General features: G+C 31.8%; 4 protein-coding genes across 8 annotated transcripts; 1 reads left to right on the top strand and 3 right to left on the bottom strand.

The window, feature by feature from the left end:
- Nucleotides 1–4,517: 4,517 nt before the first annotated feature.
- LOC139491643 (CUE domain-containing protein 2-B-like) lies at nt 4,518–12,885 on the bottom strand. Of its 2 annotated transcripts, none has more exons than XM_071279430.1 (8): nt 12,767–12,885; nt 11,485–11,628; nt 10,537–10,595; nt 9,649–9,767; nt 8,529–8,708; nt 7,500–7,567; nt 5,902–5,962; nt 4,518–4,803 (listed from the first exon to the last, which is right to left on the bottom strand). In XM_071279430.1, exons 1-8 carry the CDS (start codon nt 12,844–12,846, stop codon nt 4,657–4,659), a joined length of 858 nt encoding a protein of 285 aa, XP_071135531.1. In that variant the 5' UTR covers nt 12,847–12,885; the 3' UTR covers nt 4,518–4,656. The 2 variants fall into 2 exon arrangements, with proteins under 2 accessions (XP_071135531.1, XP_071135532.1); XM_071279431.1 differs by having other exon boundaries at nt 9,721–9,767.
- Nucleotides 12,886–18,844: 5,959 nt separating this feature from the next.
- LOC139491609 (uncharacterized) lies at nt 18,845–42,445 on the top strand. 2 transcript variants are annotated; one of them, XR_011656582.1, is made up of 7 exons: nt 18,845–18,938; nt 21,160–22,953; nt 23,748–23,893; nt 30,035–30,261; nt 31,755–31,805; nt 34,059–34,154; nt 38,816–38,852. XR_011656582.1 is itself a non-coding variant. In XM_071279378.1 (6 exons), the coding sequence occupies exons 2-6, from the start codon at nt 21,180–21,182 to the stop codon at nt 39,123–39,125; spliced, it is 2,553 nt and encodes an 850-aa protein (XP_071135479.1). In that variant the 5' UTR covers nt 18,845–18,938; nt 21,160–21,179; the 3' UTR covers nt 39,126–42,445. The 2 variants fall into 2 exon arrangements, 1 of the variants encoding a protein (XP_071135479.1); XM_071279378.1 differs by lacking the exon at nt 31,755–31,805 and having other exon boundaries at nt 38,816–42,445.
- Nucleotides 42,446–54,422: 11,977 nt separating this feature from the next.
- LOC139492513 (complement C1q tumor necrosis factor-related protein 3-like) lies at nt 54,423–58,070 on the bottom strand. The gene is made up of 3 exons (XM_071280685.1): nt 57,927–58,070; nt 55,899–56,065; nt 54,423–54,817 (listed from the first exon to the last, which is right to left on the bottom strand). Exons 1-3 carry the CDS (start codon nt 57,929–57,931, stop codon nt 54,423–54,425), a joined length of 567 nt encoding a protein of 188 aa, XP_071136786.1. The 5' UTR covers nt 57,932–58,070.
- Nucleotides 58,071–63,700: 5,630 nt separating this feature from the next.
- Nucleotides 63,701–70,064, bottom strand: LOC139491608 (uncharacterized). Of its 3 annotated transcripts, XM_071279374.1 has the most exons (5): nt 70,022–70,063; nt 67,961–68,031; nt 67,533–67,648; nt 64,867–65,146; nt 63,701–64,261 (listed from the first exon to the last, which is right to left on the bottom strand). In XM_071279374.1, the coding sequence occupies exons 4-5, from the start codon at nt 65,091–65,093 to the stop codon at nt 63,886–63,888; spliced, it is 603 nt and encodes a 200-aa protein (XP_071135475.1). In that variant the 5' UTR covers nt 65,094–65,146; nt 67,533–67,648; nt 67,961–68,031; nt 70,022–70,063; the 3' UTR covers nt 63,701–63,885. The 3 variants fall into 3 exon arrangements, with proteins under 3 accessions (XP_071135475.1, XP_071135476.1, XP_071135477.1); XM_071279375.1 differs by lacking the exon at nt 67,533–67,648 and having other exon boundaries at nt 69,988–70,064; XM_071279376.1 differs by lacking the exon at nt 67,533–67,648 and having other exon boundaries at nt 70,022–70,060.
- Nucleotides 70,065–72,089: the final 2,025 nt, after the last annotated feature.

Below are 72,089 nucleotides of genomic sequence, written 5' to 3'. Positions count from 1 at the left end.
TTTAGTCCCCCCGCTGGCGGCCATCTTGGATGATGGATCGGCTACAAAGTCACAACATTTGGTCAGCACCTCATAAGAAACATTCATGCTATGTTTGGTGTCATTCCATTCAGTGGTTCTCTAGAAGAAGTTTCAAAATGTAAAAAGTTAAAGACGACGACGACGGACCACGGACTACAAGTGATGAGAAAAGCTCACTTGGCCCTCCAGGCCAGGTGAGCCAAAAATAAGAAGACATGGTATAAATGCCAATGAAACAATTTTCCACTTTCAACTTCGTACTTTATTTGACATTTTAAACTTTTTTGGATTTTAGCGTCACTGATGAATCTTTTTTAGACGAAACGCGCGTCTGGCGTATATACTAAATTTAGTCCTGGTATCTATGATGAGTTTATTTGCCAATGAAACAAATTTTCACAAGGGATCAAATGACATAGACAATAATAACTATGTGTCACCATATAGCCTTCAACAATGAACAAAACCCATACTGCAGTCAGTAGCATACATATGTCATCAGAGAATTTAATGATTTGATTGACTGGTGCTTGCCAAATATTTCATGCATAGTCAGGATGAGTGCAATGTAACAATAAATCAATAGGTACTAGATTCTGCAAAGTGAAAAACTATGTTTTTTTTAGTAATATGCATTTTTTGCTTTGTTATGGGCCATGTATGCATTTCTCAAAGGGTTTTTATAGCACAGCATTCTTCTTCAAACAATGATAGTGTACAATAACCGCTATTAAACAGCAAAGGCGCAATTTCCACAATGCCCTACATGTACGACTACCATACACTCCACATTTGCTGACTCAATTGGAAGTAGTACCTAGAAATGTTCAGGCCTTGAAGTCATAAAACTTTCGAGTCAGTTTGTTGTACTTATACTTCAAAATTAACCAATCAAAATGCTGGATTTCATATTTGAAGCATGACTTTTGTGATCCGAGCACAGAGCAAAGTTTTATGACTTCAACCCCAGGAATGTCTAATGAGGTGTTATCCATTTTGGAAAAGAGACTGACAATTCATTATTTACTTTTACTTTCATGTTAACTTCATCCTATCAGTTAAATTGTCCTGAAGATGCTATTGTAAGTGGCAAAACATGTAGACCAGAATAAAGCATGTCCTTGCAGAAATACATGATGTTGTCTTTTGAGAGTTTTATTTTCCCAAGGTTTAACAACAACTGCAGCATACTTTAGTATTCATCCTGATTGCTCTTTTAGTTCATTCAGTTTGAAGATATTGGCTCACTGTTGTGTATTTGTCAGAATTGTTACAAATATTTCATTTAAAACAAAATTATCTAGTATGTTTTTACTTTAATTATTTAAAACATAAGAAATGTACAAATTTAAAAAACAATGTCTTAAATAAACAGACAAAATAAAGTATAAAAAATCATATTATCACAATCTATTTGGAAAAACTTAAGTATTTAAATTTCTTTGAAACAGAAAATGAGATTTCAAAATGACTAAAGAAATTAAGAATTTTTAGAGCTCTGAAATAAATTTTGGATGTTAACTACCAGGAATGGGTCAAAGTTAATTTGTATTTGTATATACATCTGATACATAATTATTGGACAGAGTATGTTGGTCATCAGGGTATTAAGGAAGCCCCTTCCTACCTGCTGCACCCAAACTATGTAAATGGGACTGCCCTAAAACGTCAATTGAAAAGATAAATATTTTCTGTTGCTGAATAAATGATACCAACAATATTTAAAAATTTAATACTTTAAAATATTCCCTCAAAATAATATTTGAAATTCTTTGTAAGTGTTTGATTCGAAGGTTCTTTCCTTTTCTCATAAAAATTAGAACGTAAAATGAAATAAAAATGTCTGAGGTAGCTTCTTTTATGCAACATTTGAAAAAGGTAGCAAAAAATTTAAAAATTGATTCAATGGAATTAAATTTGATCATTAAACTCCTAGCCTTAGAAGATGGTATGAGAAATTAAAATAATCCCGTGAAACACAAATGCAAACATAAGCACAAAAAAGAAAGAAAAAAGAGGTTTCCAAAAATTTACATGTAACTATTTGTTCATTTGACAATAAACAGCTAATACACTGTATCTAAAGAAAAATAAAGGTAACTATCCAACATAACAGCATTATTTAACAATCAAAGTTATCTTCTGCTTAAATAATTTATAATGGCTGCCATCTTGAAATTTCATGGGAGTAGTTTTTATGAAAACTGACCACTTATCCCTTGAATGAAGCTGCTCCTGTAAGATTTTATGACTGAAAACTTTGACTTCAAACATACCTTAGTACCTACTTTATCAAACAATGTAAATAGGTGTTGACAAACAATAACCAGTGACTCACAAATTGCTAATTACTCAAACACTCTATTTTTGCAAGTACTATAAATTGAACACATCTTCCTCACTATTTTACTATATATAGTAACATGAAACTATAAATGACTTTTGACTTTTTTTCAATGCTAAGTTATTTAAAATGAATATGCATGTACATGTATCTGAATGAGTGAATAATCATAACACTTTCACAAAATAAGGAACACACGCTGGCCTTACATCTTATAAATACCATTAAAGATAGTAATAATTATGTTTTACAAGCTAAAGATAGTATCTTTTACAAACAAGTGAAAAATGACATTTATTCATTTTTAACAATTTTTGATTATTCTTCAAAGTTTTTAGCTGCCTTATTCTTTTCAGCAGTACATTTTTTCCGGTTTAAACAAATCAAATATGTCGTCAATGAAAATATGAATTAAAAGGATGAAAGATAATTTTTCAGTGAAAAAGTTGTGTAAATTTACGATGATTAAGAAATGGGAAATAACTCTGTTTTTACAGTGGCTGATAGAACTTCAATGATGAAATATATTTACAAGTTGTCATGGCATATTAATTTGTTTTTGACCTATTAATTTTGTTTTTGTCAGTCTTAAAAATGTATTGTAATAATTCAAGCCTACCCAATCAATAAAAAATAAATTTATGAATAACAATGACGTGTCCTCAGTACACAAATGCCCCACTCGCACTTTCATTTTCTATGTTCAGTGGACCATGACATTGGGATAAAAACTCTAATTTGGCATTAAAATTAGAAAGATCATATCATAGGGAACATGTTTTCTAAGTTTGAAGTTGATTGGACTTCAACTTCATCAAAAACTACCTTGACCAAAAACTTTAACCTGAAGCGGGACAGACGGATGAACGGATGAACGGACGGACGGACTAACAGACCAGAAAACATAATGCTCCTCTACTATCGTAGGTGGGGCATAAAAATAATGGATTTGGTACGCTTTGAAACATTTTTTTAATGAATAAGAAAATTACCTGCTTTAGACTTGAGTATTAACCACCTCTAAAAAAATATTGAAAGTTGGACTCAAATCGCACAGTAGTATGTTGATGAAATGTTATACATGAAATATGGAAATGTGAAATTGCATCTAACTATTGTGATTTTGTTACTAATATTTTTAGTGTATTCAGTGGAAGGAATTGAAACAGTAATTTGAATAACAAAATGGAATTTAGATAAAAAATATTTATTTTCTAAACTGTAATGACTTGTTTTTTGTAAAAACATGAATTCAAATATGCAGAAGACTACAATTTTTCTTATTCCCATAAAAGAGATAAAAACAACATACACCATGACTTTCATTTACAAAACAAGAATGTTTCCCGGTACACGGATGCCCCATCCGCACTATCATTTTCTATGTTCAGTGGACCGCAAAAATAGGAGAAAATCTCTACTTAGGCATTAAAATTAGAAAGATCATATCATAGGGAACATGTGTACTAAGTTTCAAGATTATTGGACTTCAACTTCATCAAAAACTACCTTGACCAAAAACTTTAACCAGAAGTGGGACAGACGGACGAACAGATGGATGCACAGACCAGAAAACATAAATGGGGGATTAAAATTGGAAGGAAAATATGTTACACCCTTACATACTGCAGATGCGTACACAAAAATTAAAAACAAATCAACCATCATGACAACTTCTGGATGGAACGTAAATAACTAAATACTTAAATAGTTTACAATGAGGCAAATATATTAAAATATTGACAATTTCCATCAATAATAATTGTTCTTAGCAAAAAATGCCAAAACCACCAATTCCAACTCTTTTAAATATATAATCCTGAGATTCACATGATTTAAATATTGTCTGTGTGGCAAACATTTTGAATATTGTAAGATTTCAGATGTCAACAGTTTTTGAAAAATTTTGTTATAAGGGAGATAATCAAGACATTTTTCCAACTTTCCAAGGCTTTTGGCCTGTCAAATGCACAGAAGCAGTTTAGTCTTTATATCAATTTTCTATTATAATGATTATGCAAGTTTGCAAAATAAAATCTGAATAGTTATAAAATTTATAAATTAAAAAGACATCTCACATTCAAAACCAACAAACATTTTTGAAATTTATTGACAGTTACTAGATTGTCTATACCTCACTGAAGTTGGCACTTAGAATAAGAATATAAAATAGTGAAAAATGTTTCTGACATAGACAAAAATTATTAATATGTTACTTTTGTTCAAAACTTGCAAGCAAGTCTGGCAGTGGATTTGAATTACAGATTAATGTCTTCGAACTGGTTTTCTTTTTAATGAAATCTGTATTTTCTGGCAGGTTTGAGGTTGATATAAGTTTTCTTCATTTCTTCTGAATTTTCCTTCTTTATCTCTGTAAACTTTTCCCCTTTTGTGCTGACAACTTTATTGTCCAAATATCGTACAAGTTTCTTTGATTCCTGTAAATCAAAAATATAAATAAATATAGATAAATAGTTTACTGGTATAAGATAACTGGTATTAAGAGAGCTCAGCTCTTTGTACGATATGAAATGAATTGCTCTACAATTAAAAACGTTGCAAGCAATGTCATGCATAGTTAACTTAACCTCACTTTAACAAATATTTCCATGACATCGAGAACAACAAAAATCCAAAGCACTTAGTAATATCAAACCAGAAGTGGCTGATCGACAGCTTTGTAAATCACTTAATTGTACAGCTTAACATTACTAAGTTTCAAATTAGATATTCAACCTATCTAAATGCAGAATGTGAATTATTCCATTTGGAAAACAAGATGCATGCTCAGTGGGAAATTTGTTTGCACCTGCCCTAAATCAGGAATCTGATGTTCAGTGGTTGTCGTTTGTTGATGTGGTTCATAAATGTTTCTTGTTTTTTATGTAGATTAGACCGTTGGTTTTCCCATATGAAAAGGTTTACACTACAGTAGTTATTTTTTGGGGCACTTTATAGCTTGCTGTGCAGTGTGAGCAAAGACTCAGTGTTTAAGACCTTACTTTGACCTATAATGGTTTACTTTTATAAATTGTGACTTGGATGGAGAGTTGTCTCATTGGCACTGATATCACATCTTCTTATATCTATATATTAATATAAAAAACATTTAGTATTTTCAAACAAGAATTTACTATCCAACTGATCCGAGAAGCAATTCAAAACCAAATATAGAATCTTTCATTACTACAGAAACTGAGTAACATGTAATGAAAGTTATAGACCAAACATAAAATCTTTCCAAGACTCTGGTGCAGACAAGACATAAATTGCAGATGACAATGCTTATTCCATAACTTTTGTATACAGTAATATTGTAAATATATCTGTTCACAGTTACATGGATTGAACATCTCCAAATAAATCATATCTTTTTCTTATTTTTTATCTGCACATCTTGTATTTATTTGTGTGTTGTTTGTTTGCTGTCATATTGGGTTATTACTCATTTTGTTTTCCATTTATGTTTCATGAATTCCTGTCACAATGATAAATAAACAAGATAAGCTTAAAAATTAACTTATAAATAATCTCACCTGTTTTTGAAAAGTTGGAGTATGTGTTTTCTTGTCAGTATCTGTGTCAACATATGAAAACCTGCAAATACAACAGAGAACAATGGATTCCAAGATTTTGTTAATTATATTATAAGTAAATGAAAAAAAAATAATTATGTGTTTGTTCTTACATTCAAGGCTTAAGATTCTAATTGGTTCTGTACAACTGACATTCTGTTGATAGAGAAAAGAGTGAGTAGTGTACTGAAATTTGGAAGTCTCTAAACTGTTGATCCCAATGGGTTTTAGCGCTCTGAGTTGGAGGATCCAATAATCCTCTCTCTTACTCCTATAGGTCTGACGTGGGGTCATTAGGATCGTTCCAGTGGACTTGGATGATTTCGAAAGACATGTGGTGAATATTGTGCCCAGTCTGGTTGAAATGTTTACCAGTGGGTTCAGATGACTTATTTTTGACATATCGGAGATGTTTGCCGAGTCAAGCTTTAAAAGGAAGTTTGCTTTTACCAACATATTGTTGTTTACAAGACTTGCATGTAATCATGTAAATGATATTTGGTGTGTTGCAGTCCCCAATATAGTTTTTTCTATATTTGCATTTTGTGAATGACTGGTAAAAAACCTTTGGAAATTGATCCAAGGACAATAGCTACATTCGTCGTTGCTGCATTTGAACAGCTTGTTTAATGTACTAATACCTGATGTCAGCGGTGTGATGGGCAAATATTGGAATGCCGCTCTAACTAGAATATCTTTGAGGTTTTTATTTCTTTTGTAGGTAAAGACAGGTTGTTAACTAAAAATCTGTTTGGTTGTTTCTATTATCTGCAACAGCAGCCAAGAAGTGTCAATAATCTGTCTTAGATTTGGACTGGCTTTTGTATAGCTCAACACTAGTGGAATTGTTGTCATATTTTTGGTGTCTCTGAAGAAGATCCTTTACAGGACCGAAACTGTTCAGGCTTATTATTATCAGGGGTATTGTTGAGTTAGTAACGGCATATATTTTCCAATATTTTTGACATTTTGTTGATACTGCAGCTAAAATTGTGTGTGTATCAATATAAAAAAAGAGATTCACACAAAACTGTACGTATGTAAATACATACATATCTATAGTTGAATTTATTAATGGTATACATTTTTTAATCTATTGTTTGCTTATTTGTAGGAAATAAATTTTAAATCTATTTTCTGCATTTTGTCATCGAAAAATTCAGAAACATTGTCTTGTTAAAGGTTCTGTAGAACAACTTATTTAATCAGAGGGCCCGATTTACATAAAAACAAGATCCCAGTTTGACATATTTGGCTTATTTTTCTAATTACCAAGCAGCCAAAATAATTAAATTGTTGAAATAAACAGATTACTGTTCTTTATCCCTTTGGTTGCTTTTATTAAATCAGAGTCCAAAAATTGATATGGTATGAGTGATTTGAATTCAACAACTTCTAGGAAAGTAAAAAAAAAACAACTCAAGATGTCCAAATGACATGAGCATTAGATTTGAGTACAAAATGTATCTCCAAAATTCCAATCATACTTTTAAACTTGTGAAACCATCAGATGACATTAATAATAAACAAGCTGTAATTTTATTTCATATGCAAATTACCTGTTAATGATATGACTCTTGACTTTATTGTCATCAAGCACCATGTTTTTCTTTTTCTTACTGTAATTCTATATATAAAAGGTCATCATTATTACAAATATAGAATTAAGGAGATGTTGTATGATTGTCAAGATAATTGATGTATAAGTAAGCAACTATAGGTAACTGTAGGCTTGTCAAAAATGAAGAATAAATGTGCTAGTAAGCATTAAGAGTTAAGATTGCTTTCATTTTGCAGTGGGAAGTAAAATTAAAAGTTGCATTGTAAAAACATTGGTTGCAGTTGATATATATATACAAATGTATATACAAAGGAAGACAACTCCAATTTTACAGATTACTTTAACAATGACAACATTGATTTTTAAGAACAGGTATTGTATCACTGCACCTTACACAAGTTATGTTATTTTCTTGTCATGTATAACATCATTTTGTAACTTGAATATCCTAGCATATATTTAATTGATAAAATTCTAGAAATGTGTATGGATAAGGATGTTTTAAATTATATGATCAATGCACTATATTTTGTGTATCTCAACAGGCGTGATAAACCTTGGAAGAATTATTAATCAAGTTAGTTCCATATGGTTTTGATCTTTACACAAAATCCATACCATAGAGTCAGCTATAAAAAGGCATGATAAGAAACGTGAAATAATTCAAACTAGACTAATGGCATGTAATTTATAACAATTCAATTTACTAAAAAAATATGACAGACATGAACCAAGGACAACAATAGTATACTTGTCTCCTGATTTGGGACAGACATATAAAGGATATATGGTGTGGTTAGACTTGTTATTGAGCGCTAATCCTCTCCCAACCCAGGACAGCACAACATATTGATATTTTTAGCAACCATTCCAAAAAATTCACAGTACATAATTTACACAATATACTATCATAGGTCCCCAAATGTCTACCCTATAATCAATCATAGTGCATTGTCATCACTGAATTATTTGAATTCTGCCCAACCCTTCCCATAATTCCCTCCAAACATCATGTCACATGACTTACAGATGATACTATAGTATCTCCAATCTCCTGTCTGTGTATTATTAATTGTGCTGCACTGTCAGGGTCACCATTACTAAGTGCCAGACAATGGGAGATTTCCAAAGAACAGGCTGTGGGGAACATTTCCAACAACATAGTGACTAGCTCTGGATCATCTTCTGTGTCTCCTGGAATTGATTCCTACAGATAAACAAAATATTACTTATCTATATAAACAATCTCGTTTGAAAAATAATCTGATAATATGTGATCAATCTCAAATTCAATTAATATCTTATCAAACTTTTTTTGCTCTCATGAAAAAAAAATCACAAATAGTTATTCAAATACAGCATTAATATGGAGTTCACAACATGTATTAATGCAGTGATTCAATGTTTTTGTGTGTCTTATTCTATTTACTTAAAATCTTAAGGTTTGGTTTTTATGATATATATATATATATATATATATATATATATATATATATATCTGTTGTTTTTGTCATTCTAAATTTTGGCTAAAAGAATTTTAGGTCAATGCTAGTCCTGAAAGTGTCCAGAACTTTATCAAATTTTTAAAACTTTTTTGATGCAATTACTTTCAATTTGTATTTTGGTAAAAATTTATATCTGTACCTTGATATACTTTTTGACATTTAAAATCAGAAAGATGAACATAAACTATAAGATTTGTAGAAATAAATAAAGACCACTCGTTTCTTTCAATAGATTTTGGTACAACATAAATCAAGTTGTAGTTATTTTCATCAGCCATAATTTCATGAATATAGAGGGGTGAAATGGTTGTTTTTCTTATTTAACTTACCAAACTAAAAAATGTGTTGAAACACAGTATTGATTTATATACATCTTTTTGAAAGTCTAGATGTCATTTAGACACATAGAACTTTGGTTTGTGAAAGAATTTGTGTATGTTGACCTCTTCCATGGAAATGATTCATCCATTAAAAGCTTTCAAAACTTGCCAAAATAAATATCAGAAATTCTCAAGATCAGTAGTTCTTCAGTATTCACATTCATATTATAGAAACATTCTCAGTTTAATTACTAAAACCACAGACTAACTTTGTGAAATTATTATAAGTACTGAAAAGTAGTATAATTTTTCTATTTTTTACCACATTGCCATTGACTTCTGTACTAAATGTATCTATCTGAGGTAATGCTGTAGCTCCTATAATATCACTTACAGGATCACTTGGTTCTAATGTGTTGTCTTTTGGAATGTTAGTACTATCTGCAAGACAAAAGATAATTGGTTGAATATAGTGTGATTTTTACCAAAGTTCAGAGGCTCGTTTTACAAAAATAAATATTAATAAATATGGTAAAAACAAAAATGTTCATACCTTACCAGTAATTTCTTTCTTTTAGGACTTTTGTAGATATCAAATGCAATACAATTTGTCTTCATATGGCATATACAAAAAGGATAGGACAAAACTCTATTTTATACCACAGTGGACTCTTTTTTTCAACAGTTGAAACCTATATGACTTATCTGTTTGTCCTTTTTGAACAATAAAATATGTTAAAGCTAACCACAGTGGACTCCACTTAATGGCATTTCTATTATTTTGCTAATTTATCATATAATAAGATATCAAAAGACCAAAAAACATTTCCTTTTACTTCATTTATTGTCATGAGAAAAGATTGTGTTTTTTTGTTGTTGTTGTCTAAACGCCACTTTTAAGCACTGCTTTTGGGCTATTTTCATGACGGCCAGTTTTATTAGTGGAGGAAGCCGGAGTGCCCTGGAGAAAACCAGACCTAAGATAGGAAAACTGACAAACTAGTCAATTAACTTTATTAGATTTGAAGTTGAGTGCACTGGCGGGATTAAAACTCACAATCTCAGTATTGACTTTGGTAGTGATTACAGTAGTACTTACTTAGACCATTGAGGTCCCTCATGGGAAAAGTGTTCTTCTTTAATATAACTTGATAAAATTCATGAAACTTTTGTAAATGAGATATATTATATTAAATTATATGAAGATTACCTCCCTTTTCCTTTACTAGTTCTGTAGACAAGGAAAACATCCACTCACAAACTTCTACACTGTAAAATAAAGTACCAGTAAATCAAAATTTAAAATTCCAACAGAAACAATTCTAATTTCATTAAAATATTATTTAAAAAAAAAATTTGATATGTGGTAAGACTGCCAGTGAGACTACTACCCATCACCAGAGACATAAAAATGAGGAAGTCTAGGTCACCTAAAGGAAATTTTATGTTTCACATTCTTGAACTGTAACACCAAAAAGATGCATCCAAAGAGCAAGTTTTTACTTAAAATTTCTTTTCTTTTCCTATAGGCAGTCCATGATTGATTGACTGTAGTTTGCTTAAAGTCCTATGTATTTATTTGAAACATTTATAATTCAAGAAAAAACAAGCTTAACTGTGGGAACCTTCTCTAATATAATACCCCTGCTAAAATGTATTACACAGAACAGATGATAGAGTTTGATTTAATACTAACTCATAAGGTGCTAGTTATTATCTCCCTTTTTTTTTAAATGCAGTTACCATGTCAGGAATTGTTTTTCATTTGTTTTGTTGATCCATAGCATTCAGTTTTTGTCAGTTTTTATGGAATCCCTTTTTTTGAATAATTATACTTTTTTATAATCTCATTATGATCTGAGACAGAGTTATAGTCCTTTGCTTTTTGTTGTCTACAAATAGAGTCCCATGTGTGGACAATGTATTTTTTCATACACCTTCCAAATTCATTCTGTATATTTCAAGCATAAAATAGTAAGAAGAGATAAGCTAATAGACTTTCTATAATTTTGTTTTAATTTGTAACAAAAGTAATATACTACACCGTAAAAATCTTTTTTGAATAGATCATATGTGATTTTTTGAATTTGCATTTTATGTCTAAAACAACTGTGATCTTTGGCCTCAATGTGCTTTTCATTATTTCCCTTGATAATACCTGTCAATATTACAGAATCCAGGAATGTATGCATCTATCATCTCTGTAAACTGGTCCACATCTATATTCTCCTCAGCATTCTGGTCATCTCCTAAGTCCTCCAAGATACTGACAACATAACTCAACACTATCTCATCAACAGCCCTAAATGAAAAAAAAAAAAGGTACCAGTAAACATCAATTTTGCCTAGTGGGAGGGTCTTTAAAATTACTAAAAATTTACAAACAAAGTGACAAACAGTATAAATAACATAATTCAATTTGAAATAACAATGAACAACTAATCAACTGCATTTCAATAAATCAATGATGTCAAAGGAGTAGGTTCAGTAAGACCCCTTTTTGGCCCCAAAATATAGCAGTTTTACAAAATTGTGAAAATGAAATCTTTTAGCTATTTACTGGAAAGTAGAATGCTTCTGCTACATAAATATGGGCTGTTTTTGACAATACAATGCACATATATCGGGTACTAGCATCATTAAGTCATGATAAATTACTGAAATTCTCACAATTTTAGCATTTTAGTTAAATTTTAGACGGTTTTCGTCTTAAATGAAAGTGGCCGCATTCGTGTTCATTCATAATATTGTAATGCAAGTTGTATTTCATGATAATACAAAACATATATGAAGGTTGAGGATGAACACGGATGCGGCCACTTTCATTTTTGACAAAAACCATGTGGAAAGTGACGTTTTTTGGCATATTTGATAGATTTTTCATATTTAAGCTTGAAAAGTGTTTAAAAAGTGTTCAAAGTCTTTCATTTGATGAACAAGAAATTTGAGACCAAAATCGACTCTTACCTTTAACATACCTAAAATTTATACTGCAAAAGGTTAACTTTTTATTTTTCACGGAAGGATATTTGGAGGCTGTGTCAGGCTATAATATTTATCATTCATAAAACAATTTGAACTCCCGATTTCTATTATGTAATCGAAATCTTGAATGTTGTTCTATCTAATCAAGGTGGTTGAAAAATCAGATCGTTGCATCTAATTATGATCAGTTATCAGTCCAGTGAGTTTGAAACACCTGTACAGTTTTGTCACTTGTCACTTCACATTATAAGATAATAAAAAATTCACACGTAGCAGGATGCATTGTGGCTATGATAAACACATGGCGGCCGAATTTCATGCGTAACGGTACCGCAATGCATGAATAGCCGAGGGAAAACACTGCATGATAATAAGACTTTGAATTTTGCTAGGTCTGAAGCACATGGCAATGCTTATTCAGTCAAGACATTCAAAATCCAAGTACCCATACTTACTCAATACTATCGTGTAAATCATGCTTCTTCAGAAACTTTGACATGCAATCTTTTACCAGTGATTCTCTGTCTGTAGCCATCCAGTCATCAGTGTAACTTGTTAGATAAATGGAAAATTCAACCTGGAAGAAAATAACCTATAATTAACTTATGTGAGCATGATGGAGGTCTGGATAAATAATGAAATGATACTGGACAGTCTTCTTTAGTACATATAAAACACAGCTGTATTTTTCATATTTGGTTCAATTTCTGTAGTTTTGTCATCTTTATTAAAGACAATCGTATAATGGTAATACTAATATATGTCATTTTTAAAGGTTATTCCATATATTACAGTTCATTCAAAATTTGAACCAGTTGTACCTTTTTTGTTAAAATGTTCAGCTGGTCAGAAATTTAAACAAACTGCTGTCATTCCAGTTATGTTATCAAATTTTGCAAAGTAATCAAATGAAGTTTATTCATCTTTTAGACCCTGTAACTGTATCGTATGCCCATTACATGATTGAACAATTGAACTGGATAGAAAATGAAAATAAGGTGTAGATTGTTGCCTTGGATATTGATCCTGATAATGATCATTATGATATAACCATGATCAAATGATGATGCAAGCATTGCTGAAACAATGACTGAACTGTTAGTCAGGGGTACTATACTTGTACAAGTAATCTTTATTTGATTTTCTCAAAAATTAACTTGTATTTATAAAAAATTTTGTTACAATTTGACAAAATTTCTCCAGATTTAAGATGTAAATTAAACATGCCATTTACAATTTTTCTCAGGTTAGCTCATAATTTTTAGCTCACCTGGCCCAAAGGGCCAAGTGAGCTTTTCTCATCACTTGGCGTCCGGCGTCCGTCGTCGTCCGTCGTCGTCCTGCGTCCGGCATTAACTTTTACAAAAATCTTCTCCTCTGAAACTACTAGGCCAAATTTAACCAAACTTGGCCACAATCATCATTGGGGTATCTAGTTTAAAAATTGTGTCCGGTGACCCCGCCAACTAACCAAGATGGCCGCCATGGCTATAAATAGAACATAGGGGTAAAATGCAGTTTTTGGCTTATAACTCAAAAACCAAAGCATTTAGGGCAAATCTGACATGGGGTAATATTGTTAATCAAGTTGAGATCTATCTGCCCTGAAATTTTCAGATGAATCTGACATTCCGTTGTTAGGTTGCTGCCCCTGAATTGGTAAATTTAAGGAAATTTTGTTGTTTTTGGTTATTATCTTGAATATTATTTCAGATAGAGATAAACTGTAAAAAGCAATAATGTTCAGCAAAGTAAGATCTACAAATAAGTCAACATGACCAAAATGATCAGTTGACCACTTTAGGAGTTATTGCCCTTTATAGTCAATTTTTAACCATTTTTCGTAAATCTTAGTAATCTTTTAGAAAAATCTTCTCCTCTGAAACTGCTGGGCCAAATTATTTGAAACTTGGCCACAATCATCATCGGGGTATCTAGTTTAAAAATTGTGTCCGGTGACCCCGCCAACTAACCAAAATGACCGCCATGGCTATAAATAGAACATAGGGGTAAAATGCAGTTTTTGGCTTATAACTCAAAAACCAAAGCATTTAGAGCAAATCTGACATGGGTAAAATTGTTAATCAGGTGAAGATCTATCTGCCCTGAAATTTTCAGATGAATTGGACAACCTGTTTTTGGGTTGCGGCCCCTGAATTTGTAATTTTAAGGAAATTTTGCTGTTTTTGGTTATTATATTGAATATTATTATAGATATAGGTAAACTGTAAACAGCAATAATGTTCAGCAAGGTCAGATTTACAAATAAGTCAACATGACCAAAATGGTCAGTTGACCTCTTTAGGAGTTATTGCCCTTTAAAGTCAATTTTTAACCATTTTTCGTAAATTTTATATTTCTTTTACTTAAATCTTCTTCTCTGAAACTGCTGTGCCAAATTGATCCAAACTTGGCCACAATCATCTTTGGGGTTTCTTGTTTAAAAAATGTGTCCGGTGACCTGGCCATCAAACCAAGATGGTCGCCACGTCTAAAAATAGAACATAGGGGTAAAATGCAGTTTTTGGCTTATAACTCAAAAACCAAATAATTTAGAGAAAATCTGACATGAAGTAAAATTGTTAATCAGGTCAAGATCTATCTGCCCTAAAATTTCTAGATGAATTGGACAACCTGTTTTTGGGTTGCGGCCCCTGAATTGGTAATTTTAAGGAAATTTTGCAGTTTTTGGTTATTATCTTGAATATTATTATAGATATAGGTAAACTGTAAACAGCAATAATGTTCAGCAAAGTAAGATCTACAAATAAGTCAACATGAACGAAATGGTCAATTGACCCCTGTAGGAGTTATTGACCTTTGTAGTCAATTTTCAATCTGCTTCCTTTGTTTAATATTCACATAGACCAAGGTGAGCGACACAGGCTCTTTAGAGCCTCTAGTTTTATTAGTGTTCAATGTTTCATCTCAGAAAACTGATGGGCAATGATCTTGAACATTTGCGCAAAACCTTAAGAAATTGATCTTGTCGTCGCTGGGCTTCTAAAATGTTGTAAATTACAAATTTTTCAAGAAAAAAATTTCTCACAAACAGGCTTTGAAAATTTTGGCAAAATGCATGCTTCCAAAATGTCGTATGTGAACCAGAACATTTTTGTAAATAGCAGTGAAAAAAAAACGTTGACATTTCTGGATTATCCATGAACTTAAATTATTTTCACAGAAATAATGAAATGTACAATTATTTTGTTCCCAAAGCCATTCTACAACGATTTTCAAGTTTTCATACCACATTTTGGAAGCAAACTTTACAAACAACTGACATTGGCAATTTTGTAATATGTCTTATTTCACACATTTTGATTGGTCTAACTGTATGTTATTTTGTGATACTATAGATTTCTTCCCGCCCAGATCATTGGTGTCGAAAGGTATTTTTAGCCAAAAAAGTCATATACGACATTTTAGAAGCCCAGCGACGTTGTACATCTAAATTAGCAGTGTTCTGAAGATATTTACAGACAAATGATATTTTCATTTTTCATGAAATAACACTTTAATAAATGATAAGTAAAGACATCTTCAAAAGACAGACAATGCAAAATTCTGTTAGAGAGCAAAGAAGTCCTAAGAATTCAAGAAAAGAATTTAGGAAGACTCTTTAACTTGCATAAATAAAAAAAATCTGGATATCTAACATTTTGTCTAATACTTGTCTTAGGGTGTTATTACAGCTTCTCTACATCTCTTTAACCCTTTCCTCCATGGAATTTTTTTTCTCACATACTTGATTCGCATAGGATTTTTTCAATAAAAAATAATCATCAGGTTTAAAGTGTTAAGGGAGCTACCATTTAATTTTTATGGGGGGGGGGGCTAGGATGAAATTTGAAAAAAATAGGCAGGACAGGAGTTTTGAGTAAAAAAAAAGGCAGGATGAGACACTTACAAAAAAAAAAAGTCAGGACGACAATTTAGGTAAAAAGTCAGGATAAACTAAAAAAAAAAAGGCAGGACAGAGATTACAGTTAAAAAAAAGCAGGACAAAATTTTTTCATCCTAGCCCCCCCCCCATAAAAATCAAATGGTAGCTCCCTAATGCATTGTGAAAACGAATATTTCATCAATGAAATTCAAGTCAGATATTCTTATGAATGTCCTTTTCATATTGGATACAAATTTTTTTAAGTCTAATGCAGACATTTTGTAGTAAAAGCGTTTCAACTGAGGTACTACACAGGCGTCAAAAGGCGTCATTATGGAGGAAAGGGGGTGGCGTCAAAAAGCGTCATTATGGAGGAAAGGGTTATAAAGCCTTTGCTCAGACATATATCATAATGTATTTCAATTCATTGTAAAAAATGATGATCAGAGCTTGTAATGAGGCACTGCACAAGATTCCAAGTAATTTCCAAGTGTCTCATTTACTCTCATATAATAAGTTACATGCCTGTAATAACTATGAACTACGCCTTGTTTTTACAGCTTAGTTTTCCCTTAAAGGCCTTGTCTCATTGATTTAACATGGTTGATCAAAATTGTATTATTGGAATTAGAAAATTATTTATCAAGATAATATATTAAGCTACTGCGCGAAGTTTCAAGACTTCCCAAGTGCCCACTAAAGATAAAATACTTTTGATATACTTAACTAATAACAAACATACATTGTATATGTATGTTACTACAGATTAAGGGAAAAAAGAGTAGATACATGTAACTCATGAAAGTGTCTGTAATAACGCATGCATGTTATTTTCTCTGATAACTTGTTTAAGTTACACCATTGACTGATTAGAATACTGCTGTACTATACGGGACTCCTATACAAGCAAAAACATACTCACTAGAAAAAGTACAGAGACGAGCGGCAAGGTATGCATGTAACAGACATCACAATACCAGCAGTGTGTCTGAGATGCTAGACACAATGAATTGGCAAACATTACAAGAACGCCAGCAAAGAACAAGGCTCACAATGTTCCACAAAATTACAAACGAAAATATTGCCATTCCATCGCTAATATATTACAAAAGAGCCAGTCCATCATATCCATCACAAGATATACATGTACGCCAATACAGACATGACGGATAAATTCAATGTTACAAAGATAGCTACAAATTTTCTTTCTATTGTCAGACAATTAAAATAAGACTGGAAAAAATTATCCTAAAAAAAACACCACCACAGAAACCATCAAGGGTGCACGATGTGCTCCTTGATACTTATCCACACCTGAAGTAATTAGACAATCATGTTTATATCTTAAATTCATGAAATTTAAAATAGAAATAAAAAATGAAATATTAGAAAAACGAAATAAAAACGAAAAATCTAAAAACAAACAAAAATTGTAAAAATTAATAATAAAACAAACATATTAAAAATTTGACCATCTATGTTATTTATGTTTTAACCTCTTGCTGCCAAAGGGACACATATCATATGTCCACACCGACTGTGCCAAAAGGACACATATGTCCATAGCTGTGGAACCGTAGCTCTTAGGTCTTTATTTTATTTTTGACTATTTGCGGTCCGCAAAATCAAAAAAAAAAAAAGGACCATAAGAGTTCCGCAGCTAATATGTCCACACCAAATGTGCTGCAAGGACACATATGTCCATGTTTTAATTTATGCAAGCTTCTCATCATTGCTGTACCTCTTTTAAAATAAAAGACCAAAAATTAATGGTCATTACTGCATGACATCATATATCGACTGACGTCATACACCTTATCGCTATTTGTCCGCCATTGCTGGAAATCACACAGGTTCCCGTAAAATTTTGACGTCATAAAACAAAATGTCTGACGCCACAATGGAAAAGTGATTGTTGTTGACGTCAAAAGTTCAAGCGGACGGGTCAGCCGGGAATAGCGATAAGGTGTATTGTTTGGCATGTCATGTCACAAATGTCGAGCAGTCATATTTTCTTGCATATGAAATGCAACTCTGAGAAACATCTGAAAGCAAGAGGGTTAAGTTAGTGGCGAACACACACTTCCTGGATAAGTTTTACTCAGCAGTTTTGAGTTCATTTCCAGTATTTTACAGATCTACTAATATAGACTCTTCAATTTCATGATCAAACTCCGGAGAACAAATGCCTGTGTTTTTTCTGCGTGTTTTAGTGGGAAGTTCACAATCTATATTGCATATATTTACAACACACAAAAGACTATTTGAACTTATTTGAAAGTACCGCAAACTTGTATTAATTGCTGTAGAGCTTATTATTTCTGGCCATCAAATTCAAACTTCATTGTCTGTTCCGAAGAATACAAGCCGTTCCGGTATACCATTTGATTCTAGCTAAATTTATATTCTGGGTTACTGGGATGCTTGAATACAGAACAAAAATAAATTACATATTAATATTCACACTATTTTTAATGAATATTGAAGATAGAAATATCATTAAAACAATAATCACAAGTATATATGCACACTTTAATTATAACTGTTATCATTCTACTCTTTTTGGATAAACAAAAATTGCTGCTGTTGTTGTTGTAAATCTCCTGGATGATCATGATCACGATCGACACTTCCTATTTGACAAACCGCGGCGAGAAGGAAAATCGTTCAGCAATTATAGTCCAGGTTTATATATACTGAGTGAGGATTTAAAATTTCAGTAATCAGAAGGAATAAAGATGGTAAATATCAAAATAAACTCATCATTTGACAGGAGTTAGCTGACATTAAACTGGTATACAGATATTTTCAAGGGTAGTGTCACAGGCACTTGTTTCTATCCATATAGGAAGGTCGACTATCCATATAAATAGCTTATATTTTATTTTAGATATCCAACCTGTTTGTAAATATGTTAATTTTTGTTTTGTTTCTGCACAAAATTATTTTTGAATTATTGCACCAAGGATTTGTATAGTAAGAAGGATTGGAATCTCGCGGTTTATCGTAATCTCTTTCGCGGCGAGACTTCGGTACTCGCCACTATTACTACTACTACTACTCGTCACTTACGATATCGGAACGTGATTTTTTTGTACACATGCATCGAGTTGTGTTCTTATTTTTGTCACGTATAGACAATGTTGTAATGGTTAAGAACGGAAGCAGGACAAGTCGCCCCACTGGCAAGTCGCCCCACACCTAATCGCCCCACTTTTTCACCAACTCGCCCCACTTTAAAAAAAAACCGCCCCAACCTGGATCACCAACTCGCCCCACTTTAAAGATATTATCAGTGCCGGTGTTGTGCCGTTAAAAAAGAACTTTTGACTCACCACCATACTCAACTGTGATATACATTTCTGGTGCCTCTTTGCTAATAAAATGACGTCATCATGACGTAACGATATCGTATTAGTTCACGATACATTTTCGATCTTTTTCCCTTACGAAAAATTAATTAGTTTACCTACGGAGACTTTGTTTCCACTACGTGAGAGATTTCGGAAGTTAGATTCATGACTTCTGGTGTCTATTCAAATATCGAAAGTGAAAGTAGAATACATGCACCACAACACTCTTTCGTGACAACACCCTTGCGACAAGCCATGGTGACACGATAATAAGCCTATAGATGGAAATAACATCACTGATAGTTACCATATCGTGCATATTTTAAATTACAATGCTAACACATCAATGATTATCATTGATATAACAGACAATGAATGTTTAGCAGAGATGCAAATCATGTGTGTGCTGATTTAGAAGTAGATAGATACTACAAGTAGATATCAGATTATATCATGAAAAAAAACTTCAAAATCACGACTCTTTGGCCTGTGATTGTTGTTTGGACTGGCAACATTTGAAATATGTGCCAAAACAATCCTATTGGACATGTTGGATATGTAAAATTTGTTCCAAATCTTAATTTACTTACATGTGTTTTCTTAATACCATATATATAGCCTCATTACAAAAATAAAAGCCATCGCCCATCAAAAATTCAAGGAATATAGTTGTAACTCCAAGAAATATGTTTGATAAGATATTCATATAGTTGAATTTGGATATAATAATAGCAACTTGTCAGTGATAAAAGAAGCTTTATTTGTTGATTGGAACATAGTCTATATTTAAATCTTGCTTGAAAGTTTAATGTTTCACAGGTTTAACTTTATGATAAACATTGATTGGTATATTGTATACTTAAACATGTTAAAGAAGAAGATATATTCCTTAATAAAAATGTTTTTTAAAAGTTTTTAATAACAAAAAATTTCAATCAATCAATAACCATGATAGCTGTGTCCCAGTACCAAAGAAACTGGGCTGATGAGTCACTCTCTGGAACTTTAAGATTACTAACAAAGAAGTTGACCTGGTAGTAGTTATATATAAGATTAATGTAATCCAATGAACATTCCTGTACTGCAACAGATGCTTATTTTAACAACTCATAAAGATATATATCAGCCTGGTGGTAGTTATTACATTGACAGCACTAATTGTTCTGCTCCATATATGCTTTTGACTATTAACTACAGGCTGTTATCTTCTTGGATTTATTTTTATGCCCCATTTATGGGCATTATGTTTTCTGGTCTGTGCGTCTGTTAGTCTGTCCTTCTGTTCGTCTGTTCTTCCGTGCATCCGTTCGTCCCGCTTCAGGTTAAAGTTTTTGGTCAGTTAGTTTTTGATGAAGTTGAAGTCCAATCAACTTAAAACTTAGTAATCATGTTCCCTATGATATGATCTTTCTAATTTCAATGCCAAATTAGAGATTTTATCCCATTTTTAGGGTCCAGTGAACATAGAAAACGATAGTGCAGATGGGGCATCCGTGTACTTGGGACACATTCTTGTAAATTTGAAATTTGCATAATTTCTTGTGCTTGAATATTTTTTTTAATCATGATGTACATGTATACATAGGAGAGTCAAATTTTCTAATTGCAGGTTTATGCTTAACAAGAAAAATGGATACTGTCAACTCCAACCACCATGAACAGAGTGGTATTAAGCAGACAAAGGAAACTGATAAAGATGATGAAGTGTCAGCTGAAAGTATTGAACAGAAAGAAGTTAGTCCTGGGAGGGAGAAGAATTATGACCATATGCATTATTGCACTAAGAATGATGGAGGAAGTGAAGCACAGCAGGACAGTCCACCCGTGAATATTCATTTTGATGATCTCCAAGCCATGGGCCAGTCTGACACAGGCTTAAGCATGTTAAGAGTACCAAATGAAGATATTCCTAACCAAAGCCAAAAGGTTTTGCAACCTGAAGGCACAAGTGATGTTAAAGTATTGTCAAAGGTACCATCTGATGACATTAATCTTGATTTGGATTTACCCAAACACTTAAACTTTCCACTTTCGCTTCAACACATATACACAAGCAACTCAGATGAAAGCAAAGAACATGTTGAAAGGAATTTAAAACCACTACCAGATGATACTAGTTCTAGCCAGGAGCATGATGAAGTTGCATGGACTACAGAATTAGAGGTATCCGCAGGAGGTGAAAGTAGTAATCAGATACAATTGTTTGATATGAGGCAATTGAATATGCTTCAGATAAGGTTAGTTGTTGAAGAATACTTTATCAATGAACGTCATGAAACAGAATATTGCAGCTACAAAAGCCATGAGTTACTTATGCGTGTAAACTATAACGATAGGAAGCAGAATCCCTTGTCTGATAGCATAGATAGCCTGCTTAAGGAATTCCCTGGCCACATAGATTTAATGAATTCTGATAAATCAACAAGCGACTTAAAGAACATACTAAACACATTTGATGGATACAGCTATGGTAGTTCTCAGAATTTTAGCATAGAAAAGTTAGATGCAAAGAAAGGTTATTTAATAAAATCATACCAGTTTTTGTTCGAACAATTTCATGTACGGCAAAGGAGAAATTTTGATGCTACATGTTATCCAGTTATTAGGGTGGATCCTGAATATCCAACCCCTACTCAAGTAAATAATAATGTAGATCCACAAGGACTGATTACCTATTATGATGAAGAAGATGACCAGGGAAACAATGTCAATGGATTGATGTTACATAACCAAGTAGGAGCTGTACACAATACAGGCAACACTGACGGCACAAACAGACCTGTTTCCCAATGGCAGACAGTTGCAGAGGGTAACCATGGTAACAGATGGAATCTATCTACCACTGTCCAAACTACAGTGATTAGGGAGCAGGATGTTTTCCTTTTGCAGGAGGTTGCCCGAAGAAATCTGCCTACATCTGTCAATACTATAGTGATTAGGGAACAGGAAGTTGCTTTGGGTCACGGAAGAAACCTGCCTACATCTGTCCATACTACAGCAATTAGGGAACAGGATGTTTTCCTGTTGCAGGAAGTTGCCCGAGGTAACAGATCAAGAAATCTACCTACATTTTTCCAAACTATAGAAATTAGGGAACAGGATATTTTCCTGTGGCAGGAAGTTGCCAGATCAAATACATGTAATATGAGAAACGTTCTTGGTTTGCCCGTGGAAAGATTTAGTAACAACTCTTTGGCTACTATGTTGCAAATGAACAGTGTTTGTAACAGGTACATGTATTTCAGACTAGAAAGATGTAGCTTAAATAACACAGTGTTTAACAACAGACCTGGTGTTTCTACTGTATCAAATGCAATGGCGTCAGATCCCATCAGAATGGATGGCCAGCCAATGACGGCTCATAATCTTGCAAATATCATACAACAACATTGTCAGCATGTTGGTAAGAACATATTTAAGTATATTTTTTTTGTCTCATTAAGGTGGTACCTAACATTTTGACACACAAACTAATTTGGCTCTTTTAATTTACTTTAAAATTATAAAAGAAAAATATATATTTACTTTGATCGTTTGACATGTTTGACCAAAGTATAAAGACATGTTTGACAAAAATTAAAAAATTGAAAAAACTACACCTCACACTTAATCAGAAAATGTATTGAGCATTTATAAATCAGTTTAACAAAAATCAATTTTGATCATTGACATAACTGAGAAGTTTAATCTTGTTAATATTTCCTTTAAAACAAGAAAAAGTGATTATTCAATTGATTTTTAGTTATTTTTACAGAGTTATCTCCCTGTAGTGTTATGTACCACCTTAAATCTGAATTTGTGTTTATTAATTATTAAACATGTATAATTTAAATATGCATGTGAATAAATATACATGAATAATATATATAATAAAGTATTTCTATTTGTCAATGACACATAATAATTTCTACAGCAGCTCAATAACAAAAATCTCCAATAGACTCCAGTTATTCTGTCATGTGTCAGAAGCCTAATATGTGTCAAATATTTGAAAAAATAACAATCCAAACACAGACCTGTATCAAGCACGAATATTGTGTAATTTTTTTCCCCAACTGTTCATTGTTGGACCTCTGCTGTCGTATCCAACTGCACGCAGCAAAGCAATTTATTTTTGAAAGAAAGGAAATTTAATGTATTTTCATTGCATTTATGTTGGTTAATTGAGATATGTTTTTTTCATTATTTGTATTGTAGGCTCATCACTACCAAGTACACCTAGAGCTGGACCGCACAGACCAGATGTTTGTTCCTCGGATACAGTTATGACTATTCTCTCAATGGCTGCGATTGAAAATCCAGATAGCCTTCACCATTTGACAAGGGACTTAACAGGAGTACAGGTTTGTTGTTTTAATAGAATTAGATAAACAGTTCTCAGGCCTGTCTACATCCATTTTAATCTTGATTTATTGTGTTCTCAATAGAATTTCTCCGTTATTGAAATGTGAGTCTTTTTAGGGTAGATTGATGGCATACCCCCATCTTGGATTGTACAATCACAGTACAAAATTAGGGCAAAAACAGTCATAGTTATTATCCAAAATATGAAAATTTGGAGACAGATTTGCAATCTGATAGTAAGACTGTCTATTTATATAAAGAAAACTTGGTGATTTATTGTTATATCCAAAATATTTAAACAAATACCTTTTTTTGGGGGTTTTAAGAATCATGTTTTCAAATGAGTGATTTAAGGGAAGATAACTGTTTTAGTAAAAAAATTATACTGGACTAATAGGGAAATTTTGTATTTTTACTTGTAGCAAGAAAAGAAGTTTAGTGACACCATTTTTCTTTTTTTTTTCTATATTAAGTACAATAAAACTCACAATTTATTTCAGAATTCTATCTCATAGAATTTTTTTTATGCACACAAATGTGTTTTTTCATGAACAATCTAACCAAATTAAGGCAATTTTCAACAACTCATAGCTTGAAAAATAGCGCGGTGACCCATATATATACTTTTTATAATATTTTTGAAAAAAATACTAAAATTTTCATTTTGGAAAATTATAAGAAAATTCTGTTTCAAAAAGTCTATTCTTATATATGATCTACCTTATATGAATATATTGAGATTTCATTAAATCATACATGTATCAAGACAACAACTCAAAAATTTACATTGATTTATCTGTTTCAATATGAAATTCAATATTGGGCAGTGTTCTCATTATATATAATTAAGTCAAGTCCATTCATGAGTCCTGAATTCATAAATATATGTCTGAACTCATTATTTTCTAGACTGGTGAGTCCAAAGATGCACTAAATATTTATCAGCTGAGTCCGTTCAATATCACAAGTTGAATGTCAAATGAATGTTTTAATTTTTTTGTCATGAAGGCTAATACCCTGTTCAAACCATATAATCCAGGTTGGACCCTTACTAATTTATTTGGGTTAGACTAAGATATAAATGTGAACTTTTTTAAATCGTGGGCGAACACAAATAAAAATCACCTCACTTTTTTGGTGGAGTTTATTCTAGGTGTACCTGGAAAAACTTACCTTGCTTGCAACGCAGAGTAGACTTAATATAATCAGAGATGGGTCCGATTACTCTCAATGTAATTGATTAAATTACAATTACTTTGTCATTTGTACGATTAAATTAAATTAATGATTACATCATTTCTGAAAGTGTCTGATTAAATTAATGATTACATTAGCAAAGTAATCGGTGTCATCCTGGTTTGCCCACTTTTAATTACATGTATATGTAAACATAGAGGGAATTGTTGTTTTAACAATTATAGTTTATTTCTGAATTATAGTCATATTTTTTACCTTTTATTTTACCTGTAAAATTAAAAAAGAATATTATATTCTGCTATTAAATCAAGGAAAATGTACAAAAATGTTCTATATTTTATATATATTTGGCAGGATAATGTGTTTTATTAAAAAAAAAATAGGAAAAAATGTGTACTAAACATGCTAAAATGAATAAAAATTTCAATTTATCAACAAATATTTTTAATTATTGGTACATTCTAAAAAAAAAGGTGAAAAGTAAAATAATGAAACTAAAGATTTAATAGAATAAATCTCATTTGAATATCTTTTAATTTATTCAACTTAATTTTTTTTATGTTCAATACAATACGCTGTTTCAAAATTTAGTAAAATATAAAATTATCCAATTAAATTTAACAACTAGAATATAAATGCAACTGTTCAGTAGCCATTGATCAACAACATCAGTTATAACTTCAACCATGACGACTATCTATTGACTACGAGACAGCAACCAACAACACAACACAGACAGTATGTCCAGGGGTAACCGTGAAAGGCTGCTTCATTCACTTCACCCAGTGTATATGGCGAAAGGCACAGAAATATGGACTACAGTCCTATTATAAAGAAAATGAAGACATTACTTAAATGATTCGACGAGCCGCAGTACTACTGGTACCTCTTGTTCCACCCACCTTGTTGACGATGTTTGGCTCAACACTTTAGAAGATATTAAAGAAACTGAAAACATACCCGCTACAACTTCATTTACAGATTACGTGACAGGGTTTTGGGTTGAAAACTACCACTTTCTATGGAACCACTATTACACAGAAGGACCCTGCACCATGCACAAATCACCTAGAAAGATGGCACAACAAACATAAGAAGCGACTCAAACACGCTCACCCAAACATCTACGAGATCATTGAGCCACTGAAGAAGACAAAGGCACTAAAATAATGCAACATTATCCAGTATGCAGCAGGAGGAACCTGCCCACCTTAAAGACGACCATACAGAGTAATAGACACCAGACTCATATACACATACCAACAAGGACCCATCAACGTGGTAGATTACTCTGACGCAACATCCCATCTTCTCCATTTGAACTGAACAATGAAGTGAATTATTGTTAATTGTGACTTTGTAAATATATTAAATGTTTTGTTACTTTTGATGTATATATAAAAGTTGTATTTCTCATCATTTTACATATAGTGCCCTCATTACTTTTTTGTGCTTAATTGATTTCCTTATGCAATGCATTTATAAAATTAATTAATTTATTAAATAAAGTTTGTGATAAAAGAGGACTCAGTGTATAAATATATTTATATCATGAAAATCATTCAGAAACTAATGAACATAAAGACACTTTGATAACTGAATATCATTTGTAGTTATTTGCTGTATATGTATGTTGAATTGATTGATTGAATTGATATTAAATTACTGAGAAAAAAATATTTGATTTTTTTAATTATTTTTCTATTCAAAAAAACAACCTGAATATCTAGAAAAACACTTACAAACTATATACCTAAGTTGGAACAGACTATACAATTGTATGCTCATTAAACCTTTTGTCTTTTTTGTTTTCTTAACTAATAGATAATTGGAAGAATTAAAAGTGGGCAAACCAGGAGTAAACCAAAGTAATCATGATTACATCTAATTACAATGAATTAAAAAAAAACACATTTTGAATGATATGAATGAATTAACATTAATTTTGATACAACTAAAGCACTTTCATGACTTTTTAGAAAGGATTTTGTTTTATATATTAGAAAATGGTAACTTTAAACTTCATCTATTTAATAAACCACAAAGGTTCATAACATACATACATGAACATTGTGTCACTGGTTATGACCCATTACACTTTATCAGCATTGATCTCTGAATTATTTTGACTTCAATTGAATATGGCATTATAAAGAGTTTGCTGTTTGTCTTCTGACCTCTTTGAGACTTTATATGTATTTCAAGGTGCAGTTTATGGAAGTTAAAATATGGATGAAATAAAGTTACCACTTAATAACTATGTACAAATTTTAATAGAATTGTTTAATCAAATTGTAAACAAAATACAAGTCCTATAAATCATTGCATTTTACATGTCCAATTTAAGAAAATACAAAAATTTGCTTTAATATCTTGAACAAGATATTTGTCCAACTTTTAATTTAGTTTGTGCTAATTAAATAAATTTTCACATGTCTGATTAATCTTTTATCATATACATTGTCCTACAGCTATACTCAATTGGAAATTGCAATAAAAACAAACCTTAATTGGTTTCCTACCTGTCAATTCAAAGTTGACAAAAATCACAATATTAACAAAAGATCATAATTCAGGATTAAAGAAAAGTATAATATTACTTGAATATAACAGTTATTATCAAATATATAATATATGTACATCTTTAAATTGTGAATATATGTACAATATCTTTTATTAAGGCTAGTACAATATATTTTACTAATTGTATTATATATCTCTTCTTAGGCTATAAATGATGACTTTTCAATACTTTTACAGTTTATTTTTTACTGAAGTATACAAATCAATTAACATGCTTTATAAAGTAAATCAAACTATCTTAACATGTAAATATTTATTAAATAAGAATAACAAAATTGTTCATTTATTGGCCATAAACACAGTTTAAGATTTTTTTCCCGTTGTAATCAGAATGTAATCAAAAAGTAATCAGGATTACAGGGTATTTTGAAATGTAATTGATTAAATTAAATTAAATGTAATCAGATTTTTGGCTGATTAATGATTACAATGATTACTTGAAAAATTGTAATCAATTACAGCTGATTAACGATTACAATTACAATTACCCCAAGTCTGAATATAATACAGGGATATTACTATTGAGTATTGTGATACTTGAGGTATGCTTATATATGCATTTGAAATTCCAATAGTCAGACCACTGACACACGGATCATGGGAGAAAAATAGAACAAATTTTTGTTCTTCCCTCACCAGGATTTGAACTTATGCTATTGGGATATTGAGACATCTCCGCCTGCACTGACACTAGAGCTCTAGAACACTAAACCATCTAGACTGAACTAATATTTCAGCTCTCGCTGTCCTAGTGTTACCTTTCTTGTCAGTAGAATCTAGTATGTGAGATGATGATAATTGAATTGATTGCAGATTACCTAAATATTTATCATTAAGGATTGTATATAGGATGCAGTAACAGAAATAACTATATATATATATATACATGATATATGTATTTTAAAATGTTTCCAGCTATGTTGGAAGTAGTTCATAACGAAATATGATGAAAATACAAAATGTTCATCTCTGAGAAAACCTTTAAGATTCAGATTGTCATATTGTTTTTTTGTTGTTATGCAAAATGGTAGCAAGATTTGTACTCAGTGGTACTTGTTTTTATTTTTACATAATTCACAAACACATCAAGTATTGAATGTTGTTAAGGTTTATGTACCCTTCTGTAGCCATTTTTGTACTAACTTTTCAAACTTCAATTGTATCAAAACTCCAGATATAATGAATAATAGAGATAGGCCATTTTGTACATATTCCAAGGGGAAACTTGATGCAAAGCATTATTTTTTACTGTTCCATTGCATTTATTAGAAAAAGAGGACTTTGTGGCAAATGAATCAAGATTTTTATAGAAAATCCACAGCCTTTATCCTTGTACTCTCATATTTTGCAATTTGATGACTGATAGATATAGGATTATTGCATGCAGTGCTAGCATTGATTTCCTTAAAACAAGTTTATAAATGTAGTTATTGGTTAAGACAAGTATAAATATGGCCAAAATCAAGTACACCTTTTAGGGTGCGCTCGACTTTAGTGACTCAGCACGAGGTGTTTTGGAATTTACAGGTTACTTAGAACTTTTTGTAAAAAATAAACACTAGCACATCATAGAAAATCAAGTGTCAGAGTAATTTATGTTTCAAATTTTATAACAAAAATCTCTGTATTAAAGGCTGTGGATTTTCTATAAAAATCTTGATTTATTTGCCACAAAGTCCTCTTTTTCTATCAAATGCAATGAAACAGTAAAACATAATGCTTTGCATCAAGTTTCCCCTTGGAACATGTACTAAATGGCCTATCTCTATTATTTATTATATCTTTAGTTTCGATACAATTGAGGTTTGAAAATTCGTACAAAAATGGCTACAGAAGGGTACATAAACCTTAATACAGATTTTCACGAAACAGCCAGGAGTGCAGAATAAAAATTTAAACAACTACAACTGAAAGACCTGATGTGGATTAAAAGTTTTGTTGCACACTAGTCATTTATCTTAAAAAATTTGATTATAAAGTTAAAATGGTTAAACATATTATTGATACAAGATACCAGGTACATGTATATTAATAAATAAACTAAGATTTACAAATATGCAAATAACTGTTATAAACAATAAAGGCAGAAATAAATAGAAAAATTGTATCCTTTTACAAGGTGAGGGATTCAGACTCTTAGGAGCCTCTTGTTTAATTTTTATCTAAATGAAATTTTTTATGAGTTATGGCTTTATAATGTTTTATTCAAGTGCATGAAGTGGGGGCATCATCTGTGTCCCATGGACACAGATTTCTTAGTGTCAGTATTTTTAAACTCTAACGAATGAATTATTTCTTTAACAGATTTCAGATATATAATTTTGCACTGCTATTGTTAAAAAAGGGTTTTTATTTTCTAGGTGTTGGATATTGCATGGAATTTTCTTCAATGCAATTTTGATGTTGTTACTATTGATATCCAACATATGGTTCAAAACAGATACAGAGCAAATGGAGATACCCGAAGAGAAGCTGATGTTGTATCGGCCATAATTGGAGATACCAAGATAAACGAAGTGGCAAAATGTACCAGCCAAGAATGCCAAACTATCCGTCGCAGAATGATTGAGTGTCCATTAACAATATTGTAAGATATACATACATATTTTTAGCTGACCTAGGCCAAGGGGACAAATGAGCTATTCTCTTGGCCAGGGGTCAAATTTAAGCTTTTTTGTGTACTGGCCAGCCAGACCAGTGGACTGAAAAATCTACTGGTCCGGCTGCAAATACACTGGTCCTGCAAAAATGACATGCATTTGACAAATTCTAATGTAACTGATAGATTTTTACTTTTATTTTCATGTTTTCTTTTACATAATTGATAGACACGAAAAAGAGTGAGCCTCAATCCTAATTTTGATAAAGGCTTTGATGATCTTAATGATTTTCTTTATCAAAATCAGGATCAAGGACAGAAAAAATGTCAACATTATCTTCCACATCATCACAATCCGCACGACGACCATAGGGTGCCTGATTTGGACGTCTACTAGAGCTCTGCTCAGAAATGTTCCACATTGCAATAGCCAGGACAAATGTTTCACATGTCATACAATTCACTACATTGTGTTAGACTACTAGTATATAATTTAACAATTCACGATCTTTTCCCAATGATTTTTTTATAAATTTACGTTTCCTTTTATCAATTTTATACATATTATTTCGATCTTTCTTTTGAATTACCCTTATTGATTTTTTCTTGTCTGGCGGTCCTTTTAAAAATTTATTTCGAAGTAAATTTGTTTGCAAACAAACTGAAATTGCAATGCAATCAGTGAGTTTTATCATAAAATTTCTACCGCCAAACCACCAGTTGATAAAATCTACTGGTACGACGCAAATTCTACTGGTTTTGGACCACCAGAGCAGCACCAATTTCGACCCCTGCTCTTGGCCACAATCAACATACGGGTATCTAGGTTAAAACTGTGTCAGATTACCCTATCTGTCAATCAACACGGACTTCATTGTTAAAAATACATTTAGACTAATATCTTGAAAATTGCTATTGAAAGACAAAATCGGACTTTGGCTAAAAATGTAAACAATGTTGGAATATATACAATGTACTATCTGGTTTTAAAGCTACATGTAGCTAAACGTCTTACATGGTGACAGTCACATTGACAACAATGTGTGAATAAAACAAACAAAAATAAAAAGGTAAAAATGACAAAACTAGGGGTACTGCAGTCAACATTATGTTATGATCTAAATCACAATAGAACAAAACGCATATAGTCAAAGCATGTAAGCAAAAGTGAAAGAAGTATACAAAAATGACCACACTGCATAACAACACAATTGGGGAATGCATATAAACAATTTTAGTACATATATTCCTAGAATCTATTATGAAGAATGTCATGTATTATTTGTGAAGACTGAAGTTGAAGGAATATTTATCAACAAGGTCTTCTGATTAACTTTTATAGAAAAAGGATTATACATTCTTGTAAAAACCTTTTGCTCATACACTAGTTATGTTTTATAAAGTATCAGAAGCAGATGGTTTAGTGAAGTATACTATGAACACCTTGCAAACCTTTACACACAATTGTTTTTTCTGAACAGACCCAGATAGCTGTTTATAGATAGAAGCTGGATGAATCAGTTCAAGCAAAAGTATTGACTTACTTGTTTTCCTGTTATCACCTTCATCCCAATTAAAAAAATATTAATGCTAGATAATTACTGTAAATTCAGAAATAATTGCATACTTTTATTATTGCATAGCATTTTCAAGAATGGATGAAAATTTTAGATTATTTTTGAGAAATCAGGAAAATGTATGCATATAGGTATAAAAGTATTAGATTGAGAGTGCAAGTTCTTAATATTGAGATATCCACTTTGTCCCCTTATTTCATTGATAACAAACCAGCAATAATTTATGAGTTTACAGTTCTATCTAGAATGATTAACACCTCATGTTTCATATTCCTTATTAATTTGTTATATATCCAGTTTAGTCCTGCATGAATTGTTGTCCGGTGTTGGAGAATTTTAGTTTTAGTTTAAGTTTTAACTACATGTACACATGATATTTAGGATACTATGTTTTACAAATGTTTTATTTAGAAAATACCAAAAAAAAGATGTTTAAGGTGGTACTCAACACAAGCACTAAAATTAATTTAAATCGTTTAATTATACCCCCGCTTTAAAAAAAGGGGGGTATACTGTTTTACCTCTGTCAGTCCTTCCGTCAATCCGTCAGTCAGTCCGTCCGTCCCATGAATATTTTTCGTTGCATTTTTCTCAGGAACTACAATACAAGGATTTCTGAAATTTGGTTTCAGGGTTTATCTAAGTCAGCTATACCGTGTGATGCGTTTTCAGATTGATCACTTGACAACTTCCTGTTTACCAAACACTTGTATGATTTTACACATGATAGCCAAGTTGAAAATTTTCGTCACATTTTTCTCAGGAACTGCGTTACAAGGATTTCTGAAATTTGGTTTCAGGATTTAAATAAGTCAGATTCATCACTCGACAACTTCCTGTTTACCGAACACTTGCATATTTTTACACTATTAATATTATCCACTTGCGGCAGGGGTATCATCAGTGAGCAGTAGCTCGCAGTTTCACTTGTTTTCATAAAATTTTGACAAAGCATTTACTTTGACCCTTTGACAAAAATATAAAGATTTCAAAAAATTTGAACCAACCAATTTATCAGAAAAATTACACAGGTTATATAGCAGTTTGACAAACACTAATTTTGATCATTGAGAAACTTAATATTCCCTTAACAACACAACGTAATTTAAACATTTAGCTGATTTTACAGAGTTATCTACCTGTAGTGTTAGGTACCACCTTAATTCCACTTTTTTTTTTTAGCTCACATGGCCACAGGGCCAAGTGAGCTTTTCTCATCAGTTGGCATCGATCGTTGTTGTCCATCATCACCGTCTGTTAACAAAAACTTCTCCTCTGAAACTGATATGCCAAATTTAACCACTCGTTAAAAAAATATGTACAATGACCTGTTCGACCAACCAAGATGGTGGCCATGGCTAAAAATAAAACATAGGGGTAACCTGTTGTAGGGTTGCTACCCTTGAATTGGTAATTTAAAGAAAATTTTGCCGTTTTTGGTAATCTTTAACAGTACTATACATAGAGATAAACTGTAAAAAGCAATAATGTACAGCAACGTCAGATCTACAAATAAGTCAACATGACCAATTGACCCCTTAAGAAGTTATTGCCCTTTATAGTCAATTTTAACAATTTTGTAAATTTTTACAAAATATTTTCTTCTGAAACTACTGGGAAAAGATCATGATAGATAGAGATAATTGTAAGCAGCAAGAATGTTCAGTAAAGTAAGATGTACAAACACATCACCATCACCAAAACACAATTTTGTCATGAATCCATGTGTCCTTTGTTTGCTATCACATAGACCAAGGTGAGCGACACAGGCTCTTTAGAGAGAAAGGGGCCTAAAACATATCTTTTGTAATGCTTTTGTATAAATTTCTAATTATTTAACTAATATCAATAGGTTTAATTCCAAGTGATTTTTGAGTACAGGTCAATGACAAGGTTACTGTTACATAAAACATTTTGTAAAATGGTCTATTGCTTTGTATAAACTGTCATTCATTTAACTTTAAAAGGAATCCTTATAGTACAAGGAAACTTAGCTTCCTTAATTTTGCTAAAGTTAGTATCTTAACACAACATTAGGATAAAAGGAAGAAGGCTCCCATTCAATATAAAAAAAAAAGTTGGGAATGTCAGTCCAGATCTAGAGATGCAGGAATTTAGTCATATTTTAGTTGCTGCCTGATATCTTGAAAAAAGCCCGCTCATTCTCTGCTTTTATTTAAATAAAGTAATGTATATCTTATATTTCAGCAATCAAGTAGATATTTCAGCAACATATATAGCACGATACTTGAACAATCATGTCAAGGGGAAAGATGAACCATGTACCAGTAGTCATTGTGCAAGGTAGTATTAAAATCAGTTATATTAATTTATTGTTCAAATTTAATTTACAAGATAAGCATTTAAACAATTCATATCCATTCAGTGATGCTGGTGACAGAAATATTTTGAAATCCAAACCTAAAACAAATGAAGAGAGCCATAAGATCAAAATAGGTTCCAAAATTCGGACAAGGAATCAGACCTATGCATGATTGGAATACATTACTTTTAATGCTGCGTTCACATGTAATTCGAACTCGATTTGCATTAACAATTTTGAATTAGTTTAAATTGCATTAGAAACGTTTGACGTTAAAATGTAAATTCTAATTCGAATTGCAATGCACGTCAAATGTGCTTTACTGTCCAAACAACGTTACTTTTAACTTGTATTAACAAAACCGCATTTCTAAAGGGAATTTGATAATGCTATTTAGCCAATTCAAATCAATTTGAATTAAAAAGGAAGAGTGTGTGAACGCGATTATCGAATTCAATTAGCATTCGAATGTATGTGTGAACTAGGCATTAGAATCATTTCAAAAATTTATAACAGCAAGTTTTTATGAAACGATATCAGTATTGAAGACTTGAACCAAAGTATTGGCTACTACAAGAATAAGTTTTTACCTATATGAAATAAAAAAAATTATTTTGAAATGATAATTATGGTCATGAAAGTGGTTAAAGAGCATATAGTTTATAGAATTGATTCCAATTTCATTTTCGGGTAAGGATTGTGTGATATAAATCAAAGCCATATCCTACTGACATGATATCTATATCTTCCAAGGGTTATCACTACTACATTTGATAGTTTAAATAAAATATTGCAGTGAAGGGATCTTTATTTTTAAAATCCTTTCTAGTCAATATCAGGCAATTTATTGATATATGTATTCATAAACAAAGTTGTGTATGATGTGTATTTGAATAACCATACTTGTCAAGAAAATTTAATTTTATTAAATTTTAAATTTATCAGGTTAGTAATGAATGCATGTATTAATAATACAAATAGATCAAACTACAAACGTACAATCATGAACAAAGAAAGATAACTCCAACTCAAATTTTTAAGCAAAATACAATATTACTTCAATGATGTATTTAAAAATTTTAAAAAAGCCTGAAAATGTTGAAACAAAGAGTGCAGACATAGTAATAAGGTGGACACAGTAAGGATTTGGTTTGTACATAAAAAGGTCGAGGGGGAATGTTCGATGCCTGTGCTTACAAAAAAGGGGGTGGATCACTCTGACACTTTGAACACCCATTTCATTTTGGGACAGTTCTACACCTGAGTAAAAAGGGTGGATGTCGTTTGAATGTTCGATGCCTGTGCTTACAAAAAAGGGGGTGGATCACTCTGACACTTTGAACACCCATTTCATTTTGGGACAGTTCTACACCTGAGTAAAAAGGGTGGATGTCGTTTGAACTAGGAAAATGATGCACTGACAATACAGGATTCTTATGGGCCTTACTGTTCTTTTTTCTGTCCTTTATTTTTTCTTTCATTTGGATTGGGCGAGCAGTACGTTGACTGAGTATGTGCGAAAGCATATTAGACACAGATCGATTAATGTTTCTGAATTAGGTAATTTCCTAAAAAAAAGGAGTTTTCTGTGGAAAAAAGATTGTTTCAAAGACAAATTTAGGAAATGCAAAATACTACATTTATACGTCATATATAGGGGGTTTAAAATCAAAGAAAAGTTGAATACAGGTAATAAAAAAAACTATTTATTCCAAATTCTTCTTTAACTGAAGACAAAATTACTGATTTTAAAATAATTCCAATTTCCTATAATTTAAGTAATTTATGGAGTTTAAATGGAAACTGTAAGTACTGATTGTTGTTTATTGATTGATGTTTTGAAGATTTGCAGTATTTCAAAGAATGTTAGTTGTGTTCACAAAGGGTGTGGTTTGTGCTCTTTAAGTAATACATTTACAAACACTATTTGACATTTTTTTTGTGTACAGCTGATTGTTTGTCTATGGAATAGAAACATTTCTAATGTAACAATGCCCCATCCCCTTTTTTGTAGTAAACCTATGGTATATTGTTTTCTTGAGTTTAATAAATTAAAAAATAAATAGTTGATGTAAGTGATATGAAAAATGTTGATGGTATTTTAAATTGCTACAATTTGTTGTTTTTATCTGTTGTTCAAAATTGTTGTTAAAAATTGTTAAAGCTGAAAATTTAGAATTGCATACAGCTATTGTGTATCAATTTGAGGTTTCAAGTTCCAGAATCAAATCCTCTGGAAGGTGCTGGATTTCCAGATATTTTTTTATATCAGATGAAAATTTGGTTAGACAAATGGGTGGAAATCCACTATGGAAAATAATTTGACTTTGCATGTCTTCAAAAAGGGATGTGGGGTTACAAGTTGTTCTGATTCCCTTTCGTGTGTATATAAATATTTGAAATTGGGGCCACATTAAGCATAGATGCCAAACATTTCCGTAATTTTTCTGAATTTACGATCAAAACTATGCTATTACAGTCAATAGTGGAATAGTTACTGACTCCTGGTCGCTGAAGTTCAGTTTTGTAAAATTCAGATTTTTAGCCTTGCTTTTCCTGGTCCGGTAATGTAATGCTTCTGTTTTTTCGGGAGTTATCAACCTATTGTTTGTAACTAACTGACTTTCGAGAAGGCAAACATGATTTTATGAAGTGGCTTTCCCCCTTTCTCTACTTCTCCTTGATAATACGAAAATGTCAAAATCAGGGCTGTCTGCACAAATAAAATAATAATTAATGAACAACTAATGAATATAATACATACTACAGATAACATGTTTAACCAATCATGTTATTGCACATCACTTTGCAACCATTCGTCAGTATTTCATTTGGTAAATGCACATTTATGAATGATTACTGAAATTTTTCAAAATTACTGAAAATTTGATACATTGTTACTGATTGTGTCAAAAGGGGGTTGGCACCCATGGTTAAGGTCCAAGGGTCTTAAGTAAATCTTTTATAATTTTAACAAAAAATAATGGTTCTTTGTTATGCTGAATCTAAACAAGATTTTTGAGTTGAGTTTCCAAGTTGGTGCAGTTGGGATTACAATATAAAACCTTGTTTGATTAGAAAAATAAAAAGTATAGAGGATTCTTTGATATGCTGAATCTAATGTGTATTTAGAACATAATACATGTAATAGGTAAAGTCCAATTTCAAATATTTAAATATTTTTACCAGCTTCATTTTGTGTGAGAAACCTACATGTATGCTGTTTCAAATATTTAATCAAAATCCAAATTCATCCCTTTATCAAGCTGGGATAGAGTGTCCATACTTGCCCCAACTGTTAAGGGTCCACCCTCTGTGTTGTTGTATCAAGCTGTGTGGAGCTTTTAAATAGATACTGATCCTTGAATCTTCATATGATGATTGCACAATTTTTTCATGTTGCATGTGCAGGTTCTGTTATGTGAATGTCTGTAGATTTTCCCCCTAATATTTCCAGACTTTGGAAGTAATTAGTTATTTTTATGCAAAATTAATGATAGTGGTTACAAGTTTTGTTTACTTCTCCCACAGTTTTCAACCTAGATACATGAAATTTCACAAGAGGATTGCACATACAGTATGTTAAAGTTCATTGTTAAGTTGTGTATCTGTTGTTGAGAAATTATTTATGATATTTTTACATCTTATTATGCCCCACCTACGATAGTAGAGGGGCATTATGTTTTCTGGTCTGTGCCTCCGTTCCTCTGTGCGTCCGTCCGTCCATCCGTCCGTTCAGGTTAAAATTTTTGGTCAAGGTAGTTTTTGATGAAGCTGAAGTCCAATAAACTTGAAACTTAGTATACTTGTTGCTTATGATATGATCTTTCTAATTTTAAAGCCAAATTAGACTTTTAACCCCAATTTCACAGTCCACTGAACATAGAAAATGAAAGTGGGAGTTTCAGGTTAAAGTTTTTGGTCAAGGTAGTTTTTGATGAAGCTGAAGTCCAATCAACTTGAAACTTAGTACACTTGTTGCTTATGATATGATCTTTTTAATTTTAAAGCCAAATTAGTCTTTTGACCCCAATTTCACGGTCCACTGAACATAATAAATGAAAGTGGGAGTTTCAGGTTAAAGTTTTTGGTCAAGGTAGTTTTTGATGAAGTTGAAGTTCAATCAACTTCAAACTTAGTACACATGTTCCATATGATATGATCTTTATAATTTTAATGCCAAATTAGATTTTTTACCCAATTTCACGGTCCATTGAACATAAAAAATGATAGTGCGAGTGGGGCATCCGTGTACTTTGGACACATTCTTGTTTTTCAAATGTTACTATGCTAATGCTTTATATTCTCTCTTGTTTAAGCCAAATAAAAAAGATGTGTTTTTCCTATTACCCTACCCTACCTATTTTTTAAGCTAAAAAATAGCCTATGATATCCTAATGTTTTGTTATTCATTTTTCAATAACCACTGTTAAAGTCAGAATGTCCCTCCAATAGACTCCATGTAAAAAAATATTGGTAAAATGAAAATAAAATCCCTATCTACCTACCCTATTTTTTCAAAGATGTAATAGGAATCACACATATTAATTTGTTGGCCTTAAGAAAAATTCTGTGGCCATTTCAGTCTTTGATTTATTTGTAAATAAACTGTTAATATTTATTTTTTATACTTCATTTATAGATCTGCAGCTGGAACCAGACAAACCAGAAGAATGATCAATACCAGTCTACTTATATATATAAATGCATATCAGGGTAGAATACAGAAGGCAAATATAAGGGATATGCTGAGGCAGTTCCGTGTGGGTAATTCAGTGTACCAGGTGCATGCTTTAAGCTTCTGGCAAGACAACCATTTTACAGCAAGGATCAACATCAGAAACCAATGGTGGACGTATGACAATAAGATTGGACTGCATAATCAGGGGGTGGAAGTTGATGACGGCAGTCCAGGACTATTGTCTGGAATATATATAAAAAAGGTCGCATAGATTGTGATTTTCAGTTTGATTTTTCTTTTTAAATATATGTATATATCATGTTTATGGATAAGTACGTTTGAACCAGTGACCACTCTACAACAGATTTATTCATGGGATCAGCAGCAGTGATGGTGAAACAAGGCTGACAATACATTCGTCAATGAATATCTTGAATGATTTTTGGGAAAATTTTGAATAGCAAAAGCCATAGTTTTGCTAGTATAGTGCTAATGGTTTTTTTTGCACAGACTGATTGTAGTTATACATTGTTATATAGCATTAGATATTGATTTCAGTAAGCATTGTATTTCTGTTTTTTTCTGCTTTTTTTTAATTTTTTAAAGCAAAAATTTACCTATGCAATTAATGGTTTACATTTGTTAAAGTAAACTGTTTTGGTAAATGTTGTTAAAAACAAACATTAGTTAAGAAACTAAATATCCAATTTTATCCAAAAAAAAATCTTATACATGTACTATGTAATGAAGCTGGAAAAATGATTTATTTAGCTCAATGAAAGAATTTTCTTTACAATTCAAGAAGTTGATCGTAAAACTTAGAATAATTGAAATGTTGTACTTAGGATAAGGTTGTATCTACCCTTGAACAGTTTATGTTTTAGTTTTCATGATCGTAAACTTATTTAATAGATATTTAGTTTTAAACCATACTTTAAGTCCTGATATCAATAGAGGAAGGTAGCTTTAGAAACAAGATAAGGGTACTCTAATTGTTATGCAAAGGTTTTGCTATGCACCTTTTAAGGCCCAAAACACAGACAAAACTTGATGAGAAAAACTATATTTTCATACATTTTATTCCTCAATTACTTTCAATTGTGTCAGACAATATAATAATAGTATTATACTGAACAATCATTTGTTGTTATCATGTACCTATTTGATACATGAGATCAGTTTCTTCTGATCATATGATATGACCATGGCTTTGGTAATACTCATGGGATACCAACTTTTTGTGGATTCAAGGGTAGCTAGAGATATACCACATATTTGAATACTATATCATTTAAATTACTTCAATACATATTGTAGTATTAGTCAATATTGAAACTGCAAAATTTGGTATCCTAAAAATTGACAATCAATGAAATCCAAAATACTTTAGGAATTCCTTGCTTAATGCTGATAAGCATATGCTACTGAAAACCAATGGTTTGAATCATGGGGAGTTAATTTACCCTGTTGACAAGGTACATAGGACCAGACTTAAGGGACCATATTTTTTTTTACTTTATTTTTATACTTATACTGTGATATCAGAATGAATTTTATAATATAATGGTGTATAGTTTTACAGAAATAGTGTTATTTATGGTGTATAGTTTTACAGAAAAAGTGCTATTTATATTCTCAATGTTAATTTAAGAATTGTAGCTGTTTTAAAGAATAGTGAATGTTATTTTAATAGTAGGTTGTCTTTTGTTTTCAAATGTTAAAAAAATATTATTTTTTGATATTCTAATTTTTACAGAGGTATTGGTAATTAAATTAGATTTTTAAGCTGTGATCTTTGTCTTTCAGAAAATACATGATATTACGTTAAATTTAGGGTAGAAAAAGTAATTTATTTATAAAAAAAACTTTGAAAGTGCATAATATAGTTAATACCGTAATCAGCATTACTAGATAATTTTCCTGGGGTCTGTTGTGCAACTAGTTGTGGGTGGCTCAGTGGCTGAATAGTATAAGTAGTTACTACTGTAATCACTAGCCAGCCAAACTGAAGTTGTGAGTTCGAAACTTGCTCATGCAGGTGCACTGGACTCCAATCTTAATTGACTAGGATTGTCAGTTTTCCTATCGAAGGTCATGGTTTTCTCAGGACACTCCCTCTTCCTCCAGTAATAAAAACTGGCTGCCATGAAATAGCCCAAATGCGGTACTTAAAAGATGCACTAAAACACCAAAAAATCAAAAATCAAATCAACTTGTTGTTATAGGTAACCACTTCTTAATTTTTGCTATTTTTTTACAATAAGATTCGATTTAATTTACACTTATTGATTGCATGAAAGTGGGGCAAGCAACACAGAAAATATATTACCTGTTTATCAAGTTTATTTTGCTGTAAGACTATTTAATATGCTGATCTGTATTCAGACAATGAATTTCAATGGTATCATAAATTTGTTGTACATGTTTATACTTTTTTAAAAGGGTACTTTAAGGTAGATTGGTGTTTGTTTTTGCATTCCTTTTGGGCATGTTGCAAAAATACTCTTGGTAAACATTTTTTTTACCAAGTATCATTCAAATACAACAGAAACATCTTACTATTGAAATAAAAAGATTAAACTATAACAAAATTAAGTGTCAAAGTGTAGTTCAGATTTTTCACATCACCTTTCCAACAGCTTGAAAAATCATGGAGTATGATGTCCCTGTTTCCTTAGAAAATAATTGCATTTGAATTTTATTATTTAAAAATAGATAAAAATGCAATGTTAATGTAATTTTCTATGATGGAAAAAACTTTGATGCACATAAAAATTGACATATATCACTTTTTGTAACGTGCAGCTCTTACTGAACTTGGAATGACTATAGTCATAACAATTTAATGTAAAGAAAAAATGAATTATTATACGATAGAATGATATGACTTCTTATTGCAGTCATGTTAAACATTCATACTAGTCACCAACAATAAGAGTAGCCCAGAAAAGTGCTTGCAGGAACAGGGACACAGTATTCATGCATTATAGGCTGGAAAGGTTTGACATTTATATATAATGCAATGTATTGTAGAAGATAGAAATCTGAAATACATTATGTATACTGTTGTACATATTTTAATGTTATATTATTTCTAAATATTTTTATTGTTTTCATAATTTCTTTGAAATTGTACAATATTGTCTCATTCCATTTGGTTATGACTTTTCATTTAAAATAATATATGCTAATTTCACATTTAGAATCTATTTAAGAGCACCTGAAATGGTTTTAGTTGGGTTTGTGTTGCTCAATATTAAGATTGCTATATAGTGTTTTGTATTTTCATAGTTTTTGTTTTTGGCAGAGTGTTGTCATGTTTCTTTTTACTTATTGTGGATTCGTGCATTTTCGTGGGTACCAATTTTCATGGATTAAGGAAAACTACAGGAAATTTCATTGAACATTTGATTTCGTGGTTTGCCTATAAACTAAAACAAAATGTGCTTATAAACTTTATTAAGAATACAAAATGAAATTACATGTATAACACTAGACAAATAAAGTTTATTAAAATAAATAAGCATTCAATATGTTGAAGTGGATTATGGATGTTCAACTTTCTTCAGAGATTTTCTTTACTGATTTGCACTATCGTGATTTGGCATTTCAGATAAAAGCATACTCCGCTTTATTGCATAATTTTGTCTGACAAATAGGCTATGAAAATAACCAGGATGTACTGTACCCATTAAATCCACGAACATTGGTATCAAATGAATAATAATGAATCCACAGTTATGTAGTAATTTAAAATTTTCATTGTTGTATCGCCCAGTGCCTTTAATTTTCTATTGAACTTTTTTCAATATAAATCAGTTTTGTAAAATTCATAATAATTATATTTTGTAAATTTAAGCAATATTTCTCTAGAAAACTAGTTTCATCAAGCACATTCACCCCATCCAAGGGAAATCTTATGCTGATAAGAAATATACATATATATATACACGGTCCAACGATTTACAGAAAAGAGCGACGATTTACAGAAAAGAACCGAAAAGAACCGAAAAGGACCAAAAAGAACCGAAAAGGACCGAAAAGAATCGAAAAGAGCATACATATAAATTATTATTTAATATATATACACCAATTTTTCCCCCTCGTAATAAAGGAATGTATAGTTCAAATTTATTTTGAACATTTATAGGGATATGTAGACTTACAAAAAAAGTTAGATTTCCCTGTATCAGATTAAGGCATTTAAATATTTAAAAAGAAAGTCAAAATGTCATTTCCTTGCTTTAGAAAATAGAATTGTAAAAAAACATTTGAAGAAAATTTCAATTCTTGCTACATGTAAACCATGGCAAACTTTAAGATGTTCCTGGTTCGTTTCAATTTCTTAATTCAATTTACGGTATAAAACGTTGGGCTACATGTGAATAAAAGGAGATAAATCAAAAAAAAATTACATCATTATCTACATTATTATAAATGTTGTGCACATCACAGTCATTTCATTTCGTCTTTCAGGAAATATAGATAAATGAATAGCGCACCCGCTTTCTGTATAATTGATAACTGTTTACTCTTTTATAGGTATAGATTAAAGGGCGTGAAAAAGATAATGGCCTGTTGATTTCTAATAATTTTATCTTATAAACCATTTAAAACAGCTATGTACATTAGCGAAACGATGTCAGATGGTGATAAAATAAATGTTGGCCTGTGCTAGTATATGTATCTATAGAGAAACTTGTGCATGGAGATAGCGGGACTTGTCCTTGAAAAATTCAAATCCTTGACAGGTTTAACGTGTCAAAGTAACAATTAATGTGTTTTCATTTAACATGTAAGATCAGGGTAGGATGGGAGTACCTTAATGACGTATAACGGTAAAAATGTTAACCAAAGACGTTAACGATAATTTTTAATGAATGACGATAACATGTACACTTTCTTTTAGACGATAAAAAAATCAGCTGAATTTGACGAATCACGCTATTTTTCCCCAAAAATAACGGTAACGATAATTATTTAAGACATCGGACGAATCACGATAAGGATATTTTGACGAATCACGGTAAAAAATTATACATTTGACGCTTACGGTAGCCGAAAATGACCGTTTGACGCCTGACGGTAAAGGGCATTACCTCCCTCATGTAATACACATACACAAACACAAAAAAAAAAGAACGAAATATTCGTATTTATTCAATAACTACTGTAAAGTTTTCCGTCACGATATTTTGTTTTATTTTGTTTTTTGTCCGATTGTACGAATGTCCGTGTTATTATATATTCACTGATGAATGGAATATATATATATACACATTCCAAAAAAATATATATAAGGAACTGTTGGAATGTTCGAAATGAATTAGCGACCGAGATTGGACAAAATAACGACACTTAGCTTATAAATACAATTAACGTAGAACGATTGTTTGACAGTAATGAATAAATATCTTATATGTTCTTGTCTGTTCTATGTTTTCTATTCCATAAGTTAGGCATCCGACCCTACCTATAATTTTTCACATGTACAGTAAGTTATTATATGTAGTCCTGTCGCAGTATAAGGTTTAAAAACCTAATGATAAACTTTTGTCAAAAATATCCTTTCATTTTTAATAGACTTAAATAATTTGCAATTTGCTAATTTTCTTCGATTACAAAAAACGTTGATCTCCTTTTCGGTTCTTTTCGGTCCTTTTCGGTTCTTTTTGGTCCTTTTTTGTCCTTTTCGGTTCTTTTCTGTAAATCGTCGCTCTTTTCTGTAAGTCGTCGAACCCCATATACATAGGTATATGTTATACATGATCTATTTTGTTAACCGATTTGACTCAAAGAATCCCTTTAAAAAACCATTCCAAATATTATTTTTATGATATGAGTTTTATTTAATTTTGTGTGTGGCTAAAGCATATATTTTTTTATTGTTGTATTTTATCATTGTCTAACATTAAACAGGCATGCATTCACTGTTGTTTGGGAAGGAGAAAAAAGGTATATATTGAGGAAGGTTTTAAATTGTGGACTTATAAGTCTTAAAATACATAAATAAAAAAAGTTATACAAATTTAGCTGAGACACAGGTTTTCCTTTTTGTCAAGCCTTTGACTTTAGTAGAAAAAGCAAGACATAGCGATCCTACATTCCATAAGTGTCGTCGTCGGTGGTGGCGTCCACAAATATTCACTCTCTGGTTCAAGTTTTTGAAATTTTAATTACTTTCTTAAACTATACTGGATTTCTACCAAACTTAGACAGAAGCTTGTTAATATTCATAAGATAGTATCTAGAAGTAAATTTTGTAAAAGTAAAATTCCATTTTTTCTGTATTTTACTTTTAAACTTAGATTTTCTGCCAGGAAACAACACTTTAACTCTGTGGTTAAAGTTTTTAAAATTTTAATAACTTTCTTATTCTATTTTTGATTTCTACCAAACTTCTACAGAAGCTTTTTTAATGATCAAAAGCTAGTAGCTAGATGGAAATTTTGTTAAAATTTTGTTCCTGTGTATCTGTATTTTACTTATAAATTGACCTATTTTTTATTTCCGTTAACATTACATACAGTCAGCAGTTAAAGTTTTTAAAACATTTATTAGATTCATAAACTATCCTGAATTTTTACCAAACTTGGACAGAAGCTTCTTACAATCAAAAGATAGTATCAAGGTGAATATTTTTATTGATTTTTTTCCTCATTGTTGTTAAGACTGCGATGTACAGCTAAAGTAGGCGAGACACTGGGTTCAGCAGAACCCTTAAAAAATTTTTTTATAATTTTTAATTGTAATTTTTAAAAATAATGCTATCTTCCACTTTTCTGTTTCCATAGTAAAAGTTGTATAACTTATTTTAAAGGTTACTTTAAACCAGAAAATGTTATGATGCTATGTTTTAAATAAAATCATGCAATAATGAAATGTTATTGGTTTTGTATTTATGATTAGAACTCACATTATGAACTCTGTTTGTATTTGTTTTAAGCTATTCCTGAAATCCTATTACTGACACATTTGATATCATATGGAACAAAGGAGTATAGCAATGTACTAGACATCCACATGATACACATTTGTTGTGAAAGATACCAATTTTCCTGGATTTTGGTATATTTAAACCACAAATTCAAATGTATGTAGACTTTGCAAAACAAAGAAATAAAAAAAAACCCAACCAAGTCAAATCCATGACAATTGGTATCCACTTAAAAAACTGAATCAACAATAACCAGAATATATCTAAAGGTCAGCATACAAGTCTTTAACAATAGGTGTCTAAACAACATGCCACCGGCGGCTCTGAATGTGTCGATAGTTTATCATGTTCCTAATGCTTTCTGAATTTACAGTAGATGAAGTCATCTCTTTATGTTTATGTCATTAAGATCTTTGCAGTCTTTTTAAACAACCGCAAATTTTTTTTGTGTACTTTGGTATCACGTTGTTGTTGTCAGTGTCGTCAGAAGACTCTTAGTTTCCTAACAATAACTTTAGTTTAAGTGTATGGATCTCTTTGAAATTTAAACACAAAGTTTGAAAATACAAAAAGAAGGTTGGGATTGATTTTGGGGGTTATTGTCCCAACAGTTTAGAAACAATGGGCCTAAAAGGGGTCAAAGTAAGTATTTTTCTATTTTCCAGACAATAACTTGTGTGTACATGTAAGTGTATGGATCTTTCAGAAATTGTGCCACAAGGTTTCAAACTGAAAAAGGAAGTTTTGAATTGATTTGGGGGTAATGGCCCAAACTGTTTAGGAATTAGGGGCCAAAAACAATACTTTTCTAATACTTTGTATACATTGCTTGTTACTTGACCAATTTCAATGGGGTATTCTTGAATTCTTGGGGTTCTTTAATAGTCTGAATCTAACCGTGTTTTCAGCTTTGGGAATTTGGTCCCGGTTTTTATATAGGTCCACATGAGATTCAAAGGGTCCAAAATTGTTTGATTTCATAAAAAATTAATGAAATATTGAGGTTCTTTGATATGCAGAATCTGACTGTATTTTTATATTTTAAATATTTGGTCCCGTTTTCAAATTGGCCTACATTAAGGTCCAAAGGATCCAAAATTAAACTTATTTTGAATTTAACAAAAATTGAAATCTTGGGGTTCATTGATATGCTGAATCTAAACATGTATTTTATATTAATATGGATCTTGTCAATGTACCAGCTTTGATTATTTGGAATATCAACTAATTTTCACTTCTTCGTACTTTAACATCAAACTTATTCAATTTTTCCTTAAATCTGTACAGGAAGTTTTATCTAGCTCTAATTGTATAGTTTTATTGTTGATATTCACCAAGTTATATATTAAGTTTATTTATATTACAGAACTTTCTTGGTATTCCTTATCAGAAGATTTTATTACACACAGATGAAGTAGTATACTTACAAAATGACAAAGTTATTTTTCATTTACCTGTGTAGAATATGAAACCGTTTTCTTTTTCAAAAGTGATGATTTTCTAAAAATTGTTAAATATTACACAGTGATATCTTACCATAGCTTTGTTTAAACTTGTTTATTTACTTTTGACCTTAAATATTTATCCCTAATAATTTTATTAACTATGTATTTGCATTCAGGTATCGCAGATCAAATTTATTCATTCATAATGTGTTAATTAACGTTTTTAGCTCACCTGGCCAAAAGGGCCAAGTTAGCTTTTCTCATCAATTGGCGTCCGTCGTCCGTCGTCTGTCGTCCGTTGTCATTAACTTTTACAAAAATCTTCTTCTCTGAAACTACTGGGCCAAATTTAACCAAACATGGCCAAAATTATTATTAGGGTATCTAGTTTAAAAATTTTGTCAGGTGACCAGGCCAACCAACCAAGATGGCCACCATGGCTAAAAATAGATAATAGGAGTAAAATGCAGTTTTTGGCTTATAACTAAAAAACCAAAGCATCTAGAGCAAATCTGACATGGGTAAAATTGTTTATCAGGTCAAGATCTATCTGCCCTGAAATTTTCAGATGAATGGGACAATCCGTTGTTAGGTTGCTGCCCCTGAATTGGTAATTTTAAGGAAATTTTGCTGTTTTTGGTTATTATCTTGAATATTATTATAGATAGAGATAAACTGTTAACAGCAAAAATGTTCAGCAAAGTAAGATTTACAAATAAGTCAACAGGACCAAAATGGTCAGATGACCCCTTTATGAGTTATTGCCCTATATAGTCAATTCTTAACCATCTAATTTAAAAAAAATGTGTCTGGTGACCCAGCCAACCAACGAAGATGGCTGCCATGGCTAAACATAGAACATAAGGGTAAAATGCAGTTTTTGGCTTATAACTCAAAAACCAAAGCATTTAGAGCAAATCTGACGTTGGGTAATATTGTTTATCAGGTCAAGATCTATCTGCCCTGAAATTTTCAGATGAATTGGACATCTGCTTGTTAGAGTGCTGCCCAACCTAAGTCAGGAATCTGATGTACCGTCATTTGATTATGTGATTTATACGTGTTTTATGTTTCTCGTTTTTGGCACACCTGACCCAAAGGGCCAAGTGAGAGTTGGCTCATTGGCACTCATACCACATCTTCCCATATCTATTTAGATTTTCGATTATGGGCCTCGTTTTCAAGTTGGTCCAGATTGGGGTCCAAAATTAAACTTTGTTTGATTTCAACAAACATAGAATACATTGTATATGTGGTTCTTTGATATGCAAAATCTAACCATGAATTGAGATTTTTGATTTTTGGGCTTGTTATCAAATCAGTTCACATTGAGGTCAAAAGGGTCCAAAATTAAACTTTGTTTGATTTCATTAATAATCGAATTATTGGGGTTCTTTGATATTCCGATCCGACTGTGTTTTAATAGATTTTAAAATTTTTGGTCCCGTTTTAAAATTGATCTACATTAAGGCAGAAAGGGTTCAAAATTTTATCAAAAAATCACAAGAATTCAATTTTTGTTAAAATCATGAAATTTTATTTTAACAAAAATTGAATTCTTGTGATTTTTTGATATGCTGAATCAATCCATTTATCTAGATTTTGGATATCATATTATACCATAATAGGTAAATTAAAAAAAATTAAGTGTATTAGACCACAATCATTCTTTGTCAGAAACCTACGCTGTGTCAAATATTTAATCAGGATCCAAATTCAGAGCTGTTAATACAAGCTTGAATGTTGTGTCTATACTGGCCCCAATTGTTCAGAGTTCAACCTCTGGGTCGTATCAAGCTGCGCCCTGCAGAGCATTTATTTCAAGTTACATTTGTATTTTCATATCCTGTATACTCAGGGCCATTTGCAGCTTCGAACACTAAGCGCCTGTCTCTTTTTATTTTTTTAGCTCACCTGGCCCGAAGTGCCAAGTGAGCTTTTCTCATCACTTGTCGTCCGTCGTCTGTCGTTGTCCCTTGTCCTTAACTTTTTATACGACCGCAAAATTTGAAAAATTTTTCGTCGTATATTGCTATCACGTTGGCGTCGTCGTCGTCGTCGTCGTCGTCGTCGTCATCGTCGTCGTCCGAATACTTTTAGCTTTCGCACTCTAACTTTAGTAAAAGTGAATAGAAATCTATGAAATTTTAACACAAGGTTTATGACCACAAAAGGAAGGTTGGGATTGATTTTGGGAGTTTTAGTCCCAACATTTTAGGAATTAGGGGCCAAAAAGGGCCCAAATAAGCATTTTCTTGGTTTTCGCACTATAACTTTAGTTTAAGTAAATAGAAATCTATGAAATTTTGACATAAGGTTTATGACCACAAAAGAAAGGTTGGGATTGATTTTGGGAGTTTTGGTTCCAACAGTTTAGGAATTAGGGGCCAAAAAAGGGCCCAAATAAGCATTATTCTTGGTTTTCGCACAATAACTTTAGTTTAAGTAAATAGAAATCAATGAAATTTAAACACAATGTTTATGACCACAAAAGGAAGGTTGGTATTGATTTTGGGAGTTTAGGTCCCAACAGTTTAGGAATTAGGAGCCAAAAAGGGACCCAAATAAGCATTTTTTTTGGTTTTCGCACCATAACTTTAGTATAAGTAAATAGAAATCTATGAAATTTAAACACAAGGTTTATGACCATAAAAGGAAGGTTTGGTTTGATTTTGGTAGTTTTGGTCCCAACAGTTTAGGAATAAAGGGCCCAAAGGGTCCAGATTTAAACTTTGTTTGATTTTATCAAAAATTGAATAATTGGGGTTCTTTGATATGCCGAATCTAACTGTGTATGTAGATTCTTAATTTTTGGTCCCGTTTTCAAATTGGTCTACGTTAAGGTCCAAAAGGGTCCAAAATTAAACTTAGTTTGATTTTAACAAAAATTGAATCCTTGGGGTTCTTTAATATGCTGAATCTAAAAATGTACTTAGATTTTTTATTATTGGCCCAGTTTTCAAGTTGGTCCAAATCGGGGTCCAAAATTAAACTTTGTTTGATTTCATCAAAAATTGAATAATTGGGGTTCTTTGATATGCCAAATCTAACTGTGTATGTAGATTCTTAATTTTTGGTCCCGTTTTCAAATTGGTTTACATTAACGTCCAAAGGGTCCAAAATTAAACTAAGTTTGATTTTAACAAAAATTAAATTTTTGGGCTTATTTGATATGCTTTATCTAAATATGTACTTTGATTTTTGATTATGGGCCCAGTTTTCAAGTTGGTCCAAATCAGGATTCCATATCAAGTATTGTGCAATAGCAAGAAATTTTCAATTGCACAGTATTGCACAATAGCAAGAAATATCTAATTGCACAATATTGTGCAATAGCAATTAATTTTCAATTGGAGTTATCTTTCTTTGTATAGAATAGTAGTTGATAATATATGTTGGAAATTTACCAGACATGACTATGATGTCATTTTCTATTTTTATTTGCCAATAACTTTATGTAAATAACTTCATTGGAAATTTGCCAATATAAAATGTTGCTGATGAAGCTTTTTTTCCTTATCTTATCTAAAATGTTTTTAGATAATGTATGTTGGACATTTGCCAGACATGACTATGATGTCATTTTCTATTTTTATTTGCCAATAACTTTATGTAAATAACTTCATTGGAAATTTGCCAATATAAAATGTTGCTGATGAAGTTTTTTTTATTGTTTTATACAATAAACAATGTATATTCACTTTTACTACCAACCAATCTTTACCATTCAGTGATAACAAGCACTTTATTTTACATTTTAATATCTTATGATGTATTTAAAAGAGTAGTTATTGTTGCAAACTCCCTTAGAAATTTGAATTGATATCAGTTTTGGAAAAAGGGAAACGGGGATGTGAAAAAAAAGGGGGGGGGGGGGTTTAAATTTTTCTCATTTCAGATTTCATAAATAAAAAGAAAATTTCTTCAAACATTTTTTTGAGAGGATTAATATTCAACAGCATAGTGAATTGCTCAAAGGCAAAAAAAAACTTTTAAGTTCATTAGACCACATTCATTCTGTGTCAGAAACCTATGCTGTGTCAACTATTTAATTTTAGATTTAAAAAGTTTGAAGAAATCTTTAATTGATTTGTAAAATCTTGACATTTGTTTTGTGTAAAAAAAAACCATATAATGTCAAAAATTTGATCACAATCCAAATTCAGAGCTGTATCACGCTTGAATGTTTTGTCCATACTTGCCCCAACTGTTCAGGGTTCGACCTCTGCGGTCGTATAAAGCTGCGCCCTGCGGAGCACCTGGTTACATTTTGAACTTCTTCTAGAGAACTACTGGATGGAATGAAACCAAACATGGTATGGATGTTCCTAATGAGGTCCTGACCAAGTGTTGTTACTTTGTAGCCGATCCATCATCCAAGATGGACGCCAACGGGGACTTAGTTTAACATAGAACCCTATGGGAAATGCATACAAATGACTTATTTTAGAGAACCACTGAATGAAATGAAACCAAACATAGCACGAATGCTCCTTATAAGGTCCTGACCAACTGTTATTACTTTGTAGCCGATCCATCATCAAAGATGGCCGCCAGCAAGGGACTTAGTTTAACATAGGACCCTATGGGAAATGCATACAAATGACTTCTTTTAGAGAACCACTGAATGGAATATTACCATTTATAGCACGAATGCTCCTTATGAGGTGCTGACCAAGTGTTGTTACTTTGTAGCAAATCCATCTTCCAAGATAGCCGCCAGCGGGGGACTTAGTTTGACATACAAATGTAGGACCCAAGGGAAAGAAACCAAACATAGCATGAATGACCAAGTGTTGTTACTTTGTCGCCGATCCAACATCCAAGATGGCCGCAAGCGGGGAAATAAGTTTAACATAGGACCCATACAAATGTCTTCTTTTAGAAACCACAGAACTAAATGCAATATTAAACCAAATTTTATCTTTTTTTTATATGATTTCAAAAACCCAAATAGAGTCAGGTTAAGTGCCTCTAGTTTAAAACTATGTTTGGTGTCATTTGGCTTTTGTTGCATGGTTGCTGTCACATTGACATTCGATATAACCTTCACCTTGTTTTGTCCATCGCCTTGCTGGTCACATGGTCGCGTGTTTGCCTAAATGCGAGAGATTGTGGGTTGTAAGTCCAGCCTGGTCAAACCAAAGACTATATAGTTTTATTTTTTCTGCTGCTCCACTAAGCATGCAGTATGAGACAGTAAGAGCAAAGACTAGTCTGCTCGGCGTAACAGAATAATGTGTCTGTGTAGGTTACCTTGTCGTTCTGTGGACTGTTTAAACCTTGTGACCTTGTGAGCTATTATGTTAAAAATCTGGATCATCATGTCAGTCTAGCATAAAGCAGGGTCTTTGCATCGGAAAAAAACCCCACATTTATTCTAAAACCAATTGATGGCATGATACGGGTTATGTTCTGCTCATATATCTTATGATGATGTGATACTGATCCCCTAACGGGAGGGATTGTGCTTAATTTTCATATGATAAAGATATAATATTTTAATAAGTTCAATTGAGTTCTGGAGCTGGCACGTCAGTAACTGCTAGTAGTCTCTTGTTAATTTATGCGTCATTGTCATCTTGCTTAGTTTCTTTTGTTTCCTATTCTGAAATCGGAATCGGACTTCTTTTCTGAGTTTTACTGCACATATGAATGTGTGTTTTTTCTACATTTAATTTGCTACAAGGTAAAAGGGGAGGGTTGTGATAATAAAAAAAAAAACGGTTAAGCCTGCTGCATTTTTTGCGCCTGTCGTAGTACATGTATCTGGCCTTTGTTAGCCTTCAAGTTGTATGTTTTTAAATTTTAGTTAATTTATATGTTTTTGGAGTTTGATGTGGCGTCCATTTTTATTGACCTAGTAAATATTTTGTTTATGAACCAGCTGAAGCCCGACTCCGTGTTGGATTTTCTCGCTGTGTTGAAGACTCAGTGGTGGTTTCTGCTGTTTTCTGCTCTTTGGTCGGGTTTTCTCTTACACACATTCCTCATTTCCATTCTCCACCTTATTATTCATATCGATTAAACTATTCTGTTTATAAAATCTTTAAAGAGTAAATAAGATAGCTTAAACGTATATAAGATTAGGCCCAAACTAGATTACTACTGTACCGTCCTGGACCCAAACACAACAGAGAACATGAACTGTAGAGAAAAAACGTAAAGCAAGATACGTTAACTATGCCTTATAAACTAATATACTGAAAGAGCTACAATCATGATGAACGTACTTCACTGGCCATCTTTACAAGAAATTAGACTTGAAAGCAGATAAAACATTATCCATAGAATCACCAATAATCAAATTCCCAATACCTTATGATGAAACCCTTATCAAAAGCAAAGTAAACACCAGGGTAATCATGGACAACCATGCATGTCGAAAATTTAAATCTTTAATTAAACGTACTATATATATATATCAAACTCTTTTCATGAAAGACAGATAGACCAATCGAGTACCGAGATATAAAGTAGTAAGACCAAATTCCAAGTGTTTCTTTCACTCACAGGGTCAACATATAAAAAGTTATCAAATACTTGAAAACTAATGTTAGAGGGTCTATACCAATAATGTTTTTCAAAACAAGTTCATGTATTTGGAAACACCAAAATGACATTCAGCGTTCTCTACATGTTGTCTGATTGAAATCATTTTGATACAAAATTGAAAATTTACAAATTTTTGTGCATTCTAACCCAGACTTAGATATCCAAAATGAATACATCTGTATTCGTGAGACAATAAGTACATATATTTTCTTCCAACAAAGTTTCAAATGTTGCTTTTTTATGATCTGTTAGAAAGCAACCATGAAAGCCATTTGAGTTGTACAGGCCTCGGTCTTAATTTGAATATACACAATTGGCTATATACAACTAATTTGATTGAATGTTGGTAGACTTTTTGAAAATGGTTCTGCTAGGAAACAAATTCATGAGCACAGAAAAATGGCAAAATATTTTCTGTAAATATCGTTAAAAAATTTACTCTTTTAAAAAAGTGACGATGGATACCAACGGGACATTCAAACTCAAGTCATAACTTAATCATTCAAATAGCTTTTTTTATGCTTTGACACATTTTCTTCCTATAAATTAAATATATTGGAAACAAATGTCATTGGAACAGGTTATAGATAATAAATAAAAGAATCCATTTCTAAGATTCAATTTATTTTATTTATATTTTGAAACCACTAAAGGTTGACCATCTATTCCCATACATGAATAAACCTCCGCTATAAATCCTGATAGATACTTTGTCATTTTTCTTCATTTGTAAAACAACACTCTGACTAGATGGCATGGGTGTAGACATCCCTGAAGCGCCAGCATGATTCTTTGCAACTACGGTGTTATTTAGGTTTAATTGTGTGTAGAAAGACTTCCCAGAGTTAGTAAGAACTGTCCAGTCAAAGTAGTAAAGTCCTTCTGCGGGTGCAGTAAATATACCAGTTGACTTATCATATCCTCCTCCGATGTTGGTAGTAACAGTGTCGTACACAACGATAGAACCACCACCAATGTTCTTCAACTCTTTCGAATTATATACCAGAAAACCAACCTTTCCGAAACCTAATAAAAAAAAATCGGAATTATATATTCATTCAGCATTGCCAGAACAATTATAAGGTATGTCTGTGAAGGTCAAGTTACAGTAATTTAAATGGGCAACGTCACAGATTTTGGTAAAATCTTTGACTCTTTGAACTTAACTGAAAATCTAAAAAATAATGAAGTTTAATGATGATAAATAATCATGGCGTCACCGACTTTGTTTTACGGTATATATCATTCAAAGTATTGTTCTAGGTAAAAAAAAAGTACCACAAAATGTCGAAATAAGCGTAACGTTATCTTATTATTGGCCATAAAACGTCGATTTTTTTACTTTGTTCACTACCAACTGGATAACAGCTTAGTTATAACATAAAAATAAAGTCGGTGATCCCATGATTATTTTACATCATTAAAAAGGAAATTTATTTACCAACAACATATATGAATTTATGATTGAAAACAAATTAAGAAGTTTTTCACTTATTTTATGTGCTTTCTATTTTATAAGAATTACCTCAGCTCAGCAATATTTCTGACAATTAAAGACTTAAATGCATTATTTTTTTCGATTTCAGTTATATTTCAAAGAGCCGAAGATGTATGCAATTTTTTTCCCCAAATCTGTGACATTACCAATTTATTGTTCCTTGACACAAAATAAAAAAATGCAGAGATTTCCACTAATTTTATGACTGTTATAACATTTTTCATATTCCGGGTAAAAATTTGCTTCAAAGTTGTGTCATCTTCTGGTAAATATAAGTATATGTGAGTTTGAATATTAATGCGTAACTTCAAGTTTGGCTTTTTAAATATTTTGATATGAGCGTCACTGATGAGTCTTGTGTAGACGAAACGCGCGTCTGTCGTACTAAATTATAATCCTGGTACCTTTGATAACTATTCAAGGCCGTACAAAATAATTAGAGGTCAACAAAAAAAAAGGTGTCTGTACGGTAAGGTCAAACTCCTCTAGAAAACCTGTAAATTAATTTAACGGAGACTATTAGCAAAGTAGAAAATTTTGATATAAGCCTTTCAATATCTAATCCCATTTTAAGATTTAAGATTTTATTATTGCATTATTCAAACTTACTCGGAGTTGAAGGACAGTCACACTTTCCATCATTATCTTCCACAAGTTTCAACTGGTACTGAATACTCTTCATCAGACCGGCATTCCTTGAACAGGATTTGTGGCAGCTACTTCTCGATGTCAAGATGGAAGTCAGTATTGCCGCAATGACGATAGAATTAGCAAAGCTACAAAATTAATTCTAAAAACATACTCTGTCTATTAGTTTGTCTAAACAATTTTCTGAAATGTGCTTGCCGTCTGCTTGTATAGGTTCCAACAGCCAGTTCTCAAAAACTTTTTGCCATGCGGTAAATTGACGAAATTGGGTGCAAATATACAGGAAGAAATCCGTTTGCGCCACAACTTTCTTTAATGCTTCGTTTGCGCCACTTGTTTTTAAAATAACATAGTATCATTTACGCCAAAAATAAAATATACGATTGCGCCAATTAAAAGGAAAATGACTTCCCGTGCACTTTCTTTACATGATTCAGTTAATAGAATACTTTATATATAAAAATATATAGATATATCTACAGTCGGACAGCATATACATTACAGACTGGAATTTGTAACTCATTGCACACACAACGTCTCTGCGGCTGAGTTCTCCTGCATATTTTGACACTTTTGAACGACAAATAATTCCTTTACTAAAACGTCCTTTGTTAAATCCTGCTGCAATGTAACTGTATTTTAGTATTTAGTAGCTTGTAGCGTCACTAAAAACACATGCGTTGAAGAATGGGATGCATAAAACAGTTATTTGCATTTTTTGGAATGCCCCATTGTTAGTAATCTCAAACTGATTTATTTTTCTATATTCCTTACTGAACACTTTTGATAATAAGTGTTCATCTGTTGGTTTGAATTTCAATTCAATTCAAATATGTATTGCCATATACATTTTAAACATTAAGTTTGTGACATAAGAAATAAGATACACTCCTTCAGTATTGACATTAGTGTAACAATTATTTCATGAATGGTACCTTATAAGCCAAACATAAGAATAAATCATTTTACAATATGTATGATAGATACTGTGTACAGGTAAATTGGCGCAAATGAGTTCAGAATGGCGCAAAATTGACACATTTAAAAAAACAAAATTTGGCGGAAATTATACCCCCGAAAAACAGTAATTGGCGTAAAAGGACTGCTGCCTATGTACATTTGGGAGTGTTTGGTCATGTGTAAGTGTTTGGTCATGTGTAATGATTAAGGTGAATTATTATATGCGATCCAAATTTTGAATATAAAATGATATTGTTTTTCCGTTTTATTAACGTCAAATGCATTTTAAAAAAAATGATAAACGGCCTACAATGAAACAATGCATTAAACAAATTCAAATTAAAGGTTAACATGATTTCTCTAATTCTATGGAAATATATCCATTTCCGAACCAATTGTATAAAAAAATTTAATCAACGTGTGGTTGCCTGTGATCTCAGAAGATGATTGGCTGAGTCAAAGGGTAATAACCTTTCTCAGCTCACTGAATTGATCAAAATGTTCTATAGGTGTTAATGAAATTGACAACTTCGTGGAAAGCACTCAAAAGGGATTTTGGTTTAGAAAAGAAGAACATATAAAAATATACACTTTTTTGTACTCGGCGCAAAACTCGGGAACGACTCGATAGAACCTCGCTCTTCTCAGTTTCTCAGCCTCATACAAAAAAGTTTATATTTTTCTTTCATTGACCTAATATTGTATATAATTATATAGCTTTGACATGAAGCAACCTCTTAATCGATCGATACAAATATACAAACTGCTGACGAGGCTGCTTGTTTGATGCATGCACATTGGATTGCCAACAAACTTCGTGCTTCGCCTTAAAAAGTTGATAGGCTTATTGAATGAACAGAAAGCTTCAATGTTTACTCTTCCTTATGCTGTTAAATACTAGAATAAGTTTCTGTTGTTTCTTTTTCTTTATTTCTTTATTTCAATAACACACAAAAAAACACTTTTGAAGCATGCTCTTGATCATCGATCATATTAATGGTTGATGTCGAACTAAATATTTTTACTTACTTCATTTTGAATCCTCTGTTTTGATGAATTAAAGCAAGTGCCTTGCTTTTGTTGTTTGATTTGTGATACTCAAATTGCAGTTGTAGTTCACTTGAAAACTTTGTATTACACCACGATCATGCAATCCAGATATTAAAAAGATTAATCAAAATCCATTTTTGGCAGAGTTTACAAAAAAAAAACCCAGCTGTTAACCTTTCCCAGAATTGCAAGTCACGTCAAAAAACAAATACTTCTGCGCAATTTATAAACTTATTGATAATATTTATACTGTAAAATACTAAATATATCCTTAGTTTAATGGCTTACTTCGTAAAGGGAGGGAGGGGGGCTTTCCGTACTAAACAATACAATGCTGAGTACTGGCGCCATCAAATACTTGTCTCTTGTGGTGTTGCCTAGAATTATAGCGAACACCTCGTTTTATTTGAATTTATTAATAAATGTTGGTTTTCCTTTTTTTCTTTTTCCTTTTTTTTTTTTTTTTTTTTATAGTTTTTTAGGTTTTTTTTGGATTAGCACAATAACATAAGGTACAGAGAATAACGTACGATACAGTTCAAAATTAATATTAGAAAAAGAACTTTACTACCAATGTTCCAATTGTTTCATATCAGCTATTTGTATGTGTCCCATAGGCTAGACTGCAAAGTATAAGTGCTTGATAAAATATAGTACATGGATATACAAGGAAAATGCTTAACCAATACATGCAATAGGTTCTCAATACAAACCCAGCAATGTGGCTTCAGTGACACATCGTATAATCGGCTCATTAATATTCTGTTTCAGAGAGAGAGAGAGAGAGAGCCTGAGAAACCGCAGACTAAACTTCTGATGATAGCATTAACATGATATATGGGATTGCATGACATATTTAATATAATGAAAATTCATGTTTGTAATCCGCTTTATTCCTAATTTAATATACCATGATGTTGTTATTGGTGAAGTGATGTACAGTTTACAGCCTTGTCAATTGTCCTGAGAACTATATCATTTACCAAAAAAATTTATTTCCATTTATGCTGGCAATTATCCAATGATCAACGGAAGTTTATATGGAGGACTTAACAATTTTTATCTACTTTTTAAATAGTCACCATATCAAACATCGTAGGTTTTTGCAGAGACAGATGTCTCTGTCGTTTTTCCTTCCCGTAAGCTCATTCCTCGCTGTGTGAATATATAAATTAGTTTATTTGCTTCTTTATTTACATTTCTAGTAACGTATACTTTTTCATCAACTCAAACATTTCAGACAGTTGGAAAATCCAGTTAGAATTTGAATTTGAGACCCGACATGAGATTATTATGCCCTACCCTTTTTTCCTGTCAATTTCATCACAATATGGAGGAAGAAAATAAATGTCCTCACAAGTTACTATCAAAACCCCCGAAAGAGACCATAAAATATTGAAAAATAATAAAGTATGTGTTATGGAATAGCATGAAGCCCTTTTCACAAAAAATCTTAAGTGTAAAATTTATCGTAAGTCTAAAATATACTTAACAATTCAACATAAATATTATTTTTTTTGCAGGTGGTCTATTTCATTTTGTATTTTCATTGAATCAACATGATCAACTGCATCTCGTTTTTTTTCGCAGTTCATTTATTTTTAGCTTGCTCGCCTCGTAGCTGAGGTCCTGATTTGGATCCCCGACAAGGTTAAGACAAATAGTTTAAAATTGGTAAATGCTTTTGCTCTGATTAGCACGTATGCACTTGAAAAGAAAAGCAAATATTAGAAGTCTGCTAGCAGCTAGGGTGACAATTACAGTGTATCTGTCTCAGTGTCTGAGAAGGCTATAATATAACTTATCTACTGCCTCGTTCACACGGACATTTAATTCGAATTGAATTCCAATTGAATTCGAATCGAATGCGAATCGAATTCGATAATCGCGTTCACACACTCTTCTTTTTTAATTCGAATTGATTCGAATTGGCTAATTCGAATTATCCAATTCGCATTAGAAATACGCTTTTTTTCAATGCGAATTTTAATGTTAACGTCGTTTGGACAGTAAAGCGAGTTTGACGCGCATTGTAATTCGAATTAGAATTGACGTTAGGACGTAAATTAACGTTTCGAATGCGAATTAAACTAATTCGAATTCGAATTACGTGTGAACTCAGCATACGTTCATGTCCGTAGATATGGATATTTTAACACCCTGAAGTATCCAACTTGCAAGTACACCCTGAGGCGCAGCCAAACGATTCACAGGGTACTGAAGGGTGTTAAAATATTCATATCTACGGATGTGAACGTAGATAACGAATTTATCCCCGGTCTAAGTCTGAATCTGGCGATATTTAGAGAAATTCGACAACAAAGTTTAACGTGAAAGTAACGTTTTTTTCCTTTTTTTTAAAACTTTTATTGAAATTTGGGATTTTGACATATTTTTAACGGGATGCAGGGTACTATCCTACAGGTAGACAAATATAAGACGTTTTTAATCTAAAGACAGAGAAAGTGAAATGGGTCGAATTTGGCGCTCATCACAGACGGTGTGACGTCAACGTGGGTCATTTGCATAGCTAGTTCAGTAGTCCCATTCATTGACAATGTGGCAGTATAGTGATGAATTTAGTAAAATGTGTGCAAAGAATCGACATAATAAGATAAAATCGTTAGTGGATTAAGTATCTAATTATACAGACATCATGGATTATCTACAGAATTCGATATTTCATAAGGAACAACCATGGAACTAAGACAAACGCGCGTGAATTTCTCCGATGTAATGGGTAGCAACGTCCGGGAATATATTTAACCCAGAATGAGAATATGCATCATTGTATGTAGCAGGTCCTAACACTCTGATACCTTTTTAGTTTATCTCCGGATATACAGCAATAAGTCTTTTTATAATTTGTAATCAAAATATTTATTTAATATTATTTTCATTACCTACAACTCATTTTATTATTATGTATATGAGGTTATGAAATGTTGAGTTTCAAAATGAACTATAGTTAGTTACGAAATCAAATTTAAACGATTATATCTGTACCTTCATAGATTTAGATATTTTGGTTTTACACGGGGAAACTCCACACTAACATTTACGACAAAAGGGACGATTTTTTGTTCCCTATTGCTAACTTTCCATTTTTGGATGGTTATGTTCCTTTGGTACCATCTTATAGTGTTTATATTTCACAACTCGTTCGCTATGCTCGTGTCTGTTGTGACGTTTTTGAAGTTTGGTTGTACCTATAGAACACTTATTTCGAACGGAATAGCACATCCTCATTTTCACGGAAATACTGTTTACCGTGCCCGGAAATTTATAAACTTTTTCCAAAAGGTTACCAATTCAATTCTTTAATTAAATCATTAAATATTGTTTTTATTGATTTTGTTATAAGTACATTAAAAGCAACCTAAACATTATTGTCATAAACATATACACATTCATGGATCTACAATCTGTCGATACCTGTATCTTGGCATTGCACAAGGTCATATTTTTCTCTGACTGTTCATGACGTCTTTACCCTTAATCCATTGCATGTTGGATGTGTACTGATTGATAATTTAGTCTTAGATGCATACTATTTTTTTTTTATTAATTGTTAGTGGCTTTGAATTAGCTGTCAGTAACTGCGAGTACTCTGAGATCTATACTTAGTGTCTTTTTATTGTTGGCATATACAAGTACCCGTCCACGTCCACTCTCGGTAGTATTTCTATTTGTATCCATCTGATGAGTTTTTCAACTGATTTTTATAGTTCGTTCTTATTTTGTAATGTGACAGCACTGTCCCCGCCTAGGAGGTGGGTTGGGATCCCGCTACCATGTTCAACCCCGCCACACTCAGTATGTATGTGCCTGTCCCAAGTCAGGAGCATGTAATTCAGTAGTTGTCGTTTGTTTGTGTGTTACATATTTTTTTTCGTTCACTTTTTGTACATAAATTACTGAGGCCGTTAGTTTTCTCGTTTGAATTGTTTTACATTGTCATTTCGGGGACTTTTATAGCTGACTAAAAAGGCTCAGCTATAAGCCTTAATGAAGGCCTCAATGGTCTTAAGGTCCAGGCAACCTTAGGCAATTGCCTATCATTTGTACCTAGGGTGGACAAAAGCTTTGTCGTAGGGATTTTTTTTTATGAAGGAGGATGTTAGGGTAACCCTACCCCAACTTTGGACCTCAATGAAAACATTTCCGTACCTTACCCACCTGGGTTTTGTGGGTCTAGTTTATCTTAACCAATTGCCTATTATTTGTACCTAGTGTGGACAAAATCTTTGCCTTAGGGACTTTTTATGAATTAAAGAAGGGAAATGTTAGGGTCAACCTACCCCAAATTTGGACCTAAATAAAAAAAATCCGTATTTTACCCACCTGGGTCTTTTGGTCCAGGCAATTTAAGTTGTGAGGTGGTAGAGTCACCTTACCTCAACTTTGGACAACAATTAAAACAATTCTGTAACTTTACCCACCTAGGTCTTTGGGTCCAGGCAACCTTAGGCAATTGCCTATCAATTTTTCCTAGCGTGAACAAAAGCATTGCTGTAGGGACTTTTTTTTTTTTTTATTTATTATGAATTAAAGTTGGGAGGTGGTGGGGTCACCCTACCCAAACTTTGGACTTCAATTAATCAATTTCCAAAATTTTACCCACCTGGGTCTTAAGGTCCAGACAACCTAAACCAGTTGCCTATCAATTTTACCCAGTGTTGACAAAATCTTTGATGTAGGGTTTTTTTTATGAATCAAAGTTGGGATGTGGTGCGGTCACCCTACCCAAACTTTGGACTTCAATTAAAAAAAATCCGTAACTTAACCCACCTGGGTCTTTGGGTCCAGGCAACCTTAGGCGATTGCATATCAATTGTATCTAGTGATAAGTCTATTTGGCTGGCTGCTTATTTTGTATTTTAAAATAATGTATTTATTTGTATATTCAGGTTGCAATATAATAAATAATTCTTCTTCTTCATAAGTTACTACACCAAATCAACCTCAATCCATTCAGATAACATGAAAAATGTCATATGGAAATCATTTAAGATGGATTACATGTAATATCTTATTTATTATTTTTATATCTGTAAGATGGGAGGGGTGGTGTTTTTCTTTTTATAGTTGTGATGTAAAGTTATCCTATTTCCGTTTTTGATAATCAGTAAGTTTCGAACCGGCTAAATAAAATCTTACTGGCATGTAAAAACTCATATGCATACGAAGGGACTTATCCCAAATACTAGTCTGATTGATCTCCAGCTATTCCCTCCTCCCCCTGTTTTGAAACAAACTTAAATATGATCCTGATTGAATTCGATCCAAAAGTAGTCATTTTATAGGAACAGATATTCAAAAAGGTGTTATAAATTCCATTGAGTCTAAAACTAATCTAAATCAGATTTCTGTTATTCGGATATTCTTAGATACCATTTTTTTTGGGCAGAAATTACCGAAAAAAAGAAATGAGAAACCTTTCGTGTTTCCTATTTTGAAACAACGATATTTGAACTAAGTTCAACCTTGTCGTAATTTTAAGGCAGATGGCGGATTCGGGGGTGGGGGCGAATAGGTCGTTCACCCTTGGATTGGACAAAGTATCGAGTTTTAGCATAAACTCGTCAATATTTAAATTTTGTAGAATAACGCTCCTTTCAAAATCCATGAACCGCCCCTTAAGTTAAACATAGATTTGAACTTTGCAGTATATCTGAGGTAGTTAATGCACACCTTTGCTGTGCAATTTATCCACATTATAGCACAATATTTACAAAGAGATTTTACCAATGTCATGTGTTAAAATACTTTAATAAACATAATTTTATTTCCAATATGAGCTACATTAAATATTGGATTGAACAAGTTGTTCAGGAACTACAAAGCCTTCCAGTGCACACGAGCTCACCCATGGTATTTTTATTGTTCGTATTGCACTCGTTTTGTACAAACTCTTGTGCTTCCTACTTTTTTTTTATCAACATCCGCAGCTATCGGAAGAACTTTCACTTTTATGTAGTACTTTTGTTGATCCAAATTGAAGCTCCATGTCTTTTAAGCGCAAAGCAGCTTCCCGAAAGAGCTCTTCTACATTTTTACCTTCTTTTGCCGATATTTCAATAAATAAATCCATGTTTAATTCAGAACATCTATCTTGACCATCCTTAAGAGTGACATTCTCTTTAGTTGTCTGGTCACATTTATTTCCGACAAGAATATACTCCATACGGCGATTTATTAAATCGTCTACATTTTGTTTTAAGTCTTTAATCAGATCAAAGCTGGGTCTGTATGTCTTGTCATAGACAAATAAGATTACTGCACATTTTTGAAATTCTGGAAATACATATCGGCTGAAATTGAAAAATAATTTTGCAGTTTTCATAATATCGTTATTCACATATAATTATATACAGAAGATGGAAGTTTTTGAATATTGATATTCTAAATGTGCACACCTGTCAGATTTTCCTGTTTTTTAGTATGTAAACAATTAATGCATTAAACCCAAGTTTTCAGTGTTGTTCACTAAAAAAAAACAATTGCAGTCATTTATTGTGTCTGACAGAATGAGATAAACATGACAAACCCAAAAACTTTCAACCATTTGTTATCATGATAATTCTTCCGTCATTAGGTTGATATTGGTTTATAAGTTTCAGAAGTGAATATCTTTGAAAACTTATACATGTTATACGAGAGCATAATGTCATTTAAGGCCATACTCCTTTCAGGAGGACCCATTTTTATCCGTTTTCTACCATTTGGGTAGATCTTTTAATTTTGATTATTTTCACTGTTTTTCAATTTCTATCTAACTATACTGATTCCAATCTCATATAAACACGACATTTTTTTTAACTATTATTCCTTCTGTTAACAAATAATAAAGTAACAGTAAGAAGAAAGAAACACAATACAACAGGCAAATTTACACTTGAAATCTCTTTTAACTCACCCGTATTTTATTGAATCCCTTTTCATGCCTGGAGAGTCTTTAACAGTAATACTCAATTTTGTACCATCCACAGGAACACTTATTGTACTTCGTTCAATTTCCATTGTAGGAATAATAGTATCAACAAATTTTCCTGTCCGTTTATAATTGATTAAAGTACTTTTACCCACATTAAAATCACCAATTATCAACACACTTGCCCTCTCTGAAAAATTTTCTTCTGCCATTAGTTTTCATTCATTGCAACATATCTGTGTTTCGTGTCTGTATCGGTTAACATCTAAAATTGTTTATAACATAAAACTGAAATTTTGAAAATCAGATAAATGCAACATAAAATAAGAGCAACTCAATTTGCAAAACATGCAACAATGGTTACTTTAAGCTGAGATTATTTTAGCGTTGCTAATGATGGTAAATCCAAAAAAAAATGCTTCAGACGCATGACATTAATTTTATAACTAGAGGCTCTAAAGAGCCTGTGTCGCTCACCTTGGTCTATGTGAATATTAAAGGAAGCAGATGGATTCATGACAAAATTGTGTTTTGGTGATGGTGATGTGTTTGTACATCTTACTTTACTGAACATTCTTGCTGCTTAAAATTATCTCTATCTATAATGAACTTGGCCCATTAGTTTCAGTGGAAAATGTTAGTAAAAATTTACAAATTTTATGAAAATTGTTAAAAATTGACTATAAAGAACAATAACTCCTAAGGGGGTCAATTGACCATTTCGGTCATGTTGACTTATTTGTAAATCTTACTTTGCTGAACATTATTGTTGTTTACAGTTTATCTCTATCAATAATAATATTCAAGATAATGACCAAAAACAGCAAAATTTCCTAAAAACTAACAATTCAGTGTCAGCAACCCAACAACGGGTTGTTCGATTCATCTAAAAATTTCAGAGCAGATAAATGTTGACCTGATAAACAATTTTACCCAAGTCAGATTTGCTCTAAATGCTTTGGGTTTTGAGTTATAAGCCAAAAACTGCATTTTACCCCATGTTCTATTTTTAGCCATGGCGGCCATCTTGGTTTGATGGCCGGGTCACTGGACACATTTTTCAAACTACTAACCCAAAAGATGATTGTGGCCAAGTTTGGATTAATTTGGCCCAGTAGTTTCAGAGGAGAAGATTTTTGTAAAATATTACTAAGATTTACGAAAAATGGTTAAAAATTGACTATAAAGGGCAATAACTCCTAAAGGGGTCAACTGACCATTTCAGTCATGTTGACTTATTTGTAAATCTTACTTTGCTGAACATTATTGCTGTTTACTGTTTATCTCTATCTATAATAATATTCAAGATAATAACCAAAAACAGCAAAATTTCCTTAAAATTACTAATTCAGGGGCAGCAACCCAACAACGGGTTATCCGATTCATCTGAAAATTTCAGGGCAGATAGATCTTCACCTGTTTAACAATTCTACCCCATGTCAGATTTGCTCTAAATGCTTTGGTTTTTGAGTTATAAGCCAAAAACTGCATTTTACCCCTATGTTCTATTTTTAGCCATGGCGGCCATCTTGGATGGTTGGCCGGGTCACCGGACACATTTTTTAAACTAGATACCCCAATGATGATTGTGGCCAAGTTTGGTTTAATTTGGCCCAGTAGTTTCAGAGGAGAAGATTTTTGTAAAAGTTAACGACGACGACGGACGACGACGGACGACGGACGACGACGGACGCCGGACGCCAAGTGATGAGAAAAGCTCACTTGGCCTTTTAGGCCAGGTGAGCTAAAAAAGTGTATAAAGTGTTGTTATCATGTTTTACAGCACTTGGGTTTAGGATATCATCAGTTCAGTTATCAGTACTTCGGTACTGACCTAATAAATAACAAACTTTTCAAAATTCGTCCGTTCAGAAATTTTGAAATTATTGGAGAATTCGGCTTTATTTTAGTTCTTTTTAGTTTTATAGCTGTTCAACTGCTTCGGTTCTTATACATAACTGACTTTCAAATTATCGGCTTTGACAGTTCCCGAAAAAGCTCTTCGAACGTAATAAATGCATAACGGGTTGTTTTCATTTCTGAAGAACTTCATCATTCTTCCTGATTCATTCAGAAAATATAAACGAATAACCTGAATTTCTGCCCAAGCTTTATCAGACTTATTCTTAGACAGTTCGTCGGTCACACGATCACACGAGAAGCTCAAAGTTAGGAAACAACAAATGGAATGTTGAATATGTTTTACACGGGATGAAGTTTCAAAGTGAAGAAGAACGATCAATAAAAGTCAATAAGCACTTTTCCTTTTTCACGGTTTTTGGTAAATGGTAGCATTAAAATGTATAGCCGGGAGGTACTGAGCTATAACTGTTTCAAAAAATAAGATGAAACGAAGCAGTCGTTTCGTGTGGCAAATTTTGAAAACACCAGATAATAAAAGGAGACATTACTGGATTATACATTTTGAAAGCCGCATGTTGATCATCACCCAAACGAAATGAGGTTCATGGTTAAAATCATTTCTGTATATACAAATTTGGCAAACATTTATTTGAAACAAGAACTTCAAAATGTGACTTTCAAATTCAAGATTACATATATGGTTACTGTACTTGAATGAATACTAACACTGTATAAGAAATAACATATTTGGGACAAAAAAAGAAGAAAAACAATGACTGAAGAAATACCTTCATAATCCAAACATCAGTATGGCTGTAACTACTTGTAGATAAAGACGCATTAAAGTCAAAATTGTCTTTGTTTAACGAACGCCTCAATCCCGTGAGATTCAAAATCTTCAAACCTGTGAAACACATAAAGGTTTGATGAAAAATTTACTTTGAAACCAAAATATATTGAATGAGACGCAATCATTTGATTTTATTATATGATTTTTTTTCTATGTATACATTACGGTAATAGTTCGCAATTAAGTGTTTTGTTTCTGAAATATGAATTTTAAGTTTCAAAAGGAAAACATGAGAGAGGTGTTCGAGAAAACAGAGAAACGTTGACATCTGCTCCAGATTGTAGAGTCACTTTCTTTTCTGTAATACATTACTTTTGTGCTTACATTTCTAAAAAAAAAAAAATAAAAAAAATATACTTTACTTACCTTGATAGATTTTCTTTGCTTCGAAACCGCTACCTATAGACACACATAATCAACATCTAGTGTGTGGCTTTCTGCAAGGTACACGATTATATTTATATTCTATATTTCTCAAGAGATAATAAATTTAGTAATAACAAAGGGTATACATGAAACAACAAAAAAGCTCCTTTTCTATTATATTGTTGCTATCAACGGTTTTGCTACTCAACAACAAATGTTAGCAGAAGAAACTCTACGGATCAATGTCACTTGAACAGCTGAATTTTATTTTATTTTGGTCCCCGAGGGTATAACCAACCCAGTAATTAATATCATTTATATGGTCATTTTTATAAATTTTCTGTTTACAAAAGTCTGCATTTTTCAAAATACTAAGGACTTTCTTATTCCAAGCATAGATAACTTAGTCGTATTTTTTTAATCTTAAATTTTTAATCGTCACTTTCCCTGATTTACCTTTATCAGTAACGATTCATCTAAACATTTGATAACTGCAACAATTTACATTTAACTATAAGCTTAGTACAAAGACCCTAAAAACAATTCATTCAACCGTAGATTAGGAACATTCCGATAAAATGAACAGAGTTTCATAGTTTTGACCAAATCTAAAATCACTGTTCTAGCATTTGTTAATTATTCAGGAAAAGACAAACAAAGACATTACTATATAAACTTGACTCAGTTTTTCATCTATAGCAAGAGACTACATTTTGATTATCAATCTGTTAACGAATTTGATTATAAAAATCAACCCTGCTATCCAGATAATGATCAGATAAAGTGTCTATTAAAAATCATAAAATACACTGTCCTTTAATTATAGGTGACGTTCTATTGACGCCTCCTTTTAATATTTTAATTGCTCAAGTATATAGTCTAATTAGTAGGGGCAATAAGGCCCTAATTTTGCCCAAAAATTACTGCAAACTTAAAAGTTATCATACATATTTTTAAATTACTGACAAGCATCTAAGGTACCAGGTATTCAGAAAACAAAACAATTTCGGACATTGAAAAAGTTACCATGGCAACAAATCATGACTTAATTTTGCATGTTTTGTAAAATTTTGTGATTTTCCTTGCTTTTCTTCAAATTTGAAGTATATTTTGGATTGGGAAGTATGTGCACACCCAAGAAACAACTTTCTATTTGGTGAGAGTTTGTCAATACTTATAATAAAGCTTCTGTTTAATTATTTTGTTGTTTCTTGGCTGCGGACGATGTTTCCAAAACAGAAATAAAGATAGAAAACTGCATAAATTCTGTATTTGTCATCGTTTTTGTGAAAACAGTACATATTATGACATAATTTAGACGTCATCACATAATAATCTTAATTTTTGTCATTTATATTTCTTGACCCTATGCATTTCTAAACATTATGTGCCAATTTGAATAAGTTATCGAACATTTTATTTTCTTGGGCCAAAACAAGGCTTTAATGCCGCTTATTTCTCAGACAGATTAAGCAGACGAATCGTATTCGCTTCTCTTATATGTATTCCACTGAACCAAATTTCCCGATATAAGCTGTATCTTGTTCATTCCTCAAACAAAGTAAACGAAAACACTGAACTCTAATAAATTTCAAAAGGGGAAGTCCAAAGAAATAAATGAAAAGCATTGAAAATTTGACCATGACATGTAGTTATTGAGTGCCATGATCGTTTTACATTAATTTGTTAACCCTTAACAACTAAACGATTAAAAAATTAAATTCTGACCAAAATCCAACATAACCTGGCCTTCAAATTCTACTTCAGTCAAACATTCTTTCTATCATATTATTTGAAAAATATTGTTAGAAACTTTTCTTAAATTCAATTCTCGATTTCATTTCTTATATACCTGAAAATATGCATACATATTAGCCCTTGATGTTTGTTTTGTTGATAATACCGGTTTGATAACGATCTTTTCAAATTGAAATGTTGTTAAAATGTGTTACTTGAATAGAGATCTTGATTTGAATTAAAATTAAGTATGACAGTCAATATTTTAGATCTTATAACTCTTTCCATACCTCACATTTACGTCTCAGTTCTGTGTGTACTCACTTATCTTGCTACTTGTTGACCCTACATGTCTGTAATCCATCAACTTCCTACTATTACATTAAATGACTAAAATACCTGTGTATACACAAAACAAGGAAATTAACTTCATTCAAGTAAAACTTATAATGTAAAACAGATCTGTTTTACTAGTGCTATATTTACTAATACACATTTTCGGAAAGTCGTGTAACCTTGACACTAAAAATCAACACCGACAAAAATAGCTCTGTAGCATGTGTAGGGGGCAAACCAAGATGTCGAAAGTTTCTGAATGAATAATGTACAAAGAAAGGATTAACTTGTCAAAAATAAGTTCAAAACACATATTTTAAGTGTTTTGAAGATAACTTTTTTTTCTGTTTTGTAAGATAGCTAAGAAATGGTTTATTTTGTAAATGAACTGATTTTTTGTATTTACTGTATCTCTTCGTTTACCCCTCTTATATTTTATTTCATATTCTTTTGCAGGATGATACTTACAGAATTTAATTACTTATTGAAGCCCTTGATGTTTACAAAACAACAGAAAGTCTTTTATACAACATACACAATTCACTGAGAATAAAGGCAACATTCGTTTTTTTTTTGTATACTTTTAAACGCAGAAAACTCAATTAATCTGACATGATCATTCAAATACTTGTCAACCTGTTTTTGATAAATGCTCATTTAAATAAATATTTTTGTAGCTGTGTAACAGAAATTTTCGTTATACATGTTATACATGCTTATATGAGTGTTTACAAAGATACTAAAATATAATTGATTGAGGAGAAGTATTATCTTTATTACATCCAAGGGGCTATACATTAACATGTTTATATGAGTATTTTTAAAGATACTAAAATATGATTGATTGAGGAGAAGTATTATCTTTATTACATCCAAGGGGCTATACATTAACATGTTTATATGAGTATTTATAAACATACTAAAATATGATTGATTGAGGAGAAGTATTATCTTTATTACATCCAAGGGGCTATACATTAACATGTTTATATGAGTATTTATAAAGATACTAAAATATAATTGATTGAGGAGAAGTATTATCTTTATTACACCCAAGGGGCTATACATTAACATGTTTATATGAGTATTTATAAAGATACTAAAATATGATTGATTGAGGAGAAGTATTATCTGTATTACATCCAAGGGGCTATACATTAACTTGTTTATATGAGTATTTATAAAGATACTAAAATATGATTGATTGAGGAGAAGTATTATCTTTATTGCATCCAAGGGGCTATACATTAACTTGTTTATATGAGTATTTATAAAGATACTAAAATATAATCGATTGAGGAGAAGTATTATCTTTATTACATCCAAGGGGCTATACATTAGCATGTTTATATGAGTATTTATAAAGATACTAAAATATGATTGATTGAGGAGAAATATTATCTTTATTATATGAAAAGGGCTAAAGCAATGACTTACCTTATATATTGGTTGTCCTGGAGTGCGTTAATTATATATACTGTGAAAAAGGAAAACAAATGATCTATTTATTTTTTCTTTGAAAATATATCACATATTATGTCTTTGAGGTAAGCAAACTGCTGGTCAGTTTCCTTTAATGCAATTTAACTCCTTAATCAACTAATTGTTGCTCCATTGTTTAATTTTCCTCTGCTCAGAAGTGATAGTTTGGTTATTCGCAATTCCAAATGTAGTTAATTATGATTTTTATTCTTCTTGCTAGGGATAACGAAGGATTCTGTATATACTTTTTAACAGTAAATGAAACTCATGAGAGGATATTAGGAAAACGCTTATCCTGCATACAGTAAACACATATTGTAAATTTAGAAATTTTTTAAGTTTATGGTTGTAGTTTTCATCAAACGGAAGTTTCTGTTTAATCTGAGTGTGTCCTATTAACTTAAAATGTTATGTAATGTAGTTAAGTGTGTTATTTAAAGTAATGATTTGTTATTAGTTTTATTAAGTGAATTTATGTTTTACTGGTACAAACTGTTACTGTAGACCTGTTACACCGCGAGGAAATCATTTGTCCAGTATTTAGAGTTTCACAATAGACACGATTTTATCATGT

Source organism: Mytilus edulis, chromosome 10 (genome assembly GCF_963676685.1).
Source record: "Mytilus edulis chromosome 10, xbMytEdul2.2, whole genome shotgun sequence".
NCBI lineage: Eukaryota > Metazoa > Mollusca > Bivalvia > Mytilida > Mytilidae > Mytilus > Mytilus edulis.
This window is presented reverse-complemented; position numbering and strand designations above follow the sequence as displayed.

Excerpts from the sequence above, each read along its gene's own strand:
- LOC139491643 (XM_071279430.1), bottom strand. The coding sequence starts at position 12,846 with ATGGCTACAGACAGAGAATCACTGGTAAAAGATTGCATGTCAAAGTTT. Across the intron at positions 11,629-12,766 it reads GATTTACACGATAGTATTGA|GGCTGTTGATGAGATAGTGT; the intron begins GTAAGTATGGGT and ends TTTTTCATTTAG. Across the intron at positions 7,568-8,528 it reads GAGATACTATAGTATCATCT|AATTACAGTAAGAAAAAGAA; the intron begins GTAAGTCATGTG and ends TTTTATATATAG.
- LOC139491609 (XM_071279378.1), top strand. The coding sequence starts at position 21,180 with ATGGATACTGTCAACTCCAACCACCATGAACAGAGTGGTATTAAGCAG. Across the intron at positions 23,894-30,034 it reads GGGACTTAACAGGAGTACAG|GTGTTGGATATTGCATGGAA; the intron begins GTTTGTTGTTTT and ends TTTATTTTCTAG. Across the intron at positions 30,262-34,058 it reads GAGTGTCCATTAACAATATT|CAATCAAGTAGATATTTCAG; the intron begins GTAAGATATACA and ends CTTATATTTCAG.
- LOC139492513 (XM_071280685.1), bottom strand. Across the intron at positions 54,818-55,898 it reads TGACTGTCCTTCAACTCCGA|GTTTCGGAAAGGTTGGTTTT; the intron begins GTAAGTTTGAAT and ends TTTTTTTATTAG.
- LOC139491608 (XM_071279375.1), bottom strand. The coding sequence starts at position 65,093 with ATGGCAGAAGAAAATTTTTCAGAGAGGGCAAGTGTGTTGATAATTGGT. Across the intron at positions 64,262-64,866 it reads AGGGATTCAATAAAATACGG|CCGATATGTATTTCCAGAAT; the intron begins GTGAGTTAAAAG and ends TTTCAATTTCAG.